The sequence below is a fragment of the Musa acuminata genome, chromosome BXJ3-1 (assembly GCF_036884655.1).
Source record: "Musa acuminata AAA Group cultivar baxijiao chromosome BXJ3-1, Cavendish_Baxijiao_AAA, whole genome shotgun sequence".
Classification (NCBI taxonomy): Eukaryota; Viridiplantae; Streptophyta; class Magnoliopsida; order Zingiberales; family Musaceae; genus Musa; species Musa acuminata.
The window spans coordinates 19,497,195-19,567,543 of NC_088349.1; the positions used below are offsets into that span (position 1 = coordinate 19,497,195).

A 70,349-nucleotide genomic window follows, 5' to 3' on the forward strand; every position below is an offset into this window, starting at 1 on the left:
GCAGCAACACACCGCAGCCAACACGCTGCAACGAGCACGCTGCCTCGGCCCATCGGCCTCATGCGCAGCCCGCACGCTGCCGCAGCTCCTCGGCCTCATGCACAGCAAGCAGCGCACTGCCTCGGCCCCTCGGCCCCGTGTGCAGCCAACACGTTGCCTCGGCCCCTCGGCCTCTTGCGCAGCCCGCACACTACCGCGGCTCCTCGGCCTCATGTGCAGCAAGCAGCGCGCTGCCTCGACTCCTCGGACTCGTACGCAGCCAACACACTGCCTCGACCCCTCGGCCCCGTGCGCAGCAACACGCTGCCTCGACTCCTCGGCCACATGCGCAGCCAACACGCTGCACGCTGCCTCGGCTCCTCGGCCCCATGCGCAGCAAGCAGCCCGCTGCCTCGGCCCCTTGGCCTCATCCGTAGCAAGCAGCGTGCTGCCTCAGCTCCTCGGCCTCGTACGCAGCCAACCCGCTGACTCGGCCCCTCGGCCTCATGCGCAGCAAGCAGCACGCTGCCTCGGCTCCTCGGCCTCATGCGCAGCTCGAACGCTGCCGCGGCTCCTCGGCCCCTCGGCCTCATGCGCAGCTAACACGCTGCAGCCAACACGCTGCCTCGGCCTCATGCGCAGCAAGCAGTGCGCTGCCTCGGCCCCTCGGCCCCGTATGCAGCCAACACGCTGCCTCGGCCCCTCGGCCTCATGCGCAGCCCGCACGCTGCCTCGGCGCCTCGGCCCCATGCACGGTCTATCCGCCTACACCGAGCACCTCGGCCAATCACTGCCGAGATCTACCCCGGCGCGGCCTGTCCGCCTCTATCGTGTACCTCGGCCGCATGGTGCCCGAGTCCACGTCCTCGCGTCCTGCCCGCCTGCGTCGTGCTACTCGGTCACATGGCCCTTGCGACCACGCCTGCGCGGTCTGCCCGCCTGCGTCGTGCTCCTCGGTCGCGTAATGCCCGAGACCACACCTGCGCCACCAGCCGCCTGCGTCGTGCTCCTTGGCTCCATGTTCCCGAGACAGACCAGCGCCGCCAGCCCGCCTGCGTCGTGTCCCTCGGCTCCATACCCCCCGAGACACGCATGCGCGGCCAGCCTGCCTGCGCCGAGCTACTCGGCCATATTCACTGCCGAGTCTGTCTTAGGGCGGCTTACCGACCAGGGTCTCGGCCCTCGGTCGCAGCTTGCCTACGCCGAGCCTACCTCAGCGCGGTCTGCCCGCTTGAGCAGCGCCCGCAGCCTACCTACGCCGAGCTCCTCGGCCATATTCACTGCCGAGTCTGTCTCAGGGCGGCTTACCGACCAGGGTCACGCCCCTCGGCCGCGGCTTGCCTGCGCCGAACGCCTCGGCAACTCTCTACCGAAATCCCACCTCAGCGCGGCCTGCCCGCCTGAGCGGTGTCCCTCGGTCGCAGCCTGCCTGCACCGAGCACCTCGGCCAATCTCTGCCGAGACCCACCTCGGCGCGGCCCGACCGCCTGTCGTGTTCCTCGGCCGCGTGGTGCCCGAGGCCACGTCCTCGCGTCCTGCCCGCCTGATCGTGCTACTCGGTTGCATGACCCTCGCGACCACGCCTGCGCGGTCACCCCGCCTGCGTCGTGCTCCTTGGCTCCATGTTCCCGAGACAGACCAGTGCCGCCAGTACGCCCGCGTCGTGCCCCTCGGCTCCATAAACCTTGAGACACGTCTGCATGGCCAGCCTGCCCGCGCCGAACTCCACGGCCCTATCCACCTGGTCCACACCCCTCGGCCGCGGCTTGCCTGCGCCGAACGCCTCGGCTCAATGCTTACCGAGCCCACCACCTCGGTCGCAGCCTGCATGCACCGAGCACCTCGGCAACTCTCTGCCGAAATCCCACCTCAGCGCGGCCTACCCGCCTGAGCGGTGTCCCTCGGTTGCAGCTTGCCTGCACCGAGCACCTCGGCCAATCTCTGCCGAGACCCACCTCGGCGCGGCCCGACCGCCTGTCGTGTTCCTCGGCCGCGTGGTGCCCGAGGCCACATCCTCGCGTTTGCCCGCCTGATCGTGCTACTCGACCGCATGGCCCTCGTGACCACGCCTGCGCGGTCTGCTCGCCTGCGTCGTGCTCCTCGGCAGCATGATGATCGAGACCACACCTATGCGGCCTGCCCGCCTACGTCGTGCTCCTCGCTTCCATCATCCCCGAGACACACCTGCGTGACCAGACCGCCTGCGTCGTGCTCCTTGGCTCCATGTTCCCGAGACAGACCAGCGCTTCCAGTACGCCTGCATCGTACCCCTCGGCTCCATAAACCCCGAGACACGCCTGTGCGGCAAGCCTGCCCGCGCTGAACTCCTCGGCCATATCCACTACCTTGCCCACTTGGGTTACGTCCCTCGGCCGCAGCCTGCCTACGCCGAGTGCCTCGGCTCCATGCTTACCGAGGCCACCACCTCGGTCGCGTAATGCCTGAGGCCGCCACCTCGGTCGCTTAATGCTCGAGGACACCCCCTTTGGCTCTGTACCACCCGAGACCACACCTGCGCGGCCAACCCGCCTGCGTTGTGCTCCTCGGCACTCGGCTCTACGCCATCCCGGGACCACACCTGCGCGGTCACCCCGCTTGCATTGTGCTCTTCGGCCCTCGGCTCTATGCCATCCCGGGACCACACCTGCGCGGTCACCCCGCCTGCGTTGTGCTCCTCGGCCCTCGGCTCTACGCCATCCCGGGACCACACCTGCGCGGTCACCCCGCCTGCGTTGTGCTCCTCGGTCCTCGGCTCTACGCCATCCCGGGACCACACCTGCACGGTCACCTCGCCTGCGTTGTGCTCCTCGGCCCTCGGCTCTACGCCATCCCGGGAACACACCTGCGCGGTCACCCCGCCTGCGTTGTGCTTTCGGCCCTCGGCTCTACGCCATCCCGAGACCACACCTGCGCGGTCACCCCGCCTGCGTTGTGCTCCTCGGCCCTCGGCTCTACGCCATCCCGGGACCACACCTACGCGGTCACCCCGCCTACGTTGTGCTATTCGGCTCTCGGCTCTACGTCGTCCCGGGACCACACCTGCGCGGTCACCCCGCCTGCGTTGTGCTCCTCGGCTCTTCGGCTTTACGCCACCCGAGACCACGCCCGCGCGGCCAGCCCGCCTGCGTCGTGCTCCTCGGCTCTTCGGCTCTACGCCATCCCGGGACCACACCTGCGCGGTCACCCCGCCTGCGTTGTGCTCCACGGCCCTCGGCTCTACGCCATCCCGGGACCACACCTGCGCGGTCACCCCGCTTGCGTTGTGCTCCTCGGCCCTCGGCTCTACGCCATCCCGAGACCACACCTGCGCGGTCACCCCGCCTACGTTGTGCTCCTCGGCCCTCGGCTCTACGCCATCCCGGGACCACACCTGCGCGGTCACCCCGCCTGCGTTGTGCTCTTCGGCCCTCGGCTCTACGTTGTCCCGGGACCACACCTGCGTGGTCACCCCGCCTACGCTGTGCTCCTCGGCCCTCATCGGCTCCATCGGCCCCGAGTCCAACCCTGCTCGGCTTCCTGACTGAGTTGCGCACCTCGGCCCCATGTTGCACGAGACGCGTTCGCGCGGCTAGCCCGCCTACGTCATACGCCTCGGATCTGCATGACCAGCCCACCTGAAGTAAGAAGCCATGCATCGGACCCCCTGCAGGCAAGAACTGACGCATAGCTCCTTTGGGGGGGGGGGCATATGATAGGGGCAAAAATGGCGATGTGACACGCCATGACAGCATCCCCCGAGCGACACACTACCCGAGGCTCTCCGTACCCTGCAGCAACTCGGCCTCCCACGCAACCCCAGTGGTAATGTCAGACGCCACCAAAGGTACAGTCCTGCCTGCAGACAGCTACGTCAAGTAATATCAAACCTCCTCTATAAATACCCCTGAGTCCTAAGCAAAGGGGGGGATCACACACTCAACGCCACGAAGGTTTTTCCTCCTCCTAAACCCCCTCCACATCTTTCTCTCACTTGATCGTCGGAGGAGTCGGGTCGAGCACCCTGACCCGACCTTTGTGCAGGTAGGAAGCCTTCGGAGATCCAGCGGGCTCGAGGAGCGCCTCCACGGAGATCATCGCCTTCCGGACCCGAACCAAGCCGCGACGGCCCCGAGGCCATAGCTAAAAAAGTTACTTACCATAACAACAAGGGGAAGAAAGAAGTCACTAGACGTTACCAGACCCACAGCTTGATCAAGAAAATATATATTCAATTGCACGTTCCATTAGCAAGATGTCATCTTTATCTTCCAAGAAGAGATATTTTCAATCTTAACACTGTTCTTGAGAAGAAATCATCAGAAATTTCGAGGGGGTCAACAAGAAATCATCAGAAAAATTTAAAACCCTCCTTCCCAAAATCCGCTGAAGTGGAAGGAACTAGACACCAATACAGAGGGGAGCAGCAGGGGAAGAGGAGATGGAGGGTTACCAGAACGTATCGAAAATTCCTGCGGGGCGGCTCCTCGGGATGACGATTGACGGCATCGCCGTGGTCGTCGGCAGTGGAGAGCGGGACCCACTTCTTTTTCCACCGCCTCACCGGTCCACCGAAGACCGCTGCTGAACCGTGCCGGGTCGACGACCGACCCATGTTTTAAACCCCTCTCTCTCTCTCTCTCTCTCTCTCTCTCTCTCGCTATTGAGAGCAGTGGCTGCAGTAACAGCGGGAAAAGACGAGGGCGAGAAAGTGAGAGAACCGACTCCAAGTCAACATTTTCCAAGCCGCAAAACAACACGAGGATAAGTTCCATCGAGTTGCTTGCGTGCGTCTTTTTCCAATGACGAGGTTTTCCCCGTTGATACAATATATATATATATATATATATATATATATATATATATATATCGGATAAATTAAAAAGAAAAAAATCAAAATATAACTAAATTCTAAAACTAAAACTTCCCAACGTCACTTATCATTTGTAAGTTACAGAAAGAAAAGAATTCAGGCAACAACTTGTTTAAGAGCATTTGGTAGATGCTCTACCTATTTATTTATTTATTTATTTATGGGCCTCGTGGTACTGACCAAAGAGATTAGAGAGTAGCATTTAGCTTTGAGATCCACGCAGCAACCGCTGATGAGATCCTGTCCTTTTTGTTTTATTATTTTATTCTATAGTCCTCACCTCGATCGAATCAGCTGTGAAGCCACAGAGCAGTACCAAGTCACTGCTAGATTAACACCAAGCGCTGTTTCGCGTCCCCAGACGCGCGCCCCCAAACTCAGCACTGCCGGATGTGGAGTGGGGTCCACGGATGGCCATTACAGGTGATGGTTTTGGGTCCTGTTTTCAGAGTAGCGACAGATTCCACTTCTGTTAAAAGGGTGGGGGGTGGGGGTTGTGTTTGAGCGAGCAAAAGAAAGCGTTAATCCTGGTAATAATATTTGACATTTTCACAGCGTTAACATTAATTAATATTATTAGATCGATGAAAGGGATCCCCTCGCTTCTCTTTACACGGGGAGAGCGCGATAGCGAGATCTTTCTTGAGCGCAAGCAAGGTCGCGACTTTTCGATCGAGGACCGCCGATTCCCGACCTCTCGACCTCCGAGTCCGTGTGATTCTTAAAGGGAGGTGTCCTTCTCGCTCGAATCGCTGGGGTCCGACGCGCGATGAGGAAGAGGGAGAGGGAGAACCCCTGCGATGTCTGTGGCCACTACCACAAGTACGAGGAGGGTGAGGTCTGCGGTGTCTGCGGCCACCGCGTCCCCGCCGCCTTCGAGCGGCCGATCCAGCCGGCCAGCGCCTTCCCCTCTGAGATCCTCACGGATTTCCTCTACCTCGGCAGCTACGACAACGCCTCCCGGGGGGAGATCCTCAAGACCCTCCGCATCACACACATCCTCAACGTAAGGCCCTGTTTGTTGCTCTTTCTTGGATGATCTTGATTGCCTGTGGTGTTTACTGGTAGCTATGGTTTGCGCAGCTGGTTGTATAAAGATTCGCAAATCTGGTACTCAGTTGTAGCAATTGATGGACTAGAGAGAAGTGATGTGTGTGAAATCGTAGCGTTTGGTGTATTAACTTAGTGATCGACGACTAGGGATGATGCATAGCGTAATAAGGTTGGAATATTGAGTAGTTCACAGGCAAAGAGGAGCTTCTTTATGCTTCTCGCCTATTCATCAACCCTGTATTCGGGAATTGTGCAGTGCCTATGCAACCTCTTCCAACTGAAGATGGATATGATGATGAGTCAACATGTTGATAAAGGCATTTCCCTATACAGGCAACATGGTGAATAACATGTTTAGCTTATAGAGAAGCGAGTTGCACTTTGGTCCAAATCAATAAACATTCTGAAGAATATAATACATGGGCATGGAATGCTCAAGAAAATTCTGATATATTTCAGGAGTATGATTAGAACAGTTCTTCTTGCTGATAATATGTTGGGTTAGCTAGTATTTTAAGATTCCTAAAGCTAGTGTCTTAGTGGGATAAGGAATCCAAGTACAAGGAGTTCTTGTGAAAGAAGGAAATATGTTAATTAACGTTTGATTATTCTATAAATATCTCATGCATCTCTAGGTCTTGATGGGAGGAGAACATGATGTGAGGAATATTTTTGGTGCTCTTGGGTTTCTCTATGAGATATTTAGAAAGGGTAGTTTCTTAGAGAGGATGAGAAAAAGGCAAGGAAATCCATGCTTAAGTGGGGATAATTTAAGATCTCGTTATTGATCTCACATGGTGAAGAATTTAGTTTTCTCCATGGATGTATGTAGGATTTGTTAAACTAGGTTCATCTTGTGTCGGCTTTCTGATATGCTTTTGATTGTTGATCTCTGGGTATTTTCTTTTGGTTTTGGAATTCTTCTCTTCCTTCCCAACAAGTGGAATCAGAGGTCAAAAGATCCGATAGTCATAGATTCAACAAGGATGAGTGATGAAAACGGGAACGAGCTTGAAGTAAAAGTATTTTATCTTCAGGAGATACATAAGTGGATAAAATACTTACCAAAGGAGAGATTGTTGGGATTGACAAAGTACAAGGAGTTCTCAGAAATAAAAGAAATCCTGGTAATTATAGTTTGGTTCTTTTATAAATATTGTTTCCGTATATTATGGTGAGGGGATAGCAAGATATGAGGAATACTTTTGGTGCTTCTTGATTTCTCTCTAGGGTATCTAGAGAGGGTACTCTCTAGGGTTTTTAGAGAGGGTGAGAAAAGGGCGTAAATTCTTTGGGATTTATGTAAGAGGGACTACAAGGAAATCCATGCTTGAGTAGGAATAACTCAAGGTCTTGTAATTGATCTCAATAGTTAAGAATATGATTTTCTCCGTTGATGTAGACGGGATTTGCCGAATCACGTTAATCTTGATATGCTTTTGATTGTTAATCTCTGGGTGTTTTCTTTTGGTTTTGGAATTCTTCTCTTCCTCCCCAACATAATACACTAGATCTAAAATATATTATGTTGATATATTGCTTCTTAGCGATGGATAATGGAGGAAATAACATTGCATTCGATTTATCATTCTATTTCAGTGTTGTATCTACTTTTCTTTCATCAGATATGATACAGTTATCCATATAACATGCTGTGAGACTACGTTCTCTCATTTCTCCAAGAAATATTGGAGAAATCAATGGGATACTGTCCCCTGTTCGAAAAATCAGGTACAAAGGCTTGTATATGTGGACAAATTAACACCAATTTTCACATAGGAGATCAGTTTAACTTGAATTATCTTATCAGGGTCATTTTTAACTAATTCACCTATAGGCATACAGTGGGTCATCGCAAGAAATAAAAGGCTTAAAGCATTTGCTTTGGCTAATTATATAGAGATTGCCTATGGTGGCTGTTAACCTGTTTCAGCAACTGCTATGTTTACAAGAGCACAATAACCTGTTGCTACAACTATATTATGGTTTCTGCTATAGCAAAACTGCCATTGATGCCTCCATGATCGCTGTTCTGCACTAAGCAGAATAGCCATTCTTTAGATCGCATCAGGAATATCCTTATACCTTTTGAGTCTCAAGTCAATTCTTATAAAGAAGGCTTTATTGGTTTTAGCCTTTACATCAGGAATATGGTGGATTGAAAGAAGGCTTTATTGGTTTTAGATCGCATCAGGAATATCCTTATCCTTATTGGTTTTAGCCTTTACATTATGGTTTCCCTTTTATTTTTCATATATCAAGTTTGACCATATGGTGGATTGAAAGACATATTGCTAATCTTGAGTCTTCAACTTTTGCTCCCTAATTTTGCATTTCCACTTTAATGATACTTCTTAACTTAAATGAGCTATCTTGCTTTTGAAATTGTTCTTTTATCTGTTGCCATAATACATTGTTGGATATGACTGCAGACTGTACCTGCTTGCCAAAATCTGTACAAGAATTCCTTTACTTATCACTGCCTCCAAGATGACAAAGTTCTACAATTTGATGATGCAATCCAGTTTTTAGGTATTATTCATCCTTGATGTAAAACTGTCATACTCTTGGATTACTTTTATTCATACGTTACAAGTAGCAACCTGAATTTCTTTTCCTAGAGAAGTTACATTGACATAGAATCAACATCTCAATTGTTGGGTCACTCATCAATCTTCCATAACTTGCATTTTTTAATCTTATCAATTGTTGAGCCACTCTTTGATCTTATCTTAAAGTATATAATTACTTCTACAATTGTGCTTATACTTTAAAGTGAAAATTATTGTCAGTGTCAAGGTTCAATGTCTCGTGCCAACCGATGGTACCAAGCTTGGCCCGGATGTTAGAACCCTTGCAGATTCTAAACTTGGGGTTGATCTCTTTATGGGATCGGCCTCCTTGGAACTCTATAGGGGTTCCTCCCTCCAAGTTGCTGCTCAAAGGCTACAGAAAAGATTCATCTATTGCTTATGAAAAGAGAAGGAATACATGACTATTTATAGGGCTTCTAAACCCTAACTCCTAATAGGACTCCTACTTAAGACTCTTACTTCTAACCAACTCCTAATAAGACTCCTACTCAAGACTCCTATTCCCTTACAACTCCTAATTCTTCTCTAAGAAAAAACCTCCTACATGAATGCCCCTCAAAATTAGGACTCTCCTAGCTAGAGTCCTAACAGAATGTCCCTCTCAATTAGGACTCTCCTAGCTAGAGTCCTAACATTTTTACATGAATCTCCCTCTCAATTAGGACTCTCCAAGCTAGAGTCCTAACAGACCCGCCCTCTTCAAATCAGCCTTGTCCTCGAGGTTGATGATTCGTGAATTCTGAGAATTTGATCTTCAAGTCGTCATAGTTCTCCCAAGTGGCATCTTCTATTGGTAGGTTCGCCCACTGTATTGGCACTTCATTAGTGAGTCACGATCCGTTGATCAATAATGGCACTTGGCTGGGTCTGGAGTTCTCTTTGGGTAGTCATATTTGGTGGGTGGCTTTGGGCTGTCTCCAAGCATCTGTTTAAAACTTCCGGCTGGCTGTTGGTTTGTGGGTGATATGTCGTACTCCTTTTCATATTAATACCCTGCATATGAAATAACTTTGTCCAAAATCTGCTCTTGAAGATGCAAGTAGAATTTGTCACAAGAACAATGCGTCCCTTATAGTGTAATTCTTTTGAGTCCCAATTGTAATGAGCCATGGGGCTTGGTGCTTCTTCCAATTTTTTTATAATCTTACTAGTATCTGAATCTTCCTGTCATTCCATCTTAATATCCTCAAGGAAGTCGCTGGTCGGAAGTGAAACGACCGAAACTTAACTTGCTCGGGTAGCTGCGAAAGCGCATCTGCAAGAACATTCTCTTTCCCCTTTTTGTAAGTTATTTCAAAATCAAATCCATGAAGTTTTGTTACCCATTTTTGCTGCTCGGGAGAAGATATCTTCTGCTCCAAGAGATATTTTAGGCTTTTATGGTCGGTCTTGATTTGAAAGTATCGCCTGATCAAGTACGATCTCCACCTCGTTGCTGCATGCATAATGGTGAGCATCTCCTTATCATATGTTAATATGTTTTGATAGGGGGGAGACAATGTCTTGCTAATGTATGTGAGTGGTCGACCATCTTGCATGAGAATGTCTCTCATTCTGTCTCTAGATGCATCGGCCTTAATGATGAAGGGTCGGTTGAAATATGGTAGCGCTAGCACCGGCGTCGTCGTTATGGCTGCCTTAAGTTTGTCGAAGGCAGTGGAGGCTCTGTCCGACCATTGGAAGACATCTTTTTCCAGTAAGGAAGTAAGTGGTGCACTGATCTTTCCATAGTTTTTCACGAACTTACGGTAGTAGCCTGTTAAACCCAAAAAGCCATATAGCAATTTTATGTTCCTCGGGATAGGCCAGTTTTGCAATGCTTCAATTTTGAAGGAGTCCACCGTCACACCTTCCTCTGATATGATATGCCCAAGATATTTCACCTTTTGTTGAAGAAAGTAAAAATTCGTAGTGGCCGTTGTGTGTTCGAAAGGCGGTTTTCGGTATGACTTCTTCATACACTCATATTTGATAATACCCGGATCGAAGGTCCGGCTTTGTGAAGATTTGTGCTCCCTTTCATCTAGCAATTCATCTGCTATTGGAATAAGGTATTTGTTCTTGATGGTTATACCATTGAGAGCTCGGTAATCAATGCATATTCGCCATGTTCCGTCCTTCTTGTGTACAAGTAGCACCGGTGAAAAGTAGAGGTTGCAACTTGGCCGAATAACTCCTGTTTCAAGCATCTCTTTTAAAATCCTTTCTATTTCATCATTCTGGAGATGTGGATACCGATATGGCTGAGTATTTGCTGGAGATTTGACTGGAAAAATCATTATACAATGATCATGCCGACGAGTAAGAGGTAGGTTGTGCGGCTCGTCAAATATATCTGAAAATTCAGCAAGCAAAGGAAATATGTTTGGATCTTCAAATTCTATTGGCTCTCCTTTAATTTGCTGCTCAAGTTGTATCAAAAAGCCCCTGCATGCTTTATGCAAAACCTTCTCCATTTGTTGTGTGCAAATCATCGTTACGTCGTCCTCACGTTTCGTTTCTCTTTACTGTAAAATTTTATAAATAGTTGCATAAAATTCCAAGAAATATCACCTAATGTCATCAACCATTTAATTTTGAGTATGGCCTCATGATCATCAAGAGGGAGGAGGAAGAAATCTGCAATTATCTCTTGGTCCTGCAGCAACAGTTTCACCTGCGGGCACCTATGATCACACTTCAAAATCCGTCCGTTGGCGACCTTAACGACAAACCTGCTGCAATTCTTAATAGGTAAGTTCATATGGACAGCAACCTTACTGTTTATGAAGTTATTAGTGCTGCCCGTGTCGACGAGAACAATGATCGGTTGTTGTTTGAGAAGGCCTCCAACTTTCATCGTTTGCGGGTTTGAGTAGCCAGCTAGTGTATGTACCGTAACTTCGGTCGGTTGTGGCTCTTCTTCTGCATCTTTTTCTTCATGTTCAAGACTCTCTTCTGGATGTTCAATGACCTCTTTTTCTATCGGTTCAATCATAAGAAGTCCTCCTTTACTACAGCGATGCTCACGGCTCCACGGCTCGTCACAATGCCAACATAACCCCTTCGCATATCGCTCCCGAAGCTCTTCTCTTGTTAACCTCTTCGGTGTAGGGACTTGGTCAACAGTAGGGGGGGCTGAGGGCTTCAATATTACTGGTTGAGGAGGGACCCTAGTCCTCCGAGCTTCATGATTCAATTGCTCCTCTTGATGTCGTGCGAAAGAGATGGCTGCCATAAGCGTATACGGTTGTCGCGCTTTAACTTCTCCTCGGATCTCCGGTTTCAAGCCCTCAATGAAGGTCCTCAATAGCTGTTTTTGAGACCAATCATGAGTTCGATTAGATAACCTTTCAAACCTGGTTTGGTACTCCTGAATGGTAAAAGTTTGTCGGATCTTTGCTAGTTGTCCGTCAATATTCCTGTAATCGGTTGGTTTGAAGCGGATCAACAGTCCTTCTTTGAATTGTCGCCATGAAAGGACTCCATAAGTATGTTTAAACCAGTCAAACCACTGTATAGCATCCCCTTCAAGATGTATAGCTGCAATTTTCATCATAGATACATCCGCAGTTTTGTGGTACCGAAAATATCGCTCCGTGCGCGAGATCCAACCAATCGGGTTTCCTTCCCATCTAGGAAAGTCCACTCTCATGCATGGATAGTTGGGGTCAGTCATATAGCCTCCCCTCCCTTGGAAGTCATCTCTTCGGGCTTGGTGTGATTGGGCAAAGCTCTCTCCTTGATATGATTTCTTCGGGCTTAGTGGTCGGCCCAATCTGAGTTCGGTAAAGAGCATCCGAATCTTATCCTCCATTCGCGCCTCCAAGGCTTCGAATTTAGCATTGATTGCCTCCTTAGATGCCATAGTATATGCCCCCAAATCTATGATGTTAAGATCTCTCTTTTGTTGTTGGGTTAAGGGCATGTATAGGTTGAGAGAAGTGATGGTTGAAAGGGTTGGTGGATTGGTGGATGTAGGCTGCGGTTTAGGCTTGTTTTGTGACTGTTTTGGGTGCAGTTTGAGGGTGTGGTTTGGCAGAGTTTTAGGGTTGTGGATGAAAGTTTTGGATCTGTGATAGATGGTAGCAAAGGTTTGACAGAAATCCGTGGGAGTTGCAGCAAGTATGTGCTGTCTTGTAAGAGTAGAATTGTCGTCGAAGAAACAACGGTTTCTCGACGTAATTTCCACCAAAAACTTGAGAGAATTGAGGAGGGAATTGATAGCAAAATCACAGTTTATATGACAGCAAGGATATCTAATTTAATCAAGAAAATTTCGGCAGTATAACAGCAAGGAAATTGGTGCAAGTTGCAATTGCAGAATTCTCGTCGAAAAATTTCAGTGAGTTACGACGAAAATTTGCAGCAACATAAAATCATTTTTAGAGATGAATTTTCTTAATAGATCAATCTTAGATGGAAGCTAAGATGATCTATGAAGTGTATAAGAAATTTCATTCAAAAAAGATTGCAAATAGATGGGTTAAGGCAACAATATGCGGCTAAAATTTTCTGCAGCACAGATTTTTAGATATAGCAGATTGTACATAAAAGATCAGTTGTTTATATTGAGAATTTTTTGATGAAACTAAAGGGAAATCCACTGTTAGGAAGTGTCAAAGCTATCATAAAAATTTCGTAGGGATTTGGATAGAAACAATATAGTATCAAGATCAAACAAACAGTGCTATGCGGCTGAAATTTTACAGTGCAGATTTTCAAGTATAGCAGATTAGACGTAAAAGATCAATGGTTTATATTGAGAATTTTTTGAAAAAACCAAAGGGAAATCTACTGTTAGGAAGTGTCAAAGATGTCATAAAAATTTCATAGAAATTTGGATAGAAAAAGCACAGTAGCAAGATCAAATAGATGATGCTATGCGGCTGGAATTCTGCAATGTATCTTTCGTCGTAGAGATGAAAACTTTGTGACGAAAGGTTTATGCAACAATATAGGAACAGTTTTTTTTTTTTTTTTTTGGATTTTTGAATAAGGATAACTAAATTGCAGCAGCAGTAAGGTACGAAACCAGAACCTGTTGCAATTCACGGGGAGATCAAAGGATGATCTGCAGTGGTGGAGATGACGACAGAATTTGGTGACGATCTTTTAAGCAATTGTGGGAATTGCTTTGAGCGGTTGTGGAGGGTTGATGGATGGCTGTGGAAGGGCAGCGAGACGCCAAGAACGCTGCTCTGATACCAGGTGTTAGAACCCTTGCAGATTCTAAACTTGGGGTTGATCTCTTTATGGGATCGGCCTCCTTGGAACTCTATAGGGGTTCCTCCCTCCAAGTTGCTGCTCAAAGGCTGCAGAAAAGATTCATCTATTGCTTATGAAAAGAGAAGGAATACATGGCTATTTATAGGGCTTCTAAACCCTAACTCCTAATAGGACTCCTACTTAAGACTCTTACTTCTAACCAACTCCTAATAAGACTCCTACTCAAGACTCCTATTCCCTTACAACTCCTAATTCTTCTCTAAGAAAAAACCTCCTACATGAATGCTCCTCTCAATTAGGACTCTCCTAGCTAGAGTCCTAACATTTTTACATGAATGTCCCTCTCAATTAGGACTCTCCAAGCTAGAGTCCTAACACCGGACTAGTATGTTAACTCAGAGATTGGTTGTCCGACAAATAGAGAGAAGAACGGTCCAATCCGATAATGGGCAACGCACATTGTCCCGAGATGTCGAAGATGATTGGAGAGGAATCTTCTATTGAATCTGGATGCTGCTTGATCTCTCGACGTGCTGCTTGAGATCCTATAGAAGATCAAGGTTGGAGGTAGCCCGTTCGATGTGGTCAAGAAATAAGGGTGCGGAAGAAGAAAGGAAAGAATGAGAGAGAATTTATTTATAACCAGGTCGTAGTGGTTGTCGATGGTTTAAAAGGTTAAAGGCAGTTGTGGGGTGGCACAACCGCCTGCTGAGATGGTAGTTGAGGTGGCGTAACCATCACTAATGTGTCTCAACCACCTGCCAAGGTGTCGTAACTTCTACTAGTGTGTCTAAACCACATGCCAAGGTGGCACAACCTCCATTGATGTGGCTCAACCACGTGCCAAGAAGGTGCAACTATCGATCAAGATGGCTCAATTGCCCCCTATGTGGGTTCATGTCATATTTGTTTAGTTGAGGTGGCGGCGTTCATTGTTGAGGTGGAGATGTCCATGTGTCAGCTTTAGAATATGTTATTTTATCCTCTATCACGGTATATACGGATCGGCACCAATGTATCATACGCATGTTGTTACATATCGATTTTCCAAAAATGGTAAAAAATGGCCAAAAATACGTAAAAAATTAAGAATTCTTTGTAATACCTTTTTTATCCTAATCTAATTCAATTTCAATAAGAGTAGAGTACAAATAAGTTATAAATGACTAGTAATTTCAGGTTTTTACGATGAGATAGCAGATGTCTCTATTTAAAGATGGATCTTTGAGGGGGCAACTTTCTCGTGTACTTCGCTATTAATTTTGTTGATCTTGAATCATTATAATAATAATAAAACGAGTTGAGATGTTAGATTATGTGTCAAAGGCCTGCTTTTTCAGCAAATTAAGTAATAAACATAAGCAACACTTCTACCACCAAAATGAATGTCAGGATTTCATAGCCATTGGAATGGGTCCGCAATCCTATAAATTTGCATATCAATATGGTACGTCTGTCGAACTCAATCTTATAACTGCTCCTAGAGATCTTCCACCAATCCCTATTTGCCTTTTGAAGTTTTTTAATGAGCTCAATCATCGATTAGGATGTTTAATTGAGAGAGTGAGAAAGAGTGAATGAGAAAGAGAAGGAGAAAAGAGTGTGAGTGAGGGAGAGTGAAAGAGGAGAGGAAGGGGGTTTTAAAGAGTGGAACCAACCTCAATAAGGTGTCCAATGGCCAATATGACCATTGGACCCCATTGATGTTAGTGATTGAACCAATATGGTCGAAAGGCGACTATGACCATCAGACTCCATTGATGTGAATGATTGAATGATATGGTCGGAATTTACCGATCGATACAAGTCAGTAACAGTCGTCATTCGAACATGTCCCCCGATATAGGGGGTGTATTGGGTGGCACAACCCTGTTTTATGCATACTGCTTGAAACAGGTGGATCCACATACTGTTCGTTTAGCGGACCGGTATGTACTGTTTGTTTTGTACTGGGAGATACAATGGACATTAGTCAGTGTTGTGTGTGATATAGTATGCATGCTTCAAAGATTCTTTTGCTTGATCAATTTCTTATGTACTTCATGCTCATTCACATTGATCTACAACTCCAAAATTATACTTCATGAAATATCATATGAACATGTCATGATGTTCTCCGCTATACGACTTTTAAGATGAGGAAATTTTGTTGCTATACCTTTTAGCTTATATCATATATTGATTTTACTTCCATGCAACTATTTAAATACTAGTAACAAGAACTGTCGGGGAAAAAGTTTGTCTTTGTGTGCTTACACCAGAAATAGGTAGTGAATTTTAGTAGTTTTAAGTAGACATTAAAGTATATTCTGTGTTCTGCGTTGACCTCTTTTCTCAAACAAGTTGCTTGTTGTTATTTATGAGTTAGACACAATATACTTCTTTTTGGAAAATTATTAAACTACTACCTGAAAAGTTCCAGAGGCAGCAGAGCTCACAGGTATGAAAGTCCCAAAGAAATGGGACTTGCAAAATCAACAGAACATTAATTCTAGAACAGTCGGTGAGACATTCAGCTGCCTGATTGGCTTTTTTATTCAAAACATGGCTGGTACAATATGCTATTCATTGATTTCAAACTGAATTTCAGCAGTGTGAAAGATCAGAGATGAGCATTCCTTCTGCATCTGTGATCTCATAAACACATTGTTATACTAATCACAAACAGAAAATAGAAATATTTTAGAGAACACGAGAAAGAAGAACAAAGGGGAAAGAATGTTTCCTCGGTAAGATGAACTTGGAATGTACTTGGAACAAAGGGGAAAGAAGGTTTCCACATTTAGATGAACCTGGGATGTACTCAAGGTTGAGGAAATTCTATTATAATTCGTTATTTTATTTTTGAGGTCTCAGCATTAGATGATCCATAACAAGGGGGCATTCTTGCGTTTTCCAGCCTAGCTATTCTGCTTGAAGGTTAGAATTTGATATTTAATTAGAACCCAATAAATCCTTTTTTGTTCTGTCTTATTTTGTGATGGTTATCTACGAGGAGGTACAGAACCAGTTAATCTAACCAAGTGTTGATTATAAGGACTCCGAGAATTATGGATGCTTGGTGCATACTGCATAGTTTGAATTTTGAGGTTTTATGTGAGACTAACAATTGAGAATGGTAGGCAGATGTGGATTCCTACCTAGTCTGGTATAATAATTGACCCATTAACTTGTTAAGCCTAAATTATCTCAAAATGTTGAACCCCAAATCAGTGGTAGTACATCTATCAAACCTTTTGTAAGTTAATTCAAATCTTTGACCATTTTTCTTATCAATGTCACACCTCAAAATTTGAAAACATCAAATTTAATATTTTTAAACATCCAATACATAAGATGTTGTTTAACATTGACAAAAACACTAGCTCAGTTTATGGACAACCTCACAACCAAAATTTTCTTTACAATGATATCTTGTAAAACCACAAAACATGTCATATTCTTCTATGATTCCACTGCCTCAGCCTAAACCTAACTAGAGTGTGATGATAGAGACAAGCTAACTTGAAAATTTTATATAACAAAAAAGTAAGCTACAAAAATTCAGTAAACGACTATCATATCCATGGCATAAGAAAGGACAAATCATATGACATAAGGATCAAGATACAAGGTATGAGTTCAAGAGTCATATTTATCATCTAATCTGATTCATACATATTAGGAGAGCAAATAACAACATATAACATATAAGTATGTTATTTAGAATTGTGTCAAAGGAATATAATATAGATGATGTAGTGTGATCATAACATAACATAAATCTACCCATTTCTAGATGGTCCCATAAATTCACTCGTTTCTAGATGATCATAACATATGTCTCCATGTCTATATGAAGTCATTTGTCGACATGAGCTCGTCATGGCTCCATAAACATAGCATAATTTTCATTTCATTTCTGGCAAAGGGATTAAATTATTTTACAAATATCAGAGTACAAATAAAGATATTCTTATGTATAAATCAAGAAAATAGAAATGTATTGGAAGCACGTGACACAACAAAAATATACATGTGCACGTGTGAAGCAAAACCAAAGCTATAATGAACATATGTACAACTCATTCAATTATTACAAGAATCAATAACTAAGAGATAAAGGAATTTAAAGCAACAACATGAGACTCATTTGAGGGAGGATTTTGGCTTTAATCAAATTCCAGAAGGTAAAAGAAAAAATTGTGTAAGTTTGGAAACGAATCATATGGGCAGAATTGTAATATCAGTTATAATAGACATCTGGATTGACAATTATGCTCTAGATTATTCAAATAAGAGTTTTTAGCAAGGTATGCGAGTTTAGCTTCCAATAAAACAAGTTTTGTGTAAATTAGAATTGTCCACATAAACTTATAAGTAATGAAATTCATAAGGTCAGATCACTTTGTCTATGCTTAGCAGAATTTGAATGATTAATTGAAACAAGCATTTGAATAAGCATTGTCGATCCAAATCATTTAAATAAGATGTTGATAGAAAGATATAGGAGTCAACTTTCCACTAAAAAAAAATTTGTATAAATTCAAGTTATCCACAGAAGATTATAAAGAATTTAATAGACAGGTTACATCATTTTGTCTCTACTTAGTAAAATCCAATGGATCACTTCACTAGAATAAGTGTTTAGACGGGCATTGGTGCTTCAAATCATTCAAATAAGGTGTTAATAGAAAGATCTATGAATCTAGTTTCTAATAAAATTGTGTTTGCTCAATTTAGAGTTTTTGTACAGAATGTTATAGTTGAAATAAGGTCAAGATTATCAAAATTCCTAGATTTTAAGTTTACAATTCAATTGAAGTTTATACTATTAGAAAAAAATAAATCTCTACTAATTGCTCATAAATAGAAAATAATCTGAGATCAAATTACTGTAAGACCAGGTAGAACACTTTCCTTAGATAGCTAATTTCCTAAAGATCTTGAATTAGACCAAATTCTTAAGTCAGAAACAAACACATTCTCTTCTTCTCTTTCACTTCACTCTCTTTCTCAAATGTGCTATCGAAGGCAACAAAGGCACTAATTAGGTCTAACTTTTGGTTTCTAATCTTTAGTGCTTACCTAAATCTAAATGTTGCAAAGTGTCAAGCATGCAACAAAATAATATTAGGTGTCAAGTATGCAACAAATTAATATTAGGTGTCAGAGCAAGTATGAGGTAGCACCCTCATTTGTTTGCTAGTGCCCACTTATAATTTTTATTTTTTCCACTAACTTATCATGGAAAATTTTACAAATCACTATCAGGTTCTATAATTCACAATTAGGCCTCTCGCACTAAGCTTTCAATATAAAATTATATAATTAAATAAATATTAAATAAATTCTCATATTAAAATAATCAAGATATTATAAAAATTTATAGGTATCATAAATAATTAAGTAATGAAGGATATTACAGTGAAGGACCAATGGAACTTAGAATCAAACTTTACCATGGTGCATTAGACCCAAAACCTAATGGTCACTCTACGTTGTAGCGTGTTCTCTAGCCCAGTCCACGGGTGGCCTTTTCCATCCGAGACTCTCACCATACCCAATATTAGGTCAGCTCTGGTATCACTTGTCATGATTGCATAAAGGTTTTTCGAAGGGAGGTTCATGCACGAAATAATTCTCTTGGTATGCGAGTTAATTTGTACCAGGATGTGATAATAGAAGTAAAGAAGAAGAAAACCATAATTAGGATAACCTAATAAGCAGAGCCGCATAGAGAATTTGATATATGTAAGATTGTGCAAAATGCAAATTAAAAGTATTCTTAGTACTAAAAGTACAATACAGTAGTAAACTACTAATAGTATGGGATTTCAGTGACCTTTCTCCAGTCTGAATTTGAAACTGTTTCCATGCTTGTTGCAGTACCTTGTGTTGAATCTCGTATTTTGATGATGAAACTACTTGATATATGTTTATGATTTAATTTGCGTTTTGAGTGACGCAGGATGCTTTGATCAGGATGAGACAATTAAAGCAGGAAAATCATGTTGTGCCGGAGGAACATGTCAGAAGATTGGACGTCGGGCCGGTGGATCGGTCGACGTATCGACAGAAGGCTTCGGGCCGTGGACTCGGGCATCGGGCCAAGTAGAGCGGGTATTGTGCCAAGGATATCGGAGTTGCGGAGTCAACTGGCCGATTGGGCAATAGGCCGCAGGAGAGGACGATGCACCGAAGAATCAGACGAAGCGTCGAGGGACCAATGACATGCCGGACAACTTGGTTAATTGCTTAGGATTAATTGTCTCGATCGAAGTTTTGTTTTAAGTGTGCAGGATTAACTACGATGAAAGATAGACAAGCAGCAGGAGTTGCGCCGGAGTCAAGTTCATGATCACGTTGGGAGTTCGAGAGTTCGACGGAAGTACGGACGGTCGTCGGAGGTTCTGCGAGAACAGATCCGAGAAGTCCAGAAGCTTGCCAAGCGAAGCTCGTCGGAACTCGCCAAGTGGATCGTCGCAAAGTCCAGGAGTTTGCCGGAAGTCCGCAGAAGCATCACCGAGGGTTCATCGGATGATCGACGGAAGTTCGCCGGAAACTCGCCGGAAGAAGCGATTGACGTACCGAAGCAAAGCTGCAGAAATTGTCTAGATTTAATCGTAGTTAGCACGGTGATTAAGTTAGAAATGGGAGGTGATCCCATTAGCTTAATCCTGGGGCAATTGGGCCCTTGAAGAACTCAAGTTGGGTCGAATGGTTCAACCCATTCGAACCCAAGTAGCTGTGGGAGGTGCAACCGCCCAGGCAGGGAGGTGCCACCGCCCAGGCTAAGTCTCCCAGCGAGACTAGGCGGTGCAACCGCCCCAGCCAAGAGGTGCAACCGCCCAGGGCTCAGTCTCCAAGCGAGACTGGGCGGTGCAACCTCCTCTGTCGAGAGGTAGCACCGCCAGAGCTCAAGTTCCGAGCTCTGGCAGGCGATGCAACCACCGAGCTCGGTCTTCGAGCTCTAGCAGAGAGCTGCAACCTCTCTGGACAGGAGATGCACCGCCTGAGCTCGGTCTTCGAGCTCTGGCAGAGTGGTGCAACCACCTCTGGCAGAGAGGTGCAACCACCTCTGGCAGAGAAGAGAAACTTCTCTGGTCAGGAGATGCACCGCCTGAGCTCGGTCTTCGAGCTCTGGCAGGAAGGTGCAACCACCCCTGATAGAGAAGGTGGAACCGTCCGAGCTCAGTCTTCGAGCTCTGCCAGGCGGTGCCACCTCTCCAGTCGAGAGGTGCAACCGCCTGAGCTCAGACTTCGAGCTCTGCCAGGCGGTGCCACCTCTCCAGTCAAGAGGTGCAACCGCCTGATCCCGGAATTCCGGGATTTGATCGTTTTGAGCTCGAAATTTGAATTGGGTTGGGGCCTATAAATACCCCACCCATTCAGCACTGAAAAGATACAGACCTACACCGAAATCTTGATCTTTTCTGTGATTCTAAGAGCTCAAAAGTGTTGTAAAGCCTTTAAGTCTCCTCCTTCTGTTCTTCAAGTTTTCAGTTGTAAAGTGAGGAGAGAAAGGTCTGTAAAGGTTGTCTCCTGAGCCTGTCAAAAGGAGAGAAACTGTAAAAGGGAAGTTTGGCCTTCGCCTATTGAAGGAAGGCCCCTAGTTGACGTCGGCAACCTCGTCGGTGGAGGAAGCCAAAAGTGGAGTAGGTCAAGGCTGACCGAACCACTCTAAATCTCTGGTTTGCGTTTATTTTTGAGCACTTTATCATTACTGCAAACCTCCTCCATTACTACTGCTCTCTGCGCTCTCACGAACAAGTTCTAAGTGCTGTTCTTCCGAATCTGCATTCAGACGTAAATTCGTATTTTCGTACATTACAGTTTACGTTTACGTTTGATTCTGCAGAACTGTCTTCCGTGCTTTTACGAAAGAGTTTCTTTGCAGTTTACACTTACATTTTGATCCTATTGATAACTGCAAACTGTCCTCTACAATTTTACGAACGAGTTTCAACATTTAGACGTAAAACTGCATTTAGACGTAAATCGGCTTTCCTCTCACAATCATCAGTTCTCAGTTCACGTTTACGTCTTGATTTCAACTGCATACTGCCTTCTGCGAGTATACAAACGAGTTTCAAAGTTTAGACGTAAATCTGCGTTTAGACGTAAATCTGCGTTTAGACGTAAAACTGCGTTTAGACGTAAATCTGAGTTTAGACGTAAACTGCGCTTAGACGCAAAACTGCGCTTAGACGCAAACTGTGTTTAGACGCAAACTGCGCTTAGACGCAAACTGCGCTTAGACGCAAACTGTGTTTAGACGCAAACTGCGCTTAGACGCAATCTGCGCTTAGACGCAAACTGCACTTAGATACAAACTGAGAATTAGCTTTTGCATCATAATAGCTTTTATTGAACGAACGCAGCTTTTGGTTTTTAATCGCTGTAAGATTTCCGCTGCACTAATTCACCCCCCCCCTCTTAGTGCTCTCGATCCTAACAATTGGTATCAGAGCGGGGTATCTCTCATTTCGGATTTACACCCGAGAGAAATGGCTCTTCAAGAGGGCTTTTCGGTCTTTCGTCCACCGTTCTTTAACGGATTGGACTACACTTACTGGAAAACTCGAATGAGAGTTTTCTTGATTTCTCTAAATCTGGATTTATGGAATATCGTTGAAAATGGTTTTCAACTTCCCTCTAAACCGACGAACGAATGGTCGGATTTAGAGAAGAAGTATTTTTCTTTAAACGCAAAGGCTATGAATGCCTTATTTTGCGCTTTGGACAAAAATGAGTTCAATCGGGTTTCTTTGTGCGAAACGGCTTTCGATATTTGGCGCACTCTTGAAATCACGCATGAGGGAACTAGTAGAGTCAAAGACTCGAAAGTTAATATTTTACTGCATGATTTCGAGCTTTTTCATATGAAACCAAGCGAAACCATTGTTGACATGTACACCCGTTTTACGGATGTCGTCAATGGTTTAAATTCACTTGGTAAAAGCTTTTCGGATTTTGAACTCGTTAACAAAGTTTTGCGCTCACTTTCTAAAACTTGGGATTCAAAAGTAACTGCTATTCAAGAATCGAAAAACTTGAACCAATTTCCACTTGAAGAACTAATTGGTTCATTGATCACATATGAAATGACGTGCAATGCACGTGAAGAACTTGAGAACCACCTTCCAAAGAACAGGAAGGATTTGGGACATAGAACATTTGAAGACCACTCGAGCATAAGCTCAAGTGATGGTGAACTTAAACTACAAATGAAACGAAAATTAAAAAGCAAAAAGAATCAAACTACTTGCTTTAAACGCGAGAAGAAGAACAAAAACTGGGATGAATCGAGCTCCTCCGAAGAAGAGAAAGTCAACAAAAGCAAGGCGGCAAACTACGCCTTAACAGCCTACAATGATGAGGTAATCGAAATCCCCCTAATTTATTTTGAAATTACTTGATGCTTTCATGATGTATCTTTCTCTTTTAGTTTAGAATTAATTTTCTTAAAAATTACATGTTAAAAAAAAAAAAAAAAAAAATTATTATGATCATACTAAGTAATTTCAAAAATGATAATATTGCATATTTTATGATAAACAAATAAAATGATCTTGATTGAAAATATGAAATCATGGTTAAGAAGTAATAATGTGCATTACGTTAATTTCCATTGTTATTTCTCGATTTTGATTAAAGATCATGTTTGATTTGAAGAAATGCATAATGATGAAATTAAATATTTCGATTGACAATTTCATGCATGAGATATACATGATGATTTTTGTGATTGATGGTTTTATGATGAAATTCATTTTACGATCCTAAACGTTGATGCATGTTTTCATTTGACATAAATGAAAAGGCATGCTAACATGAAATCGATCACTTAAGATGAAACACTTAAAAAAGGGGAGAAATATATGAATTGATGCTATAAACACTATGCTATGATTATCCCATGCTTGCATCACCAAGAAATATATGATTGCTATCATTGCTATATGCCCTGTATCAAGATATCAAACAAAATCTTGCTTCACAGTTTTACGCATTGATATCTTACCACATGATGAAATGCTACAATTGATGAACACTTGAAATGTAATCCTCTATCTTATTGATTTTTCAATAAATCTATGCTTGTCATACATGAATTTATTGAATGTAATTTTGAGGATGATTTCAGATTTGACAAATGCTTGATTCGTATTTACGATATAAGATACACTTTAAATATGAATCATGCATCAATCATGTTAAATGCTTCAATCATTTTCTATCTCTAGAGTTCTCGATTTTGATGAAATACAAGTGATAAATTCATTTATGATATCTTGTAAATCACTTGAATTATGAATGAGTTTTTTTTTATGATGCGTTAAAAGAATCACTTAAAAAGAAAATGCTTTTCCCATCTGATCGAGATTAATGATTTCATGATATTTTGTGAATCTCGAAATTAATTTTAATGACTTGATTATGAATTTCAAGTTAATGATTTGATTTGAATCATAATCTTGATCTTGCAAAATTGAAGTCACAAATAATATCCTGTGGTATTCATGAATTGATACTCACAATATGAAAGCATTGATATTCATGACTTGAATTGGATTGAAACATTGTATGCTTAAATTAATCATTCTCCTATGTTTCAAAAATTCCTTAAATGCCTTATGTGATGATTGAAAACTAACTTGCTTTATGATGAATCACGAATCATAACTTGATCTATGATGCCTTGAAATGATTAAAATATTTAATACTTTTATGCTCTACCCCCTACTTTCTTCTTGTTTTCAATGATAAAATGGGGAGAAGTTTTGATCATGCATGGTAGGATATAATTTGACAAAATTGATACCATCATGATATGAAACATTTATGATGTGCAATTATGCATGCAATACTTGCTTTCTAATTATGATGTGATGTATTGCATATGATGTAAATCATGATCTAAAATGCCATGAGTGCCAAGTTACACATTTTGAGAAGAAATTGCTATATTGAAACATTAATGTAATTATGAATGGTGATATGATATCATGCATGTAATACTTCAACTTATGATAATGATGCATGCAATGATAAAATATTCATGATGAAAAATTGTCTTGACATTCATAACTTGATTATTCATCCTTTGTCATGATTTTGAAATCGTTGTAAAAGGAAAAAAGAAGTACAAAACTGTATTCTCTCTTCCTTTTTTACAATGACAAAGGGGGAGATAGCTAGCTTGTACAAGTCAAGAAGATGCAAAAACTTGACTGCTTGCTTGCCTATCTTAAGTAGCAAAGATTGCTAACTTGCTCATTTCAAGAAGAAAAATTGTCTTCTTGAACATCACTATCTTGAATATCTTAGTTGAAGCAAAACTTGCAATTTGCACATTGCAATAGGAAGCAAGAATCATGAGCTTACACAAGAAAGCTATCTTGTATTTGCTTTCGAAATTTTTGCTAGCTTATATATTGTGAAACTTGTATATCGTAAAAATTGCTAGCTTGTTGGTCTAAAGAGAAGCAAAAAGTTGCTATCTCAAAAGAGGCAAAAATGCTAACTTGCGCATCTAGCAAAGTGAGCAAAATTTTCAAGAAGCAAGAGTTGCCTTCTTGAACATCTCTAATTTGCTAGCTTACATGATGTAGAACTTGCTATCTTATATGCTATAAAACTTGCATATCTAAAACTTGATAGCATGAATGTTCTAAGCATGATGAAATACTTGCTAAATCTTCTAGCTCCAAAGATTGCATTATGATAAAACTTGATACTATGTTTTTCATGCAATGAATTGAACCAATATCACAAACACTTGATTGTGGTACTTCTCCTTTTTGTTGATGACAAAGGGGGAGAAGTATGTTGATGACATGACATGTGATGCATAAGTTTATGCATATGTTCATGTTGACGTGTTGCAAGTATTCATGATGAATATTGCAATGACTTGAATTCAGGTTGAATTCAAGGTTCTATCAATATGGCATATTGATAGGGGGAGTTTGTTTAAACTCCGGGAGTTAAGTTTAACTCCGTCATCAAGTGGTTGTCATCATCAAAAAGGGGGAGATTGTTGAATCTCGTATTTTGATGATGAAACTACTTGATATATGTTTATGATTTAATCTGCGTTTTGAGTGACGCAGGATGCTTTGATCAGGATGAGACAATTAAAGCAGGAAAATCATGTTGTGCCGGAGGAACATGTCAGAAGATTGGACGTCGGGCCGGTGGATCGGTCGACGTATCGACAGAAGGCTTCGGGCCGTGGACTCGGGCATCGGGCCAAGTAGAGCGGGTATTGTGCCAAGGATATCGGAGTTGCGGAGTCAACTGGCCGATTGGGCAATAGGCCGCAGGAGAGGACGATGCGCCGAAGAATCAGACGAAGCGTCGAGGGACCAATGACATGCCGGACAACTTGGTTAATTGCTTAGGATTAATTGTCTCGATCGAAGTTTTGTTTTAAGTGTGCAGGATTAACTACGATGAAAGATAGACAAGCAGCAGGAGTTGCGTCGGAGTCAAGTTCATGATCACGTTGGGAGTTCGAGAGTTCGACGGAAGTACGGACGGTCGTCGGAGGTTCTGCGAGAACAGATCCGAGAAGTCCAGAAGCTTGCCAAGCGAAGCTCGTCGGAACTCGCCAAGTGGATCGTCGCAAAGTCCAGGAGTTTGCCGGAAGTCCGCAGAAGCATCACCGAGGGTTCATCGGATGATCGACGGAAGTTCGCCGGAAACTCGCCGGAAGAAGCGATTGACGTACCGAAGCAAAGCTGCAGAAATTGTCTTAGATTTAATCGTAGTTAGCACGGTGATTAAGTTAGAAATGGGAGGTGATCCCATTAGCTTAATCCTGGGGCAATTGGGCCCCTGAAGAACTCAAGTTGGGTCGAATGGTTCAACCCATTCGAACCCAAGTAGCTGTGGGAGGTGCAACCGCCCAGGCAGGGAGGTGCCACCGCCCAGGCTAAGTCTCCCAGCGAGACTGGGCGGTGCAACCGCCCCAGCCAAGAGGTGCAACCGCCCAGGGCTCAGTCTCCAAGAGAGACTGGGCGGTGCAACCTCCTCTGTCGAGAGGTAGCACCGCCAGAGCTCAAGTTCCGAGCTCTGGCAGGCGATGCAACCACCGAGCTCGGTCTTCGAGCTCTAGCAGAGAGCTGCAACCTCTCTGGACAGGAGATGCACCGCCTGAGCTCGGTCTTCGAGCTCTGGCAGAGTGGTGCAACCACCTCTGGCAGAGAGGTGCAACCACCTCTGGCAGAGAAGAGAAACTTCTCTGGTCAGGAGATGCACCGCCTGAGCTCGGTCTTCGAGCTCTGGCAGGAAGGTGCAACCACCCCTGACAGAGAAGGTGGAACCGTCCGAGCTCAGTCTTCGAGCTCTGCCAGGCGGTGCCACCTCTCCAGTCGAGAGGTGCAACCGCCTGAGCTCAGACTTCGAGCTCTGCCAGGCGGTGCCACCTCTCCAGTCAAGAGGTGCAACCGCCTGATCCCGGAATTCCGGGATTTGATCGTTTTGAGCTCGAAATTTGAATTGGGTTGGGGCCTATAAATACCCCACCCATTCAGCACTGAAAAGATACAGACCTACACCGAAATCTTGATCTTTTCTGTGATTCTAAGAGCTCAAAAGTGTTGTAAAGCCTTTAAGTCTCCTCCTTCTGTTCTTCAAGTTTTCAGTTGTAAAGTGAGGAGAGAAAGGTCTGTAAAGGTTGTCTCCTGAGCCTGTCAAAAGGAGAGAAACTGTAAAAGGGAAGTTTGGCCTTCGCCTATTGAAGGAAGGCCCCTAGTTGACGTCGGCAACCTTGTCGGTGGAGGAAGCCAAAAGTGGAGTAGGTCAAGGCTGACCGAACCACTCTAAATCTCTGGTTTGCGTTTATTTTTGAGCACTTTATCATTACTGCAAACCTCCTCCATTACTACTGCTCTCTGCGCTCTCACGAACAAGTTCTAAGTGCTGTTCTTCCGAATCTGTATTCAGACGTAAATTCGTATTTTCGTACATTACAGTTTACGTTTACGTTTGATTCTGCAGAACTGTCTTCCGTGCTTTTACGAAAGAGTTTCTTTGCAGTTTACACTTACATTTTGATCCTATTGATAACTGCAAACTGTCCTCTACAATTTTACGAACGAGTTTCAACATTTAGACGTAAAACTGCATTTAGACGTAAATCGGCTTTCCTCTCACAATCATCAGTTCTCAGTTCACGTTTACGTCTTGATTTCAACTGCATACTGTCTTCTGCGAGTATACAAACGAGTTTCAAAGTTTAGACGTAAATCTGCGTTTAGACGTAAAACTGCGTTTAGACGTAAATCTGAGTTTAGACGTAAACTGCGCTTAGACGCAAAACTGCGCTTAGACGCAAACTGTGTTTAGACGCAAACTGCGCTTAGACGCAAACTGCGCTTAGACGCAATCTGCGCTTAGACGCAAACTGCACTTAGATACAAACTGAGAATTAGCTTTTGCATCATAATAGCTTTTATTGAACGAACGCAGCTTTTGGTTTTTAATCGCTGTAAGATTTCCGCTGCACTAATTCACCCCCCCCCTCTTAGTGCTCTCGATCCTAACACCTTGCATAAATAAAGATATGTACTATTCAGACCTACTACATGTGAGTTGTTTTATCAGCTGATCTAGGATGTTAATTGGTTTGGCCTTTACTTTCTTGTAGTTCTTGTTCTTTCATATCAATATTATTCTCTAAATACAGAGCAATGCGACAAGGAGAAGGCACGTGTTCTTGTCCACTGTATGTTGGGCAAAAATAGGTTGGTTTAGTTCAGTTACACATTTTTATTTCATTGACACGGGTATTATATGCACAGCATCTGTTTTATTGTTTTCTTATGGCAGGTCACCAGCAATCGTAATGGCCTATTTGATGAAATGCAAAGGATGGCGATTTGCACAAAGTTTTCAATGGGTTAGAGATCGTCGACCGATGGTGGAGTTATCCCCAGGTTTTTACTCTTCTCTGTGCATCATATAAGAAATGGAGCACAAAACCGTACATAAGTTTTTTTTTTTTTCCTTATTTCCTTTTTTTTTTTGGGCATGCTGTGGTTTATGCTAGACAAATGGAAAGCAAAAAATCTTGATGATCCATACTGTATTCATAAGTTATTTTTTCCTTTTTTTTATTTGGCATGCTGTGGTTTATGCTAGATAAACGGAAATAAAAAATCTTGAGGATCCATATTGTGTTTATGAGTTATATTTTCCTTTTTTTATTTGGGGCATGCTGTGGTTTATGCTAGATACATGGAAGACAAAAATCTTGAAGATCCATACTGTATTATTTTGTTTCATTTTTAGCTGTTTATTGTTGTCTCCCTCGTTTATTGTATCTTTCAGCTGTCCAGCAGCAGTTGCTGGATTATGAACAAAAGATTTTTGGATGTGGTGAAACCACAGCCATGCAACCAGTACTTCCGGCCGAATCACTTCCATCGTTTGGGTTTGGATTGCCAGTCAATACATCTCCAGCCCCTGTGTTCAATCAACCAACTACGGCATCCGTCTTCGATCGGTCGGTTCCGAGCACGGGAAGTGAGTTTGTATTTGGTGCAGGCAGAAACATAGAGCAAAGAGTGATGGAAAACAATGCTTTTGTGGTTGTGCCTCCTACTGGGGGTGAAGCCCCCATGGACAGTTCATGAAGAACTGCTCGGGTGAAAGCAGCTGGACGGGAGATCCTCTTTGTACCCAAAAGATGGGTGATGTGAATAGATTGTCATTCAGGTTTGGAATCACAAAGTGCTCTGGGAGAAATGAGCCTATGTTGAAACTACTTTTTTGTTTTCTTCTTTTACTTTTGTTTTTTTTTTTTTTTTTGTTGGGTGTGTTGGACGGTAACACTTTATGAATGAATTAATAATTTTATTGTTCATGAGATGTCTACCACATAAGAGGATTGGTTGGTTTAACCGGCTTTATGTTTTCCTTACTGTTTGATCATCTTGTGTTTGTGTTTAAATTTTTCCTTCTTTCACTTTGATTTTCAACATATTGCTGCCCTCGGCAATAACAATAAAAAAAGCTGTAACATTTGACTATTTTGAGGTTGATTACATGAATGAATCTTTTATATAACCTTGAATTGAATTTTGATTCCCATATTGCTGACGTTATTGTATCGATGCCTTTGGACAAAACTGGTAACTCTTAAATGAAGTGGATATTGTGTTGTCTTTTCTCTCTCTCTCTCTCTCTCTCTCTCTCTCTAAATGAAGTGATGAAATCCATCTCCAATTTGTAGTGCAATGTTAATCGAACATTATATTTGTGTCAATTACTTGGAAGAAAATTTATCTTCTATTTTATAAACTTGTTTTGCGTTTCATTTTAATTTTTCCAAACATGTAACATTACCCAACCAAACTGCAACATATGAACAGTAGTACAAAGGAACACCAAACCTGTGGCTGTTTGGTAATTTAGATCCATATAGACGCCGAATATTGGTAACATAATTAATACCTTCCCTCTCAGCAGATCATACGACCTACTTGGGTGCTGCTGCAACTTTGTTGTTATGATGAGCAATAATGGCCATAGCCTTCTTCTTATTCAGATTGTTAACGGAGATGAATTCCTCAAGAATTTCCTTTTTCTTTTCTTTTCTTTTTTTTGTTGTTGGGGATAATAGTAATAAGAGCTGTGTAAGACATTTAAAAAAAAAAAAAAAAAGAGTGGTGGAAGACTGTTTTTTGTTCTCATCTTTACACATATTTTAAAAGCTACATCAGAAGGAAGTCTTCGTGTCGACGATTGACCAGCCAAATCTTGTTCGATTTTTTCTTTTTATCATCCACCTATGGTATGGTGGTGGTGGTGGTGGTGGTGGTAGTACTACTACTTCCGTTCTCTATCTCTGAAGTTTCCGAGATAGCATCATCGGATGCGATGTTCGATATGAAGCTTGCAGTCAAGCTTCCATCTTCCCAATCGGATGGAGCTTTCTCCGAGGTGGTATCGTCTATCGATAACTCGGACGCAGCTCTATGTAAGGAAGAATCATCTACACATGATTCGCATCGATCCGGTTCCTCCGATGGCTGTTGCAAGCTCCAATACATGATGCTGGCCGTGAGAACGAGGATCATCTTTTGATTCACCTGGGGAAATGGCAGAAACTCACGTAATTAATTAGCTTGATTTCTTCCTCCGAAAAATAATAATCGTTGTTATGATCGTACATAAATAATAAATAATGGAGCTTTTACCTCCATGATGTCCTCAGGCAGTAGAAAGATGGAGCACCCAAGCTTTCTCGCCACGCTAATAATATATATAGCATTCAACCGCTTCTCATCATCTGCATTCCAACGTATAAATAAATTATATATACCTCGAGGAAGGAAGCCACCACAGAATTTAATCGAAAGCAAACGAACAAAAGAGTAATCTTATCTGCCACTTTTGATTATGAGCTCCAAGTAAAAAAAAAAAAGACAGACAAAATACTAATAGCGAGTAAAAGTAGAAGTTGGATTCAAACAATCCACACTCACGAACGTACCACTTTCGCCCTTGGTAACGAGGTTCCAATTGACGACCCTCGGCTCCACAGAAGATAAGAGTTCCAGGAAAAATATGCCGTTCGATAGGTTCTTATCCTGAGAGAGGAGATCAAAATTAGGAGGAGGATACATTAATTTAATATTCTCATCTCAGGATTATAAAACACAAAATGTTTTTTTTTACCTTGAAACTCTCGATCCGGGAAACTCTTCCTGCGCTTTTCACTTTGTTGTTAGCCCATTTCAGGATGTCAACATCTGTGATTTCCTTTCCTCGAGAGTGGTGATATCTCAGGTTCTTCAGGAGTTGCAATAGATTAAATCTCATCAATTGCCACAAATAAGCTGTGATGCAAAAAAAGAACAATGCACGAGTATCAACAACGAATGAAAAAGGAATCGAGTGTGGAGTCGAGAAGGAATAAAATCATACCGAGAATTAGCTTTTTATTTCCTTGAACAAAATCATTGCCCGCAACATTAACAAGAGAGAACTTCAATTGCTGTCCGATCTCTATTATTTGATTGCAATTTTCTACTTTTCTAAACGGCATCTTGATGGGAGGCTTCGTCGCCTGCTTCCAATTAACTGAGCCTGGAGACAACTTATCAAGAACTTCCAAAAGAAGCCACCTGCAGAAGAATCAAATAAATAATTAATAATTAATAAATAATAATTAATTAATAATAATAAATAATAATAATAATAATAAATTGGCTTTACCCATTTCTAACATCTTCGAAAACATTGTTAACGTATGTAGTAATTCCAAGACTATTGATCCACAGCCGGAAAGCTCTTTCTTCCCTGGACACCAGCACATCATCAGGCATCATCTCCGCAAATGAGATTTTTCTGCAGTCTGTGGACAGACCATTCCTACAAAAGCAATAATACCACAGGATTCAGCATGTAGTGCTGCTACAAAAGAACTACCACATAGCATGCATGTCCAGAAGAAGCAGATGGTGGAGATTTTCTTGAAGAACAAATAATATATTAAGTTGGAATAAATGAAAAAAGTCAGTCAGTCAGTCAGTCAGTCAGTCACGCTGGAAATTGAGAAAAAAAAAATCATAAATTTTGTACCTCTCATGAAATATCTGTGCGATAAATCCAAGATTGAGATTTGCAGAGCCTTCTACGATGTCTTTCGACGTCACAAATCTTTTGCAATTGATTTTCTCCGCATGATCAAGGACCATTTTAGCCCTTTCGGTTGGGTCCTTGGCGTCTAGTGCTGCAGGGTTACAGTGCTCAGGTGCAAGAACATTCAGCAGATATGCGTAAGCCTCTCCATCCTGTATGTGTGTATGTATGTATGTATGTAATGGTGTTCAGCAGCACGATGCAAATTGCATCAACCAGCGTAAATAAAAAGAATGGAATTTTCATGAACCAAGGCATCATCATAAATACTAACTAGGCAAATATGAATTCAGAATTACTTTTTGTCCTGCTGCTACTGCCTACTATACTATATTTCTTACCTTCAAATCAGAAGAGAAGTTTGTCACCGTCTTCTTGTAGCCTGCCCTCTTGAGGTGAAAATTCATCCACTTCAGTAACATTTTTTCTGGTGACAGACCCATAAGTTCCTCCGCATCCTGTAATCAGACCGAAATATGCTGGCATAATAGTCGAAATATGCTAGCAAACAAAGCAAGTGAAGTGCAGCATCGTTGAGAGAATCGAGTGATCTTGGAACCTGGCTGTCATCTATCAGCTCCACGAGTTGAGGTGTCTTCTTCAGGTTGAGATCTGCCAACAGTTGTATCTGACAAGAGAATGAGAATGGCCAAGCAGTGAACCGAATTCACAGAAAAATAAAGGTGTTGAATTGGACCAAATATATATCTATCTATCTACATACACTATGCAAAATACCTTTATAATTTGAGATATCAAACCAAGCACCAGGTGAGGCTGCATCAGAAAACGAGCATGTCAGAAGACACACACTTCGACTTTACTCTCAAGACCAGATGAACGATAAACAAGCTATCGATCCAACCAAGTTTGTTTTCCCTAGTGTTTGTTTGTTTATAAACGAGAAAGAAAAAAAGCAGTAGATTGGTTTCCTAAAAATTCAAAGCCCCTGGGAATAAAATAAATAGGTTTTTTTTTTTTTTTTTTTTGTGATTGCTCTAACATCTGCATTACTCGTGTAGGTTTGTGAGTTCTGATGATTTGACGATGACTGGTCTCATCATATCATTCCATAATAGATGTTGTTACTATTTGGTCGATGAGAAAGAAACGTATGCATCTACAAATTAAAAGAACGAACGTCAAAAGATAGATATTATTATTATTATTAGGTCTAAGAATCTCCAGTAAGCACACGAGTAAGTGGAAGGGACATACCCTCCCTTCCACCAGATCCTGCGTTCCGATGTTAACGACCGTGCATCCGATCGCTTTTGCAGAGTTGAGGCACAGAGTGTGGTTCTCATTTCTCTCCCATGGGTTCAGCACCCGCTTTGTGTTGATCGCCCTCTCATCTATTGTTCCCGGCACCGCAACATTGATCATTTTACTGATGCGTGTCAAAACAAAATGCATCAAATAATGCATTGATCATTCCACGATGAAGGATCACATATCAGATACGAGAAGATTACCAAAGAAGGACTCCATCCTTGGCCAAGTTGAACAGGTCATCTGAAGCCGGATCCAGCGGGAGGTAGTTCTTCAAGAATGGGTCATCTCCAAGGTAGCCATTTATGTGCGCTACGAAGAAACCTTGCTCGGATTCGCCTATGGTGTGAAGAAGTGTGGTCGTGGTGGCTTTCAAGAACGAAGAGGAGTTCTTCACGCTCCCACGCTTGTTTGCCGCCTCTGCTTGCGAATCCAAATACGCCTGCCCAATTCAGGAATTCTACACTCGATCAAACATACGTCAGACCGAGATGCAAGAACCGCTGCAGACGATGACGAGTACCCGTAAGTAAGCCTCGAAGTCCATCTCATGGTTGTCATCGGGATAAGATGCGTTCAAGATTGCAGAGATCTCTTCCTCCGTGAGCACCTCATGGAGACCCTTCAGTTTGACCATGACCGCCGGCAAATTCCCGACCGTCACATGTCCCGAATCCCCCTTCGCGGAGAGGTACTAGCCAAGGCCACATCCATGATCAGGCGAACTCGTCGCTAAGAAGCGGCGTCTTAGAACAACGAGGAAGAAGAAGAAGAAGAAGAACAGAGGGGGTTTCGGCTGCTTACATTGGATTTGAGGCCTCGCAGCTCGACCTGGGTGAATTGGCTCTGCAGCCATGGATCGGAAACAAGGACGCCGACGAAGCCCGACATCTTGACCTACTCGATTCCCTGAGGAAGCTGGAGTCGAATTCCCCGTACCCTATTCAAGAACACCACCTGCACAATCGGATGCAATCAAGAACAGCAAAAGGAGAACTCACGGAACGATCCAAGAACAGCAAAAAGCTGCCAACTCTCTCACATTTATGCCAGGAAACCGCGGAAAAGGCGAAAGATAAGATGCTACTGTCCGGTCGAAGAGCGGAGGCAAGTCAGGTCTCAAGGAGGCTCCTCCTTTCCATCCTCATCATGTCTATGGTTCCCGTCTCCAAGTTCTTTCCTTTTACTTCACTCAATTTCTATCTTCCTTTTGCTTTCCCTTTTCTTTTGTCGTACCCCTGGATTCCTACTTCGGCGTGGTGGCGGTATGGAAGAGGAGGAGAAGGGACCTTCTCTTTCTGGAGTTACCTGGCAAAGCGTGGAGATGGAGACGGAGACGGAGACGGGGTGAGGGCGAAATCAACGATCCGAGAAGGAAGGAAGGAAGGAAGGAAGAAGAAGGAAAAGAAGGGTAAAGAATTACTAAGACGAAGAGTCGAGCCTCCGCACTGCGGCACCTGGAATGTCCGCCAGCCGACCGGAAGGGAGGCCACTCTTTGCTTCCGTCCTTATTCTCTGTGGTCGGTGGCGAAGCCGGGGAGGAGGGTGGGGAAGAGAGGGACGCCTCATAAACTGTCGTCGCATGCAACGACGACCACCTGCTCGTCTGGCATGTGTGATTCCGAGGGGCCCGCCCGCACCTACGTGTGACGCCTTTCCATCGAGTATAAAATAGAAAATGTCGTTACCTATTTATGGTAGATAAAGAGTCATAAAATTAGATGTACACTTGCACATATCTATATAATTTCGTAATATTACGGTGCCATTGGATTCGTTGACTCGAGCTATGTCAGATTTGACTGGGTCTCTCGCAAGTCTATTTATGGTAAGATGACTCGGGACCTATCATAGTCTGTGGTGCAGGACCAGGCGTTCCGTTCCTTGTTGGAGAGAGAAGAAGAAGAAGAAGCAAAATTCTTCTTTATCTTCAGCTACTTAAACTTTTTTATTTTTTTGGTTTGAAATTAAATGTATATATATATATATATATGTATGTATAATTATGAGAGAAATATAATAACTACGCTATGCATCAAAAGCTTTTATGCTTGTGTCCCAGAAGGAATTGTCGTACGTTGCAACATCCAATGTATTGGATGTAGGGATATGCTTCATTCGATTAAGGTTCATCGACCTTTGTTGAGACATCAAGTGGATCGAGAGAGAGAGAGAGAGAGAGAGAGAGAGAGAGAGAGCTATTTAAGTTCGATTTGAATGACCAAGCTAGTCAAGTTGCTGGGGCATGAGGACAATAAACAAGCTTGTTGCCCAACCAGAGACTGTTCATCCGATACATCATCATAAAAATCGACATGTGTTTCGAAAGATGAGATGATGATGAGAGTCATCGGCTTGGATCTATCTAGCTTGGACCGTTGAACCTTGGTAAGATGTCTGCCATGGGTCCAAAGTAGCTTGAGAGTGCTTTGTCCCTTGGTTGGGAAAAGTCTTTTATATGTTTCCTTGCAAGCGTTGGATTGTCGAGACGACGAGGGAAGCGATCTGATTCTTAACCTTAATGACTTACAATTATTGCTGAGCTTTTGTTTTTCTTGTAAAACGCTAACTTAATCTTTGTATTTTGCATCCAAGAGAAGCATCGTAATTTTTTTTTGTTTTTTGTTTTCTGTTTTTAAAGATCAGGTAAACAATCCTACTGTAATGATTCGACTTGACCTATGTAGTAGTAATTGGTACTCAATGGAAACAAGGAAAGCTTTTTTACTTTGTTCTTCGCAAATAACAAACTCCTAATGTTTCGATTTAGTAAGTCTTGGGTCGAACTTCCTTTGAGAAATCATAAGAACCTTCCTTGCTTAACATTAGTTTTTGCTCTCGAAATGATGGTTGAGATATGGGAAGCATATTCTCCCTTTGGATGTTTCTTCGGACCCATGCCTCGAAAGTGTTTCTCGTTTCTTTGGTTTCAATTTTTTTTTCTCTCCAATATGAGAGCTTCGGTCCTTATATACTAATTTATTTTCTTAAGTGGGGCAAGTAAGATTGTTAGAGAACTCTTCGTGATCAACTAACAAAAACTTAAATGGCTTGTAACGTTGAATCGAGTAATAGACTATAAAAGAGAGATTGATTTTATTCATCGAAAAGACAGAGTGTTTATATAAGTTACAGAATTTTTTTCAAATCATGTAATTAAATCAGCTACTTAAATCATCCTCAAATATTAGATTTTTATGTATGTCTCTATTATGATCTTTTCTTATGTCCCCACAAAAATGAGTTTTTATCAAAAATGTCAATCTTAGATTGATATAATTGAAATATCTTATAGACGAGAGGTTTTATAAGAGAGTTTGCTAGTTGATCAATAGTATGTAAATGAGAAATACTTGATGTCAAGTTATTATATGTTGATATAAAAAGATATAATAATAATTGAAATGATCTACGATGAGAATGTAAATCGATTTGATGAATCAATTTTCAGAAAAAAGAAAAAAAAGGTTGAGGAGGCTACTATGTATCCCGATCTTTATTACTTTAACTTGTATGGTTGAGGAAAATAGCAAAATCGAGAATTGGATAAGAGGTTTGTTGGTAAAGAGGCAATCATAATGGGTTCGTCGATAGAGTAGCAACGACGTGCTAGTCATAGGTGTCCTGCAAGTCAATCACGTGAATGATGGTACGTGTGACATGACACACAGTCTTTTTATTTATTATTATTATGATATTTTCTCACTTTATATTGCTTGTTGCATAAATATATTGTGATGTCTATGGATCCATGCAATAGGAATCAGATTGTGATGATATCATAATAATGAGACCGATTCACTTTTAAACACTGACCCTAAATAATTTCGGTCATAAGTTATTCAAGAAGGATATCGAGATAATCGCATAGACTGGTATGTTATATATCCGTCCATATGATGGAAGCAGTTGGTCTCGTAGCTACTCGTGTGGAGGCACTAGAGCTATAATGTAGGTGTTCATTGGAGAATGAGTTCATTGATTGATCTGCCCATGGAATGCTAGATGGTTGATGATACCTCATTATTAGACAATGAATTTGTTATCCCGATAGTATACTTGGTCCTTAGTCTTAAGACGCTAAGGATGTCCTATATGAGTACTTTACTCTTTGATACTAGACTTATAGATTTGAAAATTTCAAATCTAGCACAATCGATCATCAAGAGTGGTAGCCAATCTTACGAGGGCTACTGAGTGTCAATAGAGGATAATTTGCTCTCGGTACCATGAGAAGAATATCTTGTGTATTCTTGCTCAAATAAATCCTTGGCCAAGGTCGTTCGGATTAAGAGAGAAATAGTTCTTCAAGAGAATTCGATGAGAGCGAGACTCGATGAGAAATCATATAGGCTTGATAGCACCATGCCTAGTATACGATCTCTGTGATATTAGATAGATAAGAGACTATAGGTATATAATAACTAAGGACAGATATGTCCAAAATATTGGATTCTCCTATATTATCTAGGGACTATGGTGTAGTGGCACAGTACGTCCCCGTAGTTGATGAGTAGAATGAATTATTATAGAGATAATAATTCACGACCAGCTCGATATTAGGCCTAGAGGGTCATACACATATGGTAGGTATTACGACGAGTAGAGATTCAGATATGAGATATTCGTCGAAGCCCCCTATCTTCTTGAATATCCAAAAAGCTCTTGAATTATTGGATCCTATGGATGAGATCCAATAAGAGTCAATGAGAAATTATTGGATAGAGATCCAATAATCTAAGAGGCTTGGGTAGTTAGATAAAGATCTAATACCCAATAAGGCAGGATCCATTAAGGTTAAGTTGATATGAGGCATTTATAAATAGGAGAGAACCAAGGGATTAGGCTTCTTGGTTGCCACTGATGGGGATATAAAGAGGAATAACATTTGTATATGAACAAATACTAGAAGACCATAATACGCAGCGGAATTAAATAGAAACACAATCAAATAGAACACCAAGATATACGTGGAAAACCTCTTCAATGTGAAGGGTAAAAACCACGGGGCAAACTAGAGATAATCCACTATGAGAATAATGAATATACAAATCTCAATCTCTTGCCATAAGCCTTAGCAACAACCACAAGAGAATAACTGGGATACAAGGATCACGTCACTGCCCACAATATCTAAAACCTCCCCAAGTAATCACAGCAAGAGTCTACTGTAGATTTGATCTAACCTGAGATGAGAACACTGCTAGATGATTGAGAACAGTCTCTCTGCGTTGTCCTTGTTTTCTTCCCTTTCTTTCTCTTCCGTTTCTGCCTTGTTCTCCTTCTTTTCTTTGGAATCCCGTGGCCCTCAAGATCTGCCTTATTGCTATCTTTTTATAGCCTTTTTCTGCTTCTAAAACGTAGCCACCACACCCCCCTAATCTTAATTAGGGTTAGGTTAAGAGGGGGTGTGGGCTGTGGGCTGCCCTAGCCCACATGGGCTGAATATGGGCTATCAGCCCAACAACCTCCCCCTTCAGCCCATAAGGGAGGCTGTCCCATGACTCCTCAATGTGAAGCCCTGCCGACCAGCTGTCGGCATATCTCCTGTCTTTCTTTTGGTAAGGTCTTCGTCAACATGTCTGCTCCGTTGTCATCTGTATGAATTTTTTGAAGCTGCAACTACTTCTCTTCAAATATATTTCGAATCCAGTGGTATCTGACATATATATGCTTTGATTTGGAATGAAACATTGGGTTCTTACACAAATGGATGGCACTCTGGCTGTCACAATGCACCACATAATTTTCCTGTTTCAGCCCAATTCTTGTAAGAATTCTTTCATCCATAACATTTCTTTGCATACCTCTGTAGCAGCATTATATTCTGCTTCTGTGGTAGAGAGAGCAATACACCTTTGCAATCTGGATTGCCATGACACAGCTCCCCCTGCAAAAGTAAGTATATAACCTGAAATAGACTTTCTCGTATCTATATCTCTTGCCATATCTGCATCTGTGTAACCTGTCAACACATGTGGTTCACCTCCAAAGCTTAAACAAACCCTAGAGCTCTCTCTGAGATATCTAAAAATCCACTTCACTGTTGCCCAATGCTCTTTGCCTGGATTTGCAAGAAATCTGCTAGTAACACCCACTGCATATGCGATGTCCGGCCTCGAACATACCATTGCATACATTAAACTTCCAACTGCTGAAGCATAAGGAACCTTTTGCATTTTCTCCTTCTCCTCATCACTTGACGGACTCTGTTCTGAGCACAACTTGAAGTGACCTGCAAGAGGAGGACCAACTGGTTTTGTGTTGCTCATACTGAATCTTTCCAATACCTTCTCGATGTATTTCTCTTGTGATAACTAAATCATCTTGTTTTTCTTGTCACGGGAAATCTGCATGCCTAGTATTTGCTTTGTTGGCCCCATGTCCTTCATTACAAAAGACTCACTCAGTTCCTTCTTCAACCTGTCAATTTTAGACATATCTTTCCCAAGAATAAGCATGTCATCAACATAAAGTAAGAGAATAATAAAATTATCACCAAACCATTTGATGTACACACAATGATCTGAAGCCGTTCTTTTGTATCCATTTTCTATCATAAATGAATCAAACTTTCTGTACTACTGTCTTGGAGCTTGCTTTAGCCCATACAAGCTCTTCCTCAACTTGCAGACAAAATTATCTTTACCTTTGACTTTGAAGCCTTCTGGTTGCTCCATATAAATTTCCTCCTCCAAATCACCATGAAGGAAAGCTGTCTTTACATCTAACTGCTCAACCTCCAAGTCTTGGCTAGTAGCAATACCAAGAGCAACACGAATAGAAGACGTTTTAACAACAGGAGAGAAAATCTCTTCAAAGTCAATACCTTTCTTTTGACCAAAGCCTTTCACAACCAATCTAGCTTTGTACTTTGGTTGAGAACAATATTCTTGAGTCTTCAACCTAAAAACCCACTTATTCTTCAAGGCCTTCATTCCATTTGGTAGCAGCACCAAATTATAAGTGTGGTTCTTCTGAAGAGCATCCATATCTTCCTGCATAGTAACCAACCACTTCTCTTTCTGCTCACTTTCAACTGCTTCCTGGTAACTCTCTGGTTCACCTGCATCAGTAAGCAACACATACTCATCTGTAGAGTATCTTCTGGAAGGTTGACGTTGTCTAGAAGATCTTCTCAACTTAGGTTCTGTTGGAACTTGCTCTCCTACTTCTTCTTGCTCAACATGTCCTACAGGTAGATCAAAAACTTAAATGGCTTGTAATGTTGAATTGAGTAATAGACTATAAAAGAGAGATTGATTTTATTTATTGAAAAGACGAGTGTTTATATAAGTTTTAAGATATAAAATTTTTTCAAATCATGTAATTAAATCAGCTACTTAAATCATCCTCAAATATTAGATGTCTATGTATGTCTCTATTATGATCTTTTATTATGTCCCCATAAGAATAAGTTTTTGTCAAGAATGTCAATCTTGGACTGATATAATTGAAATATCTTATGGACGAGAGGCTTTATAAGGGAGTTTGCTGGTTGATCAATAGTATGTAAATGAGAAATACATAATTGATATCAAGTTCTTATATGTGGATAAAAAGATATAATAATAATTAAAATGATATAAGAGAATGTAAATCGATTTGACAAATCAATTTTCAGAAACAAAAAAGAGAGGTTGAGGAGGCTACTATCTATCTAGATCTTTACTACTTTAACTTATATGGTTGAGGAAAATAGCACAATCAAGAATTGGATAAGAGATATGTTGGTAAAGAGGCGATCACAATGGGTGCGTCGATAGAGTAGTAGCGACGTGCTAGTCATAGATGTCCTACAAGTCAATCACGTGAATGATAGCACGTGTGACATGACACACGGTCTTTTTGTTTATTATTATTATGATATTTTTTCACTTTATATTGCTTATTGCATAAATATATTGTGATGTCTATGGATCTATGCAATGGGAATCTGATCGTGATGATATCATAATAATGAGACCGATTTATCTTTAAACACCGACCCTAAATAATTTCGGTCATAAGTAATTCAAGAAGGATATCGAGATAATCGCACAGACTAGTGTGTTGTATATCCGTCCATATGATGGAAGTAGTTGGTCTCGTAGCTACTCGTGTGGAGACACTAGGACTATAACGTAGGTGTTCATTGGAGAATGAGTTCATTGATTGATCTGCCCATGGAATGCTGGATGGTTGATGATACCTCATTATTAGATAGTGAATTCGTTATCCCGATAGTATACTTGGTCTTTAGTCTTAAGATACTAAGGATGTCCTATATGAGTACTTTACTCTTTGATATTAGACTTATAGATTTGAAAATTTCAAATCTAGCACAATCGATCATCAAGAGTGGTAGCCAATCTGACGAGGGCTATTGAGTGTCAATAGAGGATCATTTGCTCTCGGTATCATGAGAAGAATATCTTGTGTATTCTTGCTCAAACAAATCCTTGGCCAAGGTCGTTCGGATTGAGAGAGAAATAGTTCTTCAAGAGAATTCGATGAGAGCGAGACTCGATGAGAAATCATATAGGCTTGATAGCACCATGCCCAGTATACGGTCTCTATGACATTAGATAGATAAGAGACTATAGGTATATAATAACTGAGGATAGATATGTCCAAAATATTGGATTCTCCTATATTGTCTAGGGACTATGGTGTAGTGGCACAGTACGTCCGTAGTTGATGAGTAGAGTAAATTATTATAGAGATAATTCACGACCAGCTCGATATTAGGCCTAGAGGGTCATACACATATGGTAGGTATTGCGACGAGTAGAGATTCATGTTAGGATCGAGAGCACTAAGAGGGGGGGGGGGGTGAATTAGTACAGCGGAAATCTTTCAGCGATTAAAAACGAAAGCTGCGTTTGTTTGATAGAAACTATTTTGATGCAAAAGCCAATTCTAAGATTACTTATGATTGAGTACAGTTTACGTCTAAACACAGTTTGCGTCTAAGCGCAGCTTACGCAGTTTGCGTCTAAATGTAGTTTGTGTCTAAATGCAGTTTGCGTCTAAATGCAGATTGCGACTAAGCGTAGTTTGCATCTAAGTGCAGTTTGCGTCTTAGGCTCAGATTGCGTCTAAGCGCAGTTTGCGCAGTTTGCGTCTAAGCGCAGATTGCGTCGAAGCTCAGATTGCGTCTAAGCGCAGTTTACGTTTAAGCGCAGTTTACGTCTTAAGCGCAGATTGCGTCTAAGCGCAGTTTGCGTCTAAACACAGTTTTACGTCAAAACGTAGATTCGGAAAGATTTGAACTTAGACACTCGTTCGTAAAAGCGCAGAAGTCAGTTTGCAGTTATAAATGGAATGTAAACGTAAACTACAGAGAAACTCGTTCGTAAAAGCGCAGAAATCAGTTTGCAGTTATAAACAGAATCAAGACGTAAATGTAAACTGCAAAGAAACTCGTTCGTAAAAGCGCAGAAGACAGTTTGCAGTTATAAATAGAATCGAAACGTAAGTGTAAACCACAATGTAGAGATCGTACGAAAACACCGATTTACGTCTGAATGCAGATTCGGAAAGAACAGAACTTAGAAACTTGTTCGTAAAAGCGCAGAGAGCAGTAGCTATGTAGGAGGTTTGCAGTAATGATAAAGTGCTCAAAATGAAAGCAAACCAGAGATTTAGAGTGGTTCGGTCAGTCTTGACCTACTCCACTTTTGGCTTCCTCCACCGACGAGGTCACCGATGTCAACTAGAGGCCTTCCTTTAATAGGCGAAGGCCAACTGCCCTTTTACAGTTTCACTCCTTTTGACGGGCTCAGGAGACAACCCTTACAGAACCTTTCTCTCCTCTCTTTACAACTCAAGACTTGAAGAACAGAAAGAGGAGAACTTTTGGACTTAACACAAATTTGAGCTCTTAGAATCACAGAAAAGATCAAGAATTCGGTGTAGTTCTGTATCTTTTCAGTGCTGAATGGGTGGGGTATTTATAGGCCCCAACCCAGTTCAAATTTGGAGCTCAAAACGATCAAATCCCGGAATTCCGGGATCAGGCGGTTGCACCTCCTGACTGGAGAGGTTGCACCGCCTGGCAGAGCTCGAAGACTGAGCCTCTGGGCGGTGCCACCTCTGTCAGGGGCGGTTGCACCTCTCTGCCAGAGCTCGAAGACCGAGCTCAGGCGGTTGCACCGCCTGACTGGGGAGGTTGCACCGCCTGGCAAAGCTCGAAACTTGAGCTCTGGCGGTGCTACCTCCTGACAGAGGAGGTTGCACCGCCCGATCTCGCTCGGAGACTGAGCCCTGGGCGGTTTCACCTCTTGGCTGGGGCGGTTGCATCGCCCACTCTCGCTGGGAGACATAGCCTGGGCGGTGCTACCTCCCTGCCTGGGCGGTTGCACCTCCCACAGCAACCTGGGTCCGAATGGGTTAAACCATTCGACCCAATTTGAGTTCTTCAGGGGCCCAATTGCCCCAAGATTAAGCTAATGGGATCACCTCCCATTTCTAACTTAATCAAAGTACTAACTACAATTATTTCCTAAGACATATTCTGCAGCTTGCTTCGGTGCGTCACTTGCTTCTTCCGGCGAGTTTCCGGCGAACTTCCGTCGATCATCCGATGAACCCTCGGTGATGCTCCTGCGGACTTCCGGCAAACTCGTGGACTACGACGATCCACTTGGCAAGTTCCGACGAGCTCCTTTGGCAAGCTTCTGGACTTCTCGGATTTGTTCCCGCAGAACCTCCGACGACTGTCCGAACTTCCGTCGAGCTCTCGAACTCCCAACGTGATCATTGTCATGACTCCGGCGCAACTCCTGCTACATGTCTTACTTTCATCGTAGTTAATCCTGCACACTTATCTCAACACATACATTAGACAACAAATGACAATTGACTTCATCATCAAAATCCGAGATTCAACAATCTCCCCCTTTTTGATGATGACAATCAATTGATAATGGAGTTAACCTTAACTCCCCCTCTCTATATGTCATACTTCTTGAATTTAAAAACTTTATAAATTCAAGAGACATATTCCCATTATGATTCCTATCATAATGTATCTCTTTGAAGATGATGTCAAAGCTTGACATACATTTTCAAATTTAACAAGTTTGAATGATTGTAATTGTAGCAATTCATCATATTGTAAAATATCGACATGTAAAGCTGTGAAACAAGATTTTGATATCATTACATGATGTACACATTTCGAATATTTTAGCAAGTGTAGCATTGCATCACATGGTAAGATATCAGTTTGTACAATGCAAATTTTTGTTTGATATCTTGATACAAGGCATATGGCAATCATATATTTCTTGGTGATGCAAGTATGGCCTAATCATAGCATCAGTGATAGCAACCATATCATCAAACATATCAGCATCAGTGATCATATCATCATTAGTGATAGCAAACATATCAATTCATATATTTCTCCCCCTTTGTCATCAACAAAAAGCATGGTAGCATTCTCAAAAAGCATGGTAGATGTGATTCCAGCAGGTTATCAAGCACATAAAGGAAGGCTTGACATGCATTGAATATTTCTTCTCCTTGTTATGTTATAGTTCGTTGCTTGAAGGAGGAAACTCATTTTTCAAAGGTTTTCATAAGAGTGTACAGGAAAATCCTATTTTCAGCATTCAAACCGAAAATAAGATGAACTTTTCCATGCATTCGAATATGAGTAAGCTACTAATTTCCAAAAACATTTGTCACATAATTTTCAACATGTTATTTGATCAAGTGATACCAAGGCATGTAATAGTAATCAATAACGTCCGAAAAATAATTTTAACTAGTTTAAGTATTCGGACACATCAACATTCCTAATTCTCTTCTTATGAAATCAAATTGTTCTTCACTTAGATGTTTTGTAAAGATATCAGCTAGTTGATGTTTCGTATCAATGTCATATTGCTGACTTATCAACTACATTGGTATGTCACTTTATATTTATCGAGGCATAAGGTTTTCAAAACATTTAGTTTCAATGTAAAATCTGAGATAAACAACAAGAGATGTTTGTGACTTTGCATATGCTTACAGATCAAGGTAAAGAGTAACATATGGAGTTTACAACATAGCAGGTAACTATATTAAAGACAAAGTCCTTCATGATGAGTAACATAAGGAGTTTTCAACATGCCGTATCAAGGATAAAGTCCATGAGGAGTTTATAACAACAGTGGATGATTGTATTCATACAAGTTTATTCATGAGGTGGAAGATTAAAGTGCCTAAATAAAGAATCAAATTGTCGATGTATTTGCTGCAGCTCAGTTAGGATTTGATCTTGTCGATGTTTAAGTCGTTCTTGTCTTTGTTCGAATCGATCCATCCGAATCCCGATGTCTTCGACAGATGACATGTGAGTTTGCTCCAACAGATGTGTTTCCTTAAAGGGACAGATCGGAGGAGATTGGGTACCCCTAAAGACTGGTGTTTCCGGTTCTGGTTCAGGTTGAGGGGGATCAGTTCTTCTTGGCATTCTAACCCAGTTGCCGTTTCTATAAAAACATCTTAGTCGGTGAAGTAGATTTTTATTAATTATGTTGAATCTATCTACTTTCATTACTTCTTCTTCCGGTGGTATTAGAATATCATAGGCTTTCATTATTCTAGTTATTATACCACCATATGGGAGCATCATGTCTTTCTTAGATAGTTCCAACATGTTTTGTTGGATAAGATAACCAAGACAGATGTCATTTCCTTTCATGATCATATACATAGTTCCTAATTCTAATTGGCTTACTTCATCATGATGATATTGTTTAGGAAGAATGATGCTACTTAGGATGTAATGAAGTACCTTAGTGTTTAGAGGCAGTAAATGTTCACAACTTTTAGGAACAAATTCTAAGTTCGGATTAGCAAAAATTGTTTGTAGGGCTTCAACATATGTTGTTCCAACATTTTCATCATCCCATGCTCCTTTAAAGTAAAGTTCTCTATTTTTCATGGGAATGCCTATCATGTCGCAAATGAATCTATCCATAATCGAAATATGTTGTCCTAAGAGATAGGTGGACATCCTTTCTTCTTCATCTACTAGTATGTTGTTGTAAAACAATCTTACTAGTCTTGGATAGATGGGTTCATTAATTTGTAGGATAGGGAGTAGATCTAAGTTTGCAAACCACTGGATTGTTTCTAAGTCTCTTAGCTCACTTAAATCTACGTATTTTCCCTTGTTAACATTCCTAAGTTCAAAAGAGGAAAATTTTTCAGCATGGTATTTTGAATCGAAAAGGGTGGAATCAAAATCTTCTACTAATCTCCTCTTTCCCTTGTCTCTTGAGGATCTTCTAGATCCCATAACTACTGCTGTTTAGAATAATAGTGATGAGCAAAAGCAAATGAATCAAGAAATAGAGTTTTAGAGATTACCTTAATGAGATCTTCAAGAGAGGGAAGGAATGTTGACGCTTTGCTTCGAAATGAAGAGTATTTGGGATGCTAAGATGAGGGAAATGGGGATGGAGGAGACTTAGGAGAGTAGAGGAGGGAAGGAAGTGAGTTGGGGTCGGTTTCACCGTCGGCCCTAGCTTGAGTTATAAAGGGGCAGAGTTGCGGGCGGTTGCACCTCTGGCTGGAGCGGTGCAACCGCTTGCAACCCGTGACAGTTGGAGGTGCTACCTCCAGCTGGGGCGGTGCCACCGCCTGAAAATTTTTCGTCTTGAGGAGAGTTTTCATTCAACTTTTCCTACGTAATTACGTAAGAATTTTCAATTTAAGACAGAGACTTTGGTACGATCAAGGTAGATTTTTAACGTGTACATTCTCAATGTCGTACACAAGTTTGTGATAGTTTCTTCAAGTTGATAAGTTTTGCAAGATCATGACAGAGTTAGTGATTTCATGATACGAGTTAAGTTAGAAGGTTATGAAAGGATGAAATTGATGGGTTTGAAAATCCAGGGATATGTGAATTTGAGAATCATATGTTTCTAATTCTTGAAAAGTTAAACAGGATTGTATCTAGGTCGTATTTGTGATTTTACCCTTGTTGTTGTTTCCGAAGGTGACATAGCCTTCGTCTATGCTAGTGAGCTTAGAGAATTGAGATGGATCTCCGGTCATATGCCTTGAGCATCCACTATCAAGGTACCATCTCTTGCTCCTAACTTGCGATGGTGTGAGTTTCTACAAGAAAGGATAATTTTTAGGTACCCATTTGCTTTTGGGTGCCTCAAAGATAGATCTACATTATTTATCATGTTGCATAGAGTTTATCATGGTTCCTTTAGGAACCCAAATCAATTTGTTTGGACTAATTTTCTTGAATGGACAGTAAAGTGTCTTGTGTCCAATTTTGCAACAAAAGTTACATTTTGCTTGGTGTTGAACATGTAAGATAGGGCCTTTTATAAAGGTGGTTGGATTTAGGTGAGGACTTCTCACAAATCCAATTCCACTTCTTTTTGGAACGTGACCCTTGTTTGCAAGGATCATGTTTAATGACTTGCTACCAACCTCGAATTTCTTCAAGGTGTCCTTGAGTAGCAGGTTTTCTTTTTGAAAAGTTTCTAGATCATGACATTTGATACATGAATTTAAACTATCATGATGTTCAATTTTTAACTTATCAAAATCACAAGTAAGACTATCATGTTCTTTTTTCAACAATTTGTATTTTCTATTGATAATCTTACATTCATCAAATAAGTCATGGAAGGCATTTAATAGTTCATCGAAAGATAAATCAGCATCTAATAAATTCGTTACCTCCTCTCCGATGGCCATTAAGGCGTAATGAGCAACTTGCTCGGTGTTAGACTCCTCTTCTTCAGACGCGCTCGAATCATCCCATGTTGCTTTGAGCGCCTTCTTCTTTGTTGTTCTCTTCTTGGCTTGAGGACAGTCACTCTTGTAGTGTCCCGGCTTTTTGCACTCATAGCAAATAACTTGATCCTTCTTGGGTTCAAGTTTATTTTTAGTATCATTCTTAAACTTGTTTCTTTTAATGAACTTTTTAAATTTTCTTGTTAGAAGTGCCAGGTCATCGTCACAGTCCTCATCACTTGAGTTTTCTCTCAAGTGGTTTTCCAAAGTTCTAAGTGTCATATCCTTCCTGTTCTTTGGAATGATGTCTTCTTGCTCTTCATGAGCTTTGCAAGTCATCTCGTAGGTCATTAATGACCCAATTAGTTCTTCAAGAGGGAAGTTGTTTAGATCTTTTACCTCTTGAATAGCAGTGACTTTAGGATCCCAACTCTTAGGAAGGGATCTTAGTATCTTATTTACGAGCTCAAAATCTGAAAAACTTTTTTCGAGTCCTTTTAGACCGTTGACAACATCCGTGAAATGGGTAAACATGTCGCCAATAGTCTCACTCGGTTTCATCCAAAAAAGTTCAAAGGAGTGTAACAAAAGATTGATTTTTGACTCTTTCACTCTACTTGTGCCTTCATGAGTCACCTCGAGTGTGTGCTAAATATCAAATGCAGTTTCACAAATCGAAACACGATTAAACTCATTTTTGTCAAGTGCGCAAAATAAGGCATTCATAGCCTTTGCATTAAGAGCGAAAGCCTTCTTCTCCGAATCGTTCCAATCGATCATTGGAAGAGAAGACTTTGAAAAACCATTCTCGACAAGATTCCAGAGTTCAACGTCCATAGAAATAAGGAAGATCCTCATTCGGGTCTTCCAATAGGTGTAGTCCGTCCCATTAAACATGGGTGGACGTGTAATGGAATGGCCCTCTTGGTTTCTGGCGTAAGCCATCTCTCTTGGGTTTTAATCCGTTTGAGAGTTAATCGGGCTCTGATACCAATTGTTAGGATCGAGAGCACTAAGAGGGGGGGGGGGTGAATTAGTGCAGCGAAAATCTTTCAGCGATTAAAAACGAAAGCTGCGTTTGTTTGATAGAAACTATTTTGATGCAAAAGCCGATTCTAAGATTACTTATGATTGAGAACAGTTTACGTCTAAACACAGTTTGCGTCTAAGCGCAGTTTACGCAGTTTGCGTCTAAATGCAGTTTGTGTCTAAATGTAGTTTGCGTCTAAATGCAGATTGCGACTAAGCGCAGTTTGCATCTAAGTGCAGTTTGCGTCTTAGGCTCAGATTGCGTCTAAGCGCAGTTTGCGCAGTTTACGTCTAAGCGCAGATTTCGTCGAAGCTCAGATTACGTCTAAGCGCAGTTTGCGTTTAAGCGCAGTTTGCGTCTTAAGCGCAGATTGCGTCTAAGCGCAGTTTGCGTCTAAACACAGTTTTACGTCAAAACGTAGATTCGGAAAGATTTGAACTTAGACACTCGTTCGTAAAAGCGCAGAAGTCAGTTTGCAGTTATAAATGGAATGTAAACGTAAACTGCAGAGAAACTCGTTCGTAAAAGCGCAGAAATCAGTTTGCAGTTATAAACAGAATCAAGACGTAAATGTAAACTGCAAAGAAACTTGTTCGTAAAAGCGCAAAAGACAGTTTGCAGTTATAAATAGAATCGAAACGTAAGTGTAAACCGCAATGTAGAGATCGTACGAAAACACCTATTTACGTCTGAATGCAGATTCGAAAAGAATAGAACTTAGAAACTTGTTCGTAAAAGCGCAGAGAGCAGTAGCTATGTAGGAGGTTTGCAGTAATGATAAAGTGCTCAAAATGAAAGCAAACCAGAGATTTAGAGTGGTTCGGTCAGTCTTGACCTACTCCACTTTTGGCTTCCTCCACCGACGAGGTCACCGACGTCAACTAGAGGCCTTCCTTCAATAGGCGAAGGCCAACTGCCCTTTTACAGTTTCACTCCTTTTGACGGGCTCAGGAGACAACCCTTACAGAACCTTTCTCTCCTCTCTTTACAACTCAAGACTTGAAGAACAGAAAGAGGAGAACTTTTGGACTTAACACAAATTTGAGCTCTTAGAATCACAGAAAAGATCAAGAATTCGGTATAGTTCTGTATCTTTTCAGTGCTGAATGGGTGGGGTATTTATAGGCCCCAACCCAGTTCAAATTTGGAGCTCAAAACGATCAAATTTCGGAATTCCGGGATCAGACGGTTGCACCTCCTGACTGGAGAGGTTGCACCGCCTGGCAGAGCTCGAAGACTGAGCCTCTGGGAGGTGCCACCTCTGTCAGGGGCGGTTGCACCTCTCTGCCAGAGCTCGAAGACCGAGCTCAGGCGGTTGCACTGCCTGACTGGGGAGGTTGCACCGCCTGGCAGAGCTCGAAACTTGAGCTCTGGCGGTGCTACCTCCTGACAGAGGAGGTTGCACCGCCCGGTCTCGCTCGGAGACTGAGCCCTGGGCAGTTGCACCTCTTGGCTGGGGCGGTTGCACCGCCCAGTCTCGCTAGGAGACATAGCCTGGGCGGTGCTACCTCCCTGCTTGGGCGGTTGCACCTCCCACAACAACCTGGGTCCGAATGGGTTGAACCATTCGACCCAATTTGAGTTCTTCAGGGGCCCAATTGCCCCAAGATTAAGCTAATGGGATCACCTCCCATTTCTAACTTAATCAAAGTGCTAACTACGATTATTTCCTAAGACATATTCTACAGCTTGCTTCGGTGCGTCACTTGCTTCTTCCGGCGAGTTTCCGGCGAGCTTCCGTCGATCATCCGATGAACCCTCGGTGATGCTCCTGCGGACTTCCGGCAAACTCGTGGACTGCGACGATCCACTTGGCAAGTTCCGACGAGCTCCTTTGGCAAGCTTCTGGACTTCTCGGATTTGTTCCCGCAGAACCTCCGACGATTGTCCGAACTTCCGTCGAGCTCTTGAACTCCCAACGTGATCATTGTCATGACTCCGGCGTAACTCCTGCTGCATGTCTTACTTTCATCGTAGTTAATCCTGCACACTTATCTCAACACATACATTAGACAACAAATGACAATTGACTTCATCATCAAAATCCGAGATTCAACAATTCAGATATGAGATATTCGTCGAAGCTCCCTATCTTCTTGAATATCCAAAAAGCTCTTGAATTATTGGATCCTATGAATGAGATCCAATAAGAGTCAATGAGAAATTATTGGATAGAGATCCAATAATCTAAGAGGCTTGGGTAGTTAGATAAAGATCTAATACCCAATAGGGCAGGATCAATTAAGGTTAAGTTGATACGAGGCATTTATAAATAGGAAAGAACAAAGGGATTAGGCTTCTTGGTTACCACCTCCTATTCTCCTCCCCCCTTTTCTTTCTTCGACAGCAGGTGTGAAAATTTGGGCTCCAATTCAAGGAGCATCTTCGTAGCCGCTACCATGTGGATCACTACTAGAGAGGAGGATGCTTAACCTCCTTCATCCTCTCCTACAGATCTTTAGGATTTTAAGGATATATGATTTCTCTAGGTAACACAACTATCTCACACGTGGTTTTTAGTTTCGTAGGTTTTTGCGCATCAATCTTCACACGACGACGAACACCTTTTTGGAAAATTTAGAATTTTTGTTTTTTGTTCTTTTGTTGCGCATGTGATATCACCCCTAGATTTCTCTACACGATATGGGTTCGTGGACAAAATAATAGCGATGATGGATCACTAGCTTATGAGGAATAGTTGTTTATGAAAGATTGAACTTATTTTATTAACTGAGTGCATCTCATATTGAGGTCAAATTTATTGGGCCAAAGTATATCATTGCCCTTCTCTACAAAAATGAATGTAATGTTAGATTGATTATTGATATTAAATCTACGATCATTAAAAAGTTATTGATGGTGCTATTGTTCAACAATCAACCTAAATGTTACTATAGATGGAAAGGAAAGGCCCTTAATTCTATGTCAAGAGGATTTTTTCTATACAGTATCTTGGTTTCAATTTTTTTGCAATATTTTTTTGAGAATTTTTTTTAGCATCAATCTATTGTGTTAATTTTAATTATCAACTTGAGAAAAAAAAGTTCAATCAATACAATAAAATTTAAATCATATCTGGTGTGAAAAAGAATTTAAAAGGTTTATTAGATAGCCTAATGATGCGAAACCAATTTATTCTGTCTTTTATTTAAATAAATTTGATCAAAATATTTCTTATATGCAATAAGTTATCATATGTCAATATCTACTCAATGAGGAAAAAAAGGAAAATAAATACAGAAAAAATGAAATATATCATATTTGTTTTTTATTTAAGATTACAAATGATTCATCTTTATAAAGATATAAGCTTGAAATATTATTTTATTTTAAAAAAAATCAAGTCAAAATTATTACTTTGTGTTCAAAGGGAACATGTTATTTTTATAATTTTCCTTTTATTTTTGTATCTATGCCTATAAAAATGGTTCAGAATATTATGATATATCAGTCAAAAAATAAATTAAGTTTTTACATAAATAATAAAACTTACAAAATTTTTATTGTATGTGAATGTGCCAAGTATTCGATAGTTATCTAATTTTTTTCTTTTTATGAATCTAGCTGTTAGTCATTCTACATCACCCAATCAAAAAAAGATATCAACTCGAGTAGGAGTAACTTGTTTAAAGACAAAATAACTTACACCTTTATTTTTGGTAAGAACTCTTGGACCTTTATTTTTTATCGAGCAAAAAAAAAAAAAGAATTCAAGAGATCAAAATGAATCCCAAAAATTTCACCTCAAAGCATTCCCGTAGAACTCCACATTTACATCATTAACCATTTTAAGTTATATAAAATTTAACATTTTAATAATCCTATTAAATTTCACAATGATGTTGGATTACGATTGATTATTAAATTTTATAATATTTTATCTTTGGATGAACATGCTCCCTTGGTACTTTTGTCTACTTCAGTAATGATATTTTTCCTTTTTCCTTTTTGTCTCTGTCTCCTAACCATTCATTTAATCTTAAGAATTTAAAATCAAAAGTTGTTTTCGTCAAATGAAACTTGCGTTCGTGTTACACTAGTTTCCATCAGCCAGTGACATCAGCCGACTCATCAGTGACGAGTCAATGCACCGGTAGAAACTTCACAGGATGCATCCTCGCTTGTCCTACAGGCAATGGAAGCCGACAACACCCGTGACCACTACTATTACGTTCTTTCCCTTCACTCCATCCGCGGTATATATATATATATATATATATATATATATATATATATATATATATATATATATATATATATATATATAATGTATAAAAAATCTTCACAAGAATTAAAGAAAATAAAATTCCTTAAAATCCTACGCTCCGTCGTATCCGCGGCCTCTTCATATCGACGCCTACCATCCATCCATCCATCCATCGTATCTCTCTGTTGCCTCAACGCTACAGTACCGACGGTGGCGGCGGCGTACTGTTCGCCGCCTCTACTCCCCGCTCCGGATCGGGCTCCGCCGCCGTGCCTCCGCCGCGGCAAACCCTCGCATCCCTGCTAAGAAACCTCGTCAGCAGAAGCATCCTGCTCCCCGGCGACTTCAACCCTAACCCTTGCTCGCCCTCCGCTCCCCTCATCGGCACCTCGATCCTAAGCTCCCCCGTGGCGGAGCTCGAGGCCGACGACCCGATTCCGTCCTCCCTCCGGCACTCCTCGAACAGATCCGCCGGATAAGGCCGTCCCGGTTCCGGCGGCGCCGGTACTGGCAGGAGCACCTGATTCACTGGCGTGGGGAGCGGCAGCCGCGCCGACGCCTCCACGGCGGTGCGGCAAAGGGGACAGGTGGCGTGGGAGTGGAACCACATGTCGATGCACTCGATGTGGAAGCGGTGGCCGCACCTCGGGAGGGCCCGCATCTTCTCCCCCTCCTCGAACTCATTCAGGCATACCGGGCACTCCACCACGTCGTCGTCCCCTTCCTCGCCGCCCGCTGCGGCGGCGAAAACGAAAACTGGGAGGGATTTGAGGACAGTGGGGTTGAGACCGCGGTGGGCGGCGGAGGAAGAGGAGGTAAGGGTGCCGCCGGCGCCGTCGACGAAGAAGATCAGGCGTCGCCTGAGGCGGCGATGGCGACGTCGGAGGAGGAAAAATCGCGAGCGGAAGTAGAGGTGGAGGAACAGTAGGAGCAGGACGGCAGCGAAGAGGACGACGGTAGATGTGAGCATAACCTTGCCGCTTAGGGCGTAGCCGCGAGGACTCGGGTTCAGATCACCATCGGGTTTCGCATCCATTACGCTGCTTCACCGCCCGTCTCGACGAAATGGAAGTGCGTCTAACAAACCCACCGCTTATGCCGTTTCTTATAACGCAACGCGTAACTTATACTAGCACGTATGGTGTGGGCGGATATGTGGACGAAAATAACCCTCATTGCGAGCGGGTTAAGCCGAGGCAATAGGGGTGATTTGGGTCGAGCAAATAAGGTCACGCGGTTAGATGGGGTATACGGAATCCAACCGAGACTTGGGTTGGTGTTTCGTGTGAAGCTTCGTGGGCGGGTGGAGTGTCTACTGCAGGCGGCCATTTGACTCGGTGAAGAAACTTCCACGAAGAGAGTGTCTATCCAGATCCAAACCCGCGTGATTTAGGTGATCTTATCTGGGGATGATAATGGGTCCAATAATTCAAAATCGATCCACGACTTGATCCAGAATTTTAGGTGTGGATCTTAATTATAGATTCATTAAGGTTATCGGATTGCATGAGGATCCTAAATCCACAAACAATAATACTTATCAATCAAATTGTAGCAAAGCCATCTGTTGGCTACTCAGATTCTCAATTTCGCGTTGAGATCTGGATCATAGATGGATCCGATCCGAACTAAGACCCAATCCAATACCATCTCTATTGTGAGCTTTTGCTGACAATCAATCTCATGCTATTTGCTATGGGAATGATTTAAATGAATAAGCTTGCATAAGATCTGTTTATATGTGGGCTCTAAGATAGCAAGATCCAGGAAGAACTGACCGTAGCATTTAGTCCCACATCGAAGAGCCTTCTTAGCGGGCAGGCGGAAGCTGTTATTATATAGAAGAGCCCTGCCTCACGATTATCTTCAATCCGTCTTGTCAGGGGATGAAAGGCGACTGACTAATGATCGTATAGAGACGGTCGGTCGTGCCGACACCCATGAAAGCGAACACATTCTCTATCGGCGAGTGAGGCTTCTCCCACCCTACTCTCGGTGGGGCTTCGTTCGCCAATTTTTGGAAGGGCCCCTCAAGGGGCCCCTCACCAGTTCAAGAATACCAACCGTTTCCAATCTCTTGTAAACTAATTAAATGTTTCTTTCGTCTAATCAGTTTGGTATGAAGCTTCAATAATATTCTTTAATATTTAAACTTATAAACAAACCATTTACAGCATGAGATCCAAAGTTCAATTAAATTCTGATTTGGTTGTATTTAAACTGGTTCGGGTTGGACTTGGAACGATAGCAGTAGCCGGGTATGGGTTTTAATGCTCCGATACCCATTACCAGTACGATGGTGGCACATTAGTCTTTTTCGCTAGGGTGGATTTAAGACACCCTCTGCCTCCTCTTCTCCACCGTTTCGCCGCCGCCTCTTCCCTCTCTCCCAGTTGCTTACGCCTTCTTCTCCCGTCGCCTGCAACGCCCTCTCCTCCTCTTCTTCTATTATCTGCTGCCTCCTTTCTCCACATTCGAGCGGGCCGGTCTTGCCGTCGTCGTCCCCTGCGATTCCATGGTGGTGCCCAGCTGCCCTACTTGACCGCTTTCCCCTTCTCTTCTACAATATCTATTTTCCGGCTTAACATCAAACTTTCCTGCCGAGTTCTTAGTCTGCTGATTTGTTGAGGAAATATAACTAGGTTTAAAAATACGATACTATCGTGTAGCATTGAAGTAATTGAATTATATGGTTTAGCAAGGGAGAGGTTGAGTTTGAGCCAACCTACTTTTATTGATTCAACCATAGTAACAAATGTTTAGTGAGTTAAACTTTGATTTCCCTTCAAATTTCGAGTTTTAACCAATCTAGTGTTGACATGATCAAACCCATTCCAAACACTTTACATCATTATTTTCAGCGATTATTAAGCAGAACAGGTAGCCAGAGTTCAAACTTTCGAGTTATTTTAAGCTGGTTTTGGCTGATTAGTCCTTAAGCTCGAGTTCAACTGGAAGTCCCTGCGAGGGAGACGGCATGGGATCCCTGGAGAAGCCATTCTCCTCGCAGCACAATCTCCAGTTGAATCTTGTGGCCACATAATGCATCATCACCAGTGTCTCCATCCTTGCAAACTCATTGCCGGGGCACATCCTTGGCCCTCCACCAAATGCCACAAAAGAGCAGGGAGGCACTGATGACTGCTTCTCGAACCGCGTTGGATCGAACTTATTTGGATCCTCAAAGATATGCTCGTCCATCTGTTTGATGCTTGATGCCCAGAACACCTAATCATCACCCAGAAGTTGTAGCATGAAAAGAAGATGGAAATGTGGATCTTATGTGAAGTAGTAGTAGCTCTCCTTACCAGCCACCCTTTCGGAATGAGGTAACCTTCATACTCGATGTCTTTCAGAGCCCTTCTAAAGTTCCCAAAGATTGGAGGAATCATCCTCAGAATCTCCATCGCTGCACACCATGTGTGCTTCATCTTGTTGAGATCACTCCATGTCAGGGCTTCTCCTGAGGCCTTCCTCTTTGCAATCTCTTGTTGCTCTATGATCATTGACACAAGGCAAAACCGGCAGGGGTCATCATATATACATAGCATGCATCACATCATCATCGTTGAAGTTTATTTGTTGCTTACCATGGATAACAATCGCGCGGTTGACAGGATCGTCGGCGAGGTGGCGGATCATGAAGGTGATCAGAGCGGCAGAAGTATCATACCCGGCAAACATGACGAGCATTAGGTTGTCCAGAATCTCCTCCTCGGTCATTTCTCTGGCGTCGTCTTCGCCGCCCAAGCTAAGCATGTAGGTGATGAGGTCCTCGTCCCGGGAGCACCTGCCTTGCTTCAACATGTCCTTCTTCTTCTCGATGACACCGGCGAGCACTTTCCGAGCTCTTCGGCTTGCCCTCAGGCTCCTGCGGAATTTGGTGAATGGTAGATTCAGCGGCACCGCCCACATCCCGGGCAACATGTCGGTGAAGGCCTCCTCCAGCGCCTCCCGGAGGGATCCTTTCTCCAGCCCAATAACGAGCGAGCAGATGATGTCAAACGTGAGAGTCTTCATCAATGGCATTACCTGCTCACGTCGAACAAAACTTGAGGTAAATCCACCATATTAACGAGGAGGAAACAAATCGGAACGCACCGTCACACTCCTTCTGCCGACCCAGTTCGTCTCCAGATGATGCCTGACTTCCCGGTCGATCATGGCTACGTACTGCTTCAGCACTTCTGGCTTCAGAAAGTGTGCAAGTGCACCTCTAACACGCCTGTGATCCTCTCCCACCAATTCCAGTATGTTCCTTCTTCCTATGATTCCGGTGATCGACTTGGGCTGCTGCGGGACGAGTGCTTCGCTGAAGAAGATGAACTTGTTGGCCGCCGGACCGGTCAGGAGGACTGCCCGGCTGCCGAAAAGGGAGAGCTTCGAGATCGGTCCATACTTGCTCACTCTTCGAGCGAGCCACCGCTCGCCGGTGTTGGCCCTCATCGCTCGGAGAAGGCCGAAGCTCTGGCCGATGAAAGGGAGGCCGAGTGAGCCAGGAGGCAGCTTCTTGGATGACCTACGTGCTGTGCGCAGCAGTCGAAAGAATGGAAGCAGTGCAAGGAAGAGAACGAATGATATGATTCCGGCAGTCATCTTGTTCAGAGATCGAACTCGTTCTGTGTCACAGAGGTCGATCACAGCAAATAACTCGCATGATTCTTTATGGTAAAGCGAAGATGCCGTAGGAGTACGGACAAGGCTCGTTGACTGGGCTGCGCTGTCTGCCGGGATTGGCCGCACTTGATTTTTAGATTTGGCTTTAGATTCGGATGTCCATGGAAAGCTAAGATGCTGTAGGAATAGACAAATCCAATTCCGTGTCATTTAGATTTTTATGAGGATCCACATCGTTAGGTAATGAGTCACTGGGAGTTACCACCTAAGGTTTTAGATTGGCCAATGTAACACGTCTTTGATTGGAACTCTTGTCAACAAAAAACGCTATCTACTTAATTCGCCGAACCAACCGATTCATAACTCGATCTTAGTAGATCCAATCGAATATGATTTGGACAGTTGAGGTTTTATTGTTAATTCAAGATTGGCCCTCAACTCGACCTTATCCACATGTCAATGGCAATTATTATTATCGATCGTTTGCCCACAGAATCTTCATATGGTTCTTCCAAAGGTTGCAGACATGAAACTATCGTCGGGATGCTTCCTACAAATCGAGGCGAATCCTCTCAAAAGAACGTTTTTTTTCATTTTTTTTTGTAAAATCCTTTAGTACACACACTCACAAAAGACAAACGTATCACTTGAGTATGTAATTTTTTATCATAGATCACTTAACCTCTTATAATTTATTTATATTTAAAATAATTTTTATATAAAAAAAAACGTAGTATATAAGTTCTTAATGTGAATTTTGAGTTAACAGATATTAGAATCTATATACATAATATGCGGACTCATAATAAATTATTAATATAATAATATATATATAATTTAAGTTAAAAAAAGATTCATTTTAGCTCTTGTAATTTTGATTATGGACCACTTAAACCTTTATGATTTTGTTTGTATCTAAAATAATTCTTATATTTTCAAAAACATAGCATATAACTCCCCTTATCAAGTTTGAGTTAACAAACTGTCACGGACTTAGCTGGATTTGCCTAAATCGTGCGGCACCCTTGCGTGTCCGTCCGCAAAGGTCAGCCTCCCCAAAGCCTCCCATGGTCCCTTAGGACCCATAAAAGAGAAAATAGTTTAGAGAGAACGCCTCACTTGGGATCCACAAGCAAACATTCCAGGAAACACTTCATAGACAATGCAAATTACAAACAGACTTTACAAGCTTTGAACAGTTGCACAACAAAGGGTTAAAATGGTCCATTATAGACCGAAAATCTCTTACATGTGTCCACATTATACAACCTTTATTTACAAGCCTAAAGCGACCACCAACCTAACTAAAATGAGACTATTAAGCCTTTGGCCATCCTTCTACATGCTGTACAAAGCATGAACATACCAAAAGACATTGACATACATAAGCATTACATCAAACATCCTGTTTCGAAGTTTGTCCGTGACATTCTCCCCCACTTATTCCTTCGACGTCCTCGTCGAAGCCTTTGTCGACACTGCAACTCCTCGCCTTTGTTGAGTATTCAATCTTCTGCTCTAGCTGCAATGCGCCTCTTGGCTCCCAGCTGCTCTCCGTTACTGTTTTTGAGTAGTCGAACCTTTGATCCGCCATGCTGCTTCAACTCACCAATGACTCTGACTCTAGTGTAGGGTTGGCTGAGTTGTGTTGATCCCTATTGGTTCCTGCGGATCCTCCAGATGAAGGAAAAGACCATCCTTACTGCGCTAGTCTCTCAAATGCCTCATGCTGCTTGAACTGGGTAGATGCTTTTTGGAGCTTTAACGAGCATCATCTCGCAAACTTCTGAAGTTTTGGGTCCTTCCTCCACAAAATTTGTCCATTGACTCTTCTTTAACTTAGTTGTCACTTCCAAGTAGGTTCGCATCACTTCCGCTTTCGATTGGCATTTCGTTGGGAAATGAAGTGAACAATCTACTCTTAGTAGCACTGATCACCATTGGTGAGAATTTGACAACTATTGTCTTCCATTATCTTCGAAGGATCTTTGAACTTGTGCAGAGCTCCTTTGTTGGATAGATAAGAGAATTGGGGTACTCGGTTTCGCCCATTCTCTGAAGGGTTGAGAAGGCAAAGGTTACTTGACTTCGCCTGCCTCCTCGAGGTTGTACTCCATGCATTGAGCTGGTTACTGGCCTTCGCCTGCTCTTTGCTCACACTTTTGAAGCACTTGAAGTGTTTGCACTCCTTGCGTTGAGTTAGCTACTGTGATTCACCTTCTTAATGCCATCGAACTTCTAGAATGTAAGAAGTTTTTACCCCAACTTGGAGAAATTCTCTAATAGATTTGGTCACTTTTGGGATTGTACCGTCTTCTCCATCAACCCTGCTGCCTACTCCACTAAGTAGCAAAGCTATAGTACCGTGTACTGCCTGCTTCATTCCTTGGTCGTGCACTCTTGCATGACCCGAAGTCCTTCACTTTCAGCTATCTTGATGAGAAGCTCGTTGACACCGGTCTTATGAAGTTCTTTGGCCTCTGCCCTTCAGCCTTGTCTCAGTACTTGGAGTTTGCCTCTGCATACTCCACCTCCTCGGCCCCTTTCATGATCAAGAACTCTCCCTCCATGAGAGCAAGGGATCAATGACTTTCACGGAAGTCCCGTCTCTAGGGTACCATGCCCATGACCCTACTATCCATCGTCTCACATCTGCATCCCTTTTTGTCACAATCAGTAGATATGTCTCTATGGCACTCCTCTGAGTCTACCTCCATTTTAACCAATGCTTGATTTTGGGTAGTTAAGTCCCTTTGGACTCATCGTCACTTCCTCGCCCCATTCAACCCCCTGCTTTGACACCTCCGTATTCTCCAAGCAGCTCCCTTTGGTCGATGGAAAGACAGATTGCAACTCTCATGCATGGCCTCTGCCATCATGTTGTAGGGTTTGCACCGATTCTGTTCTCCTTAGCTTCCTTGGTAGCAATGTTCGCTTATTCGACCTTGTCCTCTGACTTGTCGGGCTCCCTTAAGTAAATATGAGCTCTGGAGTAGTCTAACTCTCCACCTGCTTCGATCATACCTTTGTATGATCAAGTCCCTCCCATGGGACTCACTGGTACTTGCATTTGAACTTTCCTTTGGTGGAACACAACCCCCCATATGCTGATGATCAAGGCTTTCATCCGATGCAAAATTCGATGCACGCACGGAAGACCCGCCTCTACGGTACCATAGCCTTCACTCCTTGAATCCATAGCCCTTCTTGCCATCATGTTGTTTACCGAAGTGGAGCTTCCAGTAGCTCCCGATCATACCTCCGTATGATCTAGTCCCTCATGGGATAGTGTCGTGTATCACATTGCCACGAACTGTTCCACCACGATCCGCTACATCATGTCGCCTCCTGGTGACATCTCCATTGCATTCTGATCCTTGTGGGGTGAACTCGAATTGTGATCCCTCCATGTGTGGCCTCTGCCAATATATCGCAGGGTCTCTTCTACCTTCGATTTTGTTCGCTCCTTTAGCAATTAACCTTCATCCACCCACTCTCGGGTCACACCTAGATGAAGCAATGCTCTAGGACAGTCCGTCGCCTAGTAGCTCCCAAAGTCCCCCGACTTCGCCGTAATTAGTGCACCATTGTCTGGATCCTGGGTCTCTGCCCCTACCAGCACAATCTTCGCTGCGCATCGCTTCCTTCATGGCAACTTGAATGACAACACTGTAGCATATTCTTCAAGAGTACCTACCTCTGCGTCCTCTTACCCCGTGTTAAGGCCTTCTGAACCCAACTTTGCCTCCGCAAATTGAGTCGCCTTAGTTCCTCCATCAAATGTTTTTCTGAGATAAGGTACATGTGCCCAGAAGCTCCCTTCGTCTTTGGGTACCATGCAAGATGAGTCTGCTCCGTTAGAATGAAAGACCCATGGAACAACATGATCCTGCTCTTGCCTCTGCAAGAATTCATGTCCTTGACCTCTATCCAAGGAAAGCATTGTGCCTCTGCTCCATGTTCCCTCTTCTATGCTGGCTCCCTTCATGTGGCTTGGGTACTTCGCCAAGTTACACCCAAGTTGCTCCGCTCCTCGTTTTTGCATTGAGTTGATGGTGGCCCTCGTGCCCACCATTCCATGGGTCAACCCTCCCTTAAGTCTGATCTTCATATCGACTCCAAGTGTGCCTTCATTTGTGTTGCCTTGGGTTGCTCCCCCACTTGATCTCGCAATCCATCCACCAATGCATTCTCTCAAGCGAGAGCATACGACGACTCCTCGCCACTTGCTCGGTCCATTGAGCTTCATGGAGTTGTTGTTTGTTGAGGTACTCCTTCTCAACATGTGAGGTCCATCTCATATGATTCTCCCTCTAGAGAGCCGGGATTTATCCCTCCTGGATAATTATCCTGTTGAAGCAATATCTCTCTTCGTTTCGGAGACCACCATCCCCTTGGACTACTCCGATTTGCTGAACAAACTATGCATTGTTCGGTCTCCTGCAAACGCACTTGCTAGATTGCGACTCCACGTCAATACAGCCTCTGCTGCACCACTCAAGGCCTAGCAACATGCTGAACTCATTACACACTTTAGCCTCCTACGGACGTATCCTTCACATGTCGAAGAGAAAGTTTCAATGCTCCATGGCGCCGAGTTTCGATCGCCTTGGGATGGCCACGAACATTCCATCATCTGCATACAAGCCCATGCATGAGTACCGAATTCTTTGAGTTAGCAATTCCCCTCACCTCTGTGAGCTTTGCACAACTCTTTCGGTCACTGAGCAACTCATTCCACCTTACATGGTCTCATCCTTTACCAAGCGCCTCGCTTGCCTTCAGCACCATCAAGTATAGTTGTCAACGTTGAGCTGTAGCTCAAACTCAACCATCCCACCCTTTGTGCGCTCCACGTTCTTCCAAGCTTGTCTGTTCTCGTGGTGCCTCTTGCGCGAAGGGTTGGCCATTCCTCTGAATGCTAATCTCAGATGCCCGCTCCTCTGAGCGACTCCTTATCCCTACATCTCCATGCCTGTTTTCCCCCAAACGGTCACGCGTGTGCTGACTGCCCTCCACGCAGCCTCGCTAGGTTCCCCACATTTGTATGCTAAGTGTTTCTATGAGTGCTTATCCCGCTCTGATACCATCTGTCACGGACTTAGCTGGTTTTGCCTAAGTCGTGCGGCACCCTTGCGTATCCGTCCGCAAAGGTCAACCTCCCTTAAGCCTCCCATGGTCCCTTAGGACCCACAAAAGAGAAAACGGGTTAGAGAGAACGCCTCACTCGGGATCCACAAGCAAACATTCTAGGAAACACTTCATAGACAATGCAAATTACAAACAGACTTTACAAGCTTTGAACAATTGCACAACAAAGGGTTAAAATGGTCCATTATAGATCGAAAATCTCTCACAAGTGTCCACATGACACAACCTTTATTTACAAGCCTAAAGCGGCCACTAACCTAACTAAAATGATACTATTAAGCCTTCGGTCGTCCCTCTACATGCTATACAAAGTATGAATATACCAAAAGACACGGACATACATAAGCATTACATCAAACATCTTGTTTCGAAGTTTGTCCGTGACAAAACGTTAAAATATGCTTACATGGCATATTGAATCATAATAAATTATTAATATAATAATATATATAATTTAAATTAAAAAAAAATTAAAATCACCATTAATAGCAAGAGGAGACGTCATCATGGAAGCGACCACCAACAGCAACACTAAGCCACTACTGCTTAGTAGGGTGTCGTACACATGTAGCCTCTCTCGTGCTGATGATAAACTCATGAACTTTCGGTCCTGCCTCAGGTGGATGTGTGTCGATCAATTCGACGCTATGTATGCAATGATTTTCTAATTCCTCTTTCTCCTTCTAAGTATCTTCATCCCCACCACCTCTCACTTTGTCTTTTTTTGCACTCCCTCACGTTATGCCTACAATGTGGTGGTCCAGTTCTTCCTCACCTCCGCTTTTGACGTTTCATACCTTTACCTCTCCGCCTTCGTTTGTCATTATAGCCTCCATCGCTTCCACTTCCTCGACAAGATATACTATTTTTAAACTTAAATTATATATATCATTATATTAATAATTTATTATGAGTTAGTATGTATTAGTTTGGCAAGTCCCATAGTCCCACATTGGGAAAATCAGACTTGTTGTCTCGTCTTGGAACTATAAATAAGGGTCTGGGCTTTGAAGTCAGATGCAACACAAGAGGTACCATAAGTGGCACCACAAGAAAAACCGAAGTGTTTGCTTTGGTTTAAGTCCATACTCAGTTAAATAGTTTGGACTTATAGTTTGGTTTTTCTTGTTTAGTATTTTTGGGTGTTTTATGGCCTAGGAATATCTTCCTAAGGCATTTGTAATTGTCCCTCTTTTGCAGTAGTAATTTGCTCCTCTTTCGTCCGTGGATGTAGGTCAAAGTCAATTGACCGAACCACATATATATGGTGTTCTGGTGTTCTTGTCTCGCTTTTATTTTTTCTGTTTTATTGTCTTGTTGGGTTGCCAAAATTACCTTGTGGTAAATTTCCTGGGGCTAGCTCTAACAAACTAGTATCAGAGCCTGGTTTCGGGATCTTTTGGCAACGATGACAATAACAAAGATTGTTGTCGAGAAATTCGACAGAAATGTCAACTTCGGCTTGTGGCAACTCAAGATGGAGGCCATTCTGGTTCTAGACGGAGTTGATTTGGTACTACAGGGAGCCGAGAGCATTCCAGATGATATGTCAAAAGAAGAGCTTGCGGGTATGGATAAGAAGGCCCGATCAAGCATCATTCTAAATCTCTCTGACGAGGTTTTACGGGAGGTAGCTACGGAGACTACGGCTAAGAGCATGTGGGACAAGCTTAAAGCCTTGTACATGAAGAGGACAGTGGAGAATCGTCTCTACTTGAAGCAGAGTCTGTATATACTTCGGATGATTGAAGGTACATCTATACTCTCGCATCTTGATAAGTTTGATTCTTTGGTTATGGATTTGGAGAATATAGATGCAAAAATTGATGATGAGGATAAGGCTTTGTTACTGTTGTGTTCTCTTCCCCAATCTTTTAAGCATTTCCGTGATACTTTGATTTATGGAAAAGAAACAGTTTCTTATCAAGAAATTAAATCTGCACTGAAATCTAAGGAGTAGATAGACAGGAATATCACTGGGGAAAGTAGAGAGAATCAGGCTGAGGGTCTGGTTGTTAGGGGGAGAATGGATAAAAGAGAATTTGACAGTAGTAGATCTAAATCTAGATCTAAATCCAGACATAGAAATTTGGAATGCAGATATTGTCATAAAATGGGGCACATTAAATCTGATTGCTTTAAATTGAAAAATAAATTAAAGCAAAAGGAAAAATTTGTTGAAAAAACTACTGAATCCGCTGAAGTTAGTGTAGTAACTGATGAGATTGTTGGAAATATTTTTTCTGCTATTGATGACAGGACGAGGTCTAAAAATGAATGGATTTTAGATTCATGTTGTTCTTATCACATGTGTCCCAATAGGGATTTGTTTTCCACATATGAATCTTGTAATGATGGAATTGTTTTGATGGGCAATAATGCCGCATGTGATGTTGTTGGTAGAGGTACAATCCGAATTAAAATGCATGATGGTATTGTGAGGACGCTCACTAATGTTAGACATGTTCCTGATTTAAAAAAGAATCTCATCTCTTTAGGCACCCTAGAGGCCCTTGGGTGTAAATACACAACTGAAGGTGGAGTTATGAAAGTTTCTAGAAGTGCCCTTATTGTTATGAAAGCTTGTAGGTCTGGTAGCTTGTATATTCTGCAGGGAACTACTGTCACAGGTTCTGTTGCAGTTTCGTCATCATCATTATCTGATTCTGACATCACCAAATTATGGCATATGCGTTTGGGTCATATGAGCGAAAAAGGTTTGAGCATATTGAGCAAAAGGGGTCTACTTTGTGGACAGAATACTGGGCCACTTGATTTTTGTGAACACTGCATTTTTGGAAAGCAGAAAAGAGTCAGCTTCACTTCTCCGGCAGTTCACAAAACGAAAGGTACTCTTGACTATATTCATTCAGACCTTTGGGGTCCAGCTCATGTTCAATCTAAGGGTGACGCCTCAGCAAAATGGTGTGGCCGAACGTATGAACAGAACACTCTTGGAGAGAGCGAGGTGTATGATCTCAAATGCAGGGTTGACAAAAGACTTTTGGGCAGAGGCAATTAATATGGCCTGTTACGTTGTCAACCGCGCTCCTTTTGCAGCACTTAACTTTAAAACTCCAGAGGAAGTTTGGTCAGGTACTCCTGCTGATTATTCTGATTTAAAAATTTTTGGGTGTCTAGCATACATGCATGTAAATGAAGGAAAATTAGAGCCTCGGGCTAAAAAGTACATTTTCCTTGGGTATGCTTCTGGGGTGAAATGATACGGATTATGGTGTTCTGATCCCAAATCCCCAAAATTTATAATCAGTAGAGATGTTACTTTTGATGAATTGTTTATGTTATCTTCCAAAGAGGATTCTACTAGTTGTACAAATGATAGTGCGCAAAAGCAGGTGGAGCTTGAGATTGGTAGTTCAGATTCCTTTAAGTTGAACTCTTCTACTCAAAGAATGCCAGTAGATGGTCCCGAGTCTACTGACGCAGTTGCTCCAGAGGAAGAGCAATATTCCATAGCCAAGGATAGACCACGGAGAGATATTCGACCACCACAAAGATATGCAAATTTGGTTGCATATGCTTTGTCTGTTGCAGAAGAGACAAGTGAAGTTGGTGAGCCTACTTCCTACTCAGATGCAGTTTCTTGTGATAATTCCGCTAAGTGGTTGATTGCGATGAATGAAGAAATTGAGTCTCTCCATCGGAATAGAACTTGGGATCTTGTGAAGCCGCCTTCTGGTAAGAAAATTGTTGGATGCAAATGAGATACCATTGCTGAAAGAAAAGTCCTTGTTCAGAAAATTCATACGAAGGACAATCCAGTTGATATGTTTACAAAGCCTCTTCCGGTTTACAAGTTCAAGCAGTGCTTGGACTTGGTTGGTGTTCATTGTTGGTGATTGCCCGTTGGGGCTGTTATGAAGAAGGTGGAGCAAGTTTTGTTGGGACATGCCAAGGTGGAGATTTGTTAGTTTGGCAAGTCCCATAGTCCCACATTGGGAAAATCAGACTTGTTGTCTCGTCTTGGAATTATAAATAAGAGCCTGGGCTTTGAAGTCAGATGCACCACAAGAGGTACCATAAGTGGCACCACAAGAAAAACCTAAGTGTTTGCTTTGGTTCAAGTCCATACTCAGTTAAATAGTTTGGACTTATAGTTTGGCTTTTCTTGTTTAATATTTTCGGGTGTTTTATGGCCTAGGAACATCTTCCTAAGGCATTTGTAATTGTCCCTCTTTTGCAGTAGTAATTTGCTCTTCTTTCGTCCGTGGATGTAGGTCAAAGTCAATTGACCGAACCACGTATATCTGGTGTTCTGGTGTTTTTGTCTCGCTTTTATTCTTTCTGTTTTATTGTCTTGTTGGGTTGCCAATATTACCTTGTGGTAAATTTTCTGGGGCTAGCTCTAACAGTATGTCATATAAGTAGATTATATCGTCTATCAAATCAAACTTGATGAGAAGGACTTATATGCTACGTTTTTTAAAATATAAAAGTTATTTTAAATACAAGTAAAATCATAAGGACTTAAGTGGTCTATGACCAAAATCATAGGGGTTAAAATAATTTTTTAACTTAAATTACATATGTTATTATATTAATAATTTATTATGAGTTAGCATGTTACATAAGCATATTCTAACGTTTATTAACTTGACGGGAGAAATTTATATACTACGTTTTAAAAAATATAAGAGTTATTTTAGATATGAGTAAACTATAAGAATTTAAATGATAGTACGATCAAAATCATAAAAAGTTAAAATGAACATTATCTCATTATATATATATATATAAAAAAACTTGGTATACCATCAACATAAAATAAAAAAAAAAAAAAACAAAGAAAAAGATCTTATCACTTAGTTTCGTTGCAAACTTTTCCCAATAGACAACGACAACGATCTGACACTTTTTCTTGGACTTGTCTGATCATTTTTTATCCTTATTCTTCCTGTTGATTGTCCCATCGGTTATCAGTAGATCAATGACTTGTAAGCGTTTGTGATTCCAAAAATTATGTTTGCACAACTTAATGGAGAGAGAGGGGAGAGAGAAATGAATCATAAATGAGGAAGAAAGGAGGAGTTAGCAAGGTTATCTTAATGAGGAGAGAGTGAGGAGAACCATAAATGAGGAGAGGAAAAGAGGAGTTACTGTTCTCTTCACGCGAAAATTAAAGCCGCAAGCGCTTTACACCGAGCAGCGTATAAAATTTAAAGACGAGCAAAGAAAACGGCAGATGTTTTCTTGGTTCCATCCGGTGCAAGATTCACCATGCCCTCGAGATATTGGACAGCATTCTTCACGATCTTGGTTGTCTTCCTCTGCAGTTCCAGCGATGCCTGCAAAGCCGGCCAATCCAAGTGTCGGGTCTTCGATGTGACTCGCTTTGGAGCCGTTCGTGGATCCCAAGACAACAGTCAGGTACGTGTGTTGCATGTCTCCTCCTCCTCCTCCTCCTCGTAAGGCTGACGGATACATGTTATATGTATGTTTGCCAGGCTTTCTTAGCGGCTTGGAGCGCTGCATGCCGTTTCAAGGGGAAGGCGACGTTTGTGGTTCCAAAGGGAACCTTTAAGTTAAGCCCTGTGCAGTTCAAAGGCCCATGCTACGATGGCGCATCTCCATCCGTCAAGATCAGAGGAGTCTTGCAAGCCCTCCCTGGTTCTTCCGACGACAACTACTGGATCAAGTTCAGTGACCTGAACAGGTTATCAGTGGGTGGTGGTGGCGAGATCGACGGTCAGGGCGCTGACTCCTGGTCAGGCAACAAATGCAATAAGGAATGCAAGCTATCCAGCACTGTAAGATTTCCGTTCATCGATCGTCGTCCGTTCCTGCATCATCTCTTTGCTGACACTCGCACTCATGCAGACGCTGAAGTTTGACAGAGTACGCGACTCGAGGGTCGCCCGTCTCAGTTTGCTAAACAGCAAGGCGTTCCACATCAAGTTTCACAGGTGCGATAACATCGACGTTTACGGTCTCAAGATCTCCGCCCCCTGGAACAGCCGCAACACCGATGGCATTCATATCGCCGTCACCAACGGCATAACCATCAGAAGCTCCATCATCGGCACCGGCGACGACTGCATCTCCGTCGGTCAAGGTTCAAGGAACGTCACGATATCCAACATCATCTGCGGCCCGGGCCACGGGATCAGGTAACTCAAATAGTTTTCCATGGGTATCCGTGGATTGGTTTGACCTTTCTCCTCCTCGTCCTAGTGTGGGAAGCTTAGGCAGGTACGAGAACGAGATGGATGTGGTTGGTTTGGTGGTGAAGAACTGCACGATAATGCACACCGCCAATGGCTTAAGGATCAAGACATGGCCAGGTTCGTCAAAAAGTCGGGCGAGTGGCCTATTGTTCGAGGACATAAACATGATTGATGTCTCTAATCCCATCTTCATCGATCAGAAGTACTGCCCAGGAAACGATTGTTCAAGTGAGGTAAAGTGTTCCCTTCCATTCTCTCTCACAGATGAAGCTGCTCGAGTTAAGAGCTTCTTACAGAGCTTGTTGCTCTGCAGCCTTCAAAGGTGCAGATTAACGATGTCCAGTTTCGGAGGATAAAGGGAACGTCTCGGACCAAGGTAGCAGTGAACCTGCTGTGTAGCAGTGATGCCCCCTGCAGCAACATTGAACTCGACGACATCAGGTTGGAGTGCTCGGCTGGTGGGGAATGCAGGACAACCTCGTCATGCACCAACGTGAAGGCCAACTTCTCGGGCGTGCAGATTCCAAGTCCCTGTCTCTAGGAGCAGCACTAATGTTTGCCGTTCCCATATTCCTAGCAAAGGAGCCCTATCCTTGAGTTTTAGCATAGGTAGTCTTCTTAGTCTTGAAACCAGGATAGTAGGTTCTCATAGTTGAGGCTCATAATGCAACATGCGTGCGTTCTGCTTTGTCTTTAGTGCAGCTTACGCATGGCTGTTACTTTTATCTTCAATGCAGTATGCATGCGTTTACGAGTATATATAGACAAGTCCAGTTTCTAGCTAGAGTTATCTTTTCATCCATATATGTCTCACCATTTC

The 70,349-nt window shown here is 42.4% G+C and overlaps 6 protein-coding genes across 7 annotated transcripts in view; 2 read left to right on the forward strand and 4 right to left on the reverse strand.

Moving 5' to 3' along the window:
- Positions 1–5,423: 5,423 nt before the first annotated feature.
- Positions 5,424–29,539, forward strand: LOC103992025 (protein-tyrosine-phosphatase IBR5). The gene is made up of 5 exons (XM_009411579.3): positions 5,424–5,834; positions 8,314–8,413; positions 28,361–28,418; positions 28,504–28,610; positions 29,005–29,539. Exons 1-5 carry the CDS (start codon positions 5,598–5,600, stop codon positions 29,307–29,309), a joined length of 807 nt encoding a protein of 268 aa, XP_009409854.2. The 5' UTR covers positions 5,424–5,597; the 3' UTR covers positions 29,310–29,539.
- A 739-nt stretch (positions 29,540–30,278) lies between these two features.
- Positions 30,279–35,133, reverse strand: LOC103992024 (fimbrin-1-like). Of its 2 annotated transcripts, XM_009411578.3 has the most exons (16): positions 35,018–35,133; positions 34,637–34,902; positions 34,399–34,551; positions 34,118–34,288; positions 33,798–34,036; positions 33,541–33,712; positions 33,061–33,099; positions 32,882–32,950; positions 32,664–32,780; positions 32,263–32,474; positions 31,897–32,052; positions 31,606–31,805; positions 31,357–31,517; positions 31,172–31,268; positions 30,876–30,967; positions 30,279–30,767 (listed from the first exon to the last, which is right to left on the reverse strand). In XM_009411578.3, exons 3-16 carry the CDS (start codon positions 34,483–34,485, stop codon positions 30,465–30,467), a joined length of 2,115 nt encoding a protein of 704 aa, XP_009409853.2. In that variant the 5' UTR covers positions 34,486–34,551; positions 34,637–34,902; positions 35,018–35,133; the 3' UTR covers positions 30,279–30,464. The 2 variants fall into 2 exon arrangements, with proteins under 2 accessions (XP_009409853.2, XP_064990935.1); XM_065134863.1 differs by lacking the exons at positions 34,637–34,902; positions 35,018–35,133 and having other exon boundaries at positions 34,118–34,326; positions 34,399–34,516.
- Positions 35,134–53,355: 18,222 nt separating this feature from the next.
- LOC135628646 (RING-H2 finger protein ATL2-like) lies at positions 53,356–54,687 on the reverse strand. Its single transcript, XM_065135444.1, has one exon. It carries the CDS (start codon positions 54,610–54,612, stop codon positions 53,773–53,775), a length of 840 nt encoding a protein of 279 aa, XP_064991516.1. The 5' UTR covers positions 54,613–54,687; the 3' UTR covers positions 53,356–53,772.
- Positions 54,688–56,396: 1,709 nt separating this feature from the next.
- LOC103992022 (cytochrome P450 716A1) lies at positions 56,397–58,403 on the reverse strand. Its single transcript, XM_009411576.3, has 4 exons — positions 57,678–58,403; positions 57,167–57,608; positions 56,885–57,072; positions 56,397–56,804 (listed from the first exon to the last, which is right to left on the reverse strand). Exons 1-4 carry the CDS (start codon positions 58,401–58,403, stop codon positions 56,505–56,507), a joined length of 1,656 nt encoding a protein of 551 aa, XP_009409851.3. The 3' UTR covers positions 56,397–56,504.
- A 10,179-nt stretch (positions 58,404–68,582) lies between these two features.
- LOC135629220 (exopolygalacturonase-like) lies at positions 68,583–70,183 on the forward strand. The gene is made up of 5 exons (XM_065136414.1): positions 68,583–68,732; positions 68,810–69,112; positions 69,183–69,472; positions 69,537–69,762; positions 69,843–70,183. The coding sequence occupies exons 1-5, from the start codon at positions 68,583–68,585 to the stop codon at positions 70,068–70,070; spliced, it is 1,197 nt and encodes a 398-aa protein (XP_064992486.1). The 3' UTR covers positions 70,071–70,183.
- A 120-nt stretch (positions 70,184–70,303) lies between these two features.
- LOC135628478 (uncharacterized) overlaps positions 70,304–70,349 on the reverse strand; it is a 942-nt gene continuing 896 nt past the window's right edge. The window contains exon 4 of the mRNA XM_065135154.1: positions 70,304–70,349. This exon is cut by the window's right edge and continues 269 nt beyond it. The gene's annotated coding sequence lies outside the window, so the exon portion shown is untranslated.

Bases quoted from the DNA above. Each gene is read 5' to 3' on its own strand.
- LOC135628646 (XM_065135444.1), bottom strand. From the start codon at position 54,612: ATGGATGCGAAACCCGATGGTGATCTGAACCCGAGTCCTCGCGGCTAC.
- LOC135629220 (XM_065136414.1), top strand. From the start codon at position 68,583: ATGCCCTCGAGATATTGGACAGCATTCTTCACGATCTTGGTTGTCTTC. The intron at 68,733-68,809 runs GTACGTGTGTTG...TATGTTTGCCAG, and splicing joins GATCCCAAGACAACAGTCAG to GCTTTCTTAGCGGCTTGGAG. The intron at 69,113-69,182 runs GTAAGATTTCCG...GCACTCATGCAG, and splicing joins AATGCAAGCTATCCAGCACT to ACGCTGAAGTTTGACAGAGT.
- LOC103992022 (XM_009411576.3), bottom strand. From the start codon at position 58,403: ATGACACGGAATTGGATTTGTCTATTCCTACAGCATCTTAGCTTTCCA. The intron at 57,609-57,677 runs GTGCGTTCCGAT...CGACGTGAGCAG, and splicing joins TCGGCAGAAGGAGTGTGACG to GTAATGCCATTGATGAAGAC. The intron at 56,805-56,884 runs GTAAGGAGAGCT...GGTGATGATTAG, and splicing joins TCATTCCGAAAGGGTGGCTG to GTGTTCTGGGCATCAAGCAT.
- LOC103992025 (XM_009411579.3), top strand. From the start codon at position 5,598: ATGAGGAAGAGGGAGAGGGAGAACCCCTGCGATGTCTGTGGCCACTAC. The intron at 5,835-8,313 runs GTAAGGCCCTGT...ATATGACTGCAG, and splicing joins GCATCACACACATCCTCAAC to ACTGTACCTGCTTGCCAAAA. The intron at 28,419-28,503 runs GTTGGTTTAGTT...TTCTTATGGCAG, and splicing joins TGTATGTTGGGCAAAAATAG to GTCACCAGCAATCGTAATGG.
- LOC103992024 (XM_009411578.3), bottom strand. From the start codon at position 34,485: ATGTCGGGCTTCGTCGGCGTCCTTGTTTCCGATCCATGGCTGCAGAGC. The intron at 34,037-34,117 runs GTACTCGTCATC...TGAATTGGGCAG, and splicing joins ACTTCGAGGCTTACTTACGG to GCGTATTTGGATTCGCAAGC. The intron at 31,269-31,356 runs GTAAAAAAAAAC...CTCCTCTCTCAG, and splicing joins CCCGGATCGAGAGTTTCAAG to GATAAGAACCTATCGAACGG.